General features: G+C 29.1%; 5 protein-coding genes across 8 annotated transcripts in view; 4 read left to right on the forward strand and 1 right to left on the reverse strand.

Annotated features, from left to right (window-relative positions):
* Window positions 1–3,731, forward strand: part of LOC130799774 (probable inactive ATP-dependent zinc metalloprotease FTSHI 2, chloroplastic) — a 7,563-nt gene extending 3,832 nt beyond the window's left edge. For both annotated transcript variants that reach the window (XM_057663007.1, XM_057663016.1), the window contains 8 exons: window positions 176–316; window positions 528–686; window positions 787–872; window positions 1,351–1,429; window positions 2,351–2,473; window positions 2,633–2,689; window positions 2,767–3,013; window positions 3,179–3,731. In XM_057663007.1, coding sequence (XP_057518990.1) covers window positions 176–316; window positions 528–686; window positions 787–872; window positions 1,351–1,429; window positions 2,351–2,473; window positions 2,633–2,689; window positions 2,767–2,979 — 858 coding nt within the window. In that variant the 3' untranslated portion in view covers window positions 2,980–3,013; window positions 3,179–3,731. The remainder of the gene's footprint in view (window positions 1–175; window positions 317–527; window positions 687–786; window positions 873–1,350; window positions 1,430–2,350; window positions 2,474–2,632; window positions 2,690–2,766; window positions 3,014–3,178) is intronic.
* A 1,042-nt stretch (window positions 3,732–4,773) lies between these two features.
* On the forward strand, window positions 4,774–6,127 carry LOC130799788 (early nodulin-like protein 7). Its single transcript, XM_057663026.1, has 2 exons — window positions 4,774–4,969; window positions 5,751–6,127. Exons 1-2 carry the CDS (start codon window positions 4,774–4,776, stop codon window positions 6,083–6,085), a joined length of 531 nt encoding a protein of 176 aa, XP_057519009.1. The 3' UTR covers window positions 6,086–6,127.
* A 31,879-nt stretch (window positions 6,128–38,006) lies between these two features.
* Window positions 38,007–39,288, reverse strand: LOC130799797 (dehydration-responsive element-binding protein 3-like). Its single transcript, XM_057663037.1, has one exon. It carries the CDS (start codon window positions 38,996–38,998, stop codon window positions 38,336–38,338), a length of 663 nt encoding a protein of 220 aa, XP_057519020.1. The 5' UTR covers window positions 38,999–39,288; the 3' UTR covers window positions 38,007–38,335.
* A 22,884-nt stretch (window positions 39,289–62,172) lies between these two features.
* LOC130799805 (uncharacterized) lies at window positions 62,173–66,817 on the forward strand. The gene is made up of 9 exons (XM_057663049.1): window positions 62,173–62,413; window positions 62,863–62,939; window positions 64,341–64,569; window positions 64,668–64,822; window positions 65,358–65,403; window positions 65,481–65,572; window positions 65,672–65,768; window positions 66,187–66,243; window positions 66,351–66,817. The coding sequence occupies exons 1-9, from the start codon at window positions 62,273–62,275 to the stop codon at window positions 66,420–66,422; spliced, it is 966 nt and encodes a 321-aa protein (XP_057519032.1). The 5' UTR covers window positions 62,173–62,272; the 3' UTR covers window positions 66,423–66,817.
* A 717-nt stretch (window positions 66,818–67,534) lies between these two features.
* LOC130799814 (uncharacterized) lies at window positions 67,535–71,476 on the forward strand. Of its 3 annotated transcripts, none has more exons than XM_057663061.1 (5): window positions 67,554–67,712; window positions 69,090–69,149; window positions 70,427–70,515; window positions 70,605–70,702; window positions 70,916–71,476. In XM_057663061.1, the coding sequence occupies exons 2-5, from the start codon at window positions 69,140–69,142 to the stop codon at window positions 71,013–71,015; spliced, it is 297 nt and encodes a 98-aa protein (XP_057519044.1). In that variant the 5' UTR covers window positions 67,554–67,712; window positions 69,090–69,139; the 3' UTR covers window positions 71,016–71,476. The 3 variants fall into 3 exon arrangements, with proteins under 3 accessions (XP_057519060.1, XP_057519044.1, XP_057519052.1); XM_057663069.1 differs by having other exon boundaries at window positions 67,566–67,712; window positions 69,094–69,149; XM_057663077.1 differs by lacking the exons at window positions 70,605–70,702; window positions 70,916–71,476 and having other exon boundaries at window positions 67,535–67,712; window positions 69,094–69,149; window positions 70,427–70,516.
* Window positions 71,477–72,089: the final 613 nt, after the last annotated feature.

The raw sequence follows: 72,089 nt of genomic DNA on the forward strand, positions 1-72,089 counted from the left end.
TTCATCCGTAATAACACTAATTGACTACACAACCTATCCTCATTTGTGTCACTGCTTATATTAGAACCAATTTGGGACGGAGGGACTATGTGGTAGTATTTCTACAAGTCGCCCTCTTGGGCGAACCTTTTTTTGAATATGTATTTACTAGTCTTATGTGTCTTTCTTGGCTTAGGTCCATGCTCGCAAGAAACCCATGGCTGATGATGTGGACTATATGGCTGTTGCTAGTATGACTGATGGAATGGTGGGGGCGGAGCTTGCAAATATTATTGAGGTTGCTGCTCTGAGTATGTTGCGTGATGGAAGAAGTGAGGTAACGTAGCTTTTAATCATTACACTTTGTATAATTTGTCAATTTTTTACTTACTGGAATTTACGTGGGCATATATTACTAATAATCATCAGTTTACCCTTCAGATTATTGGAAAGAAACAGAATGACATGCATTCCCATTCCATTAGGTTAACAATGATAAGCCAACTGGCTTTGAAACAACTCTTAATGATATTTACTGCCGTTTGCAGATTACAACTGATGATTTATTACAAGCTGCACAATTGGAAGAAAGAGGAATGCTTGACAGGAAGGATAGAAGTGCAGAAATGTGGAAGCGAATAGCTCTTAATGAAGCAGCACAAGCTATAGCAGCTGTGAACTTTCCTGATCTTAGAAATATAGAATTTGTATGATCCTGGCTTTCCATCATTTTTACATATCATGCTCGTTGATGAAGTGTTCCTCTATAAGAGTATTGTATTGTTTTCTCACTTGCTATGTGTGCAGCTGAATATTGCTCCTAGGGCTGGTAGGGAACTTGGTTATGTTCGTTCAAAATTGGATCATGTCAAATTTAAGGAAGGACTGTTAAGGTACATTGCTTCTTGACAGCCAATCTAGATCTAGCTGATGTCAGTATAATACTGTATGAGGATGCATGTTTAGTAAGCTTCTATACCACTTCAAACAATTTTTGAGAAAGAAACAACTAAAGGGAGTTTTAAGTAATGGTAATACGTGTCTAATACTAGTAAATCGCACTGCTAATAACTAGGAGAAGTACAAAATCCAGAGATGAGGTAACCAGTCTTGAGTTTACTCCCTTAATTTAGAAGACTGCCGCTTTTATACATACTTTGTCAGTTTACTCCCTAAAGTAACACTAAGTGCCTCAAGAAAAAAAAAAATCTAAATTAGGGACTTCATAATTTATGTGCTAATTTCAAGAGTAGCTAGCAGATGTTAAAACACGTCCAGCATAGTCTATTCATGGTTTCTTAAGATGCGTTAAGCTAGTTACGGCCTGCATGCAAACAAACACCTCATCTTTGTGTCATTTTCTGTGTGCAGTCGGCAGTCTCTTTTGGATCATATTACAGTTCAGCTTGCATCTCGAGCAGCTGATGAGTTATGGTATGGTGAAGACCAGGTGAGAAAATCTGCATGATCTGTGTTACATCTTGGAAATATAAAATCTTGTAGCCGTTATCTTGTTTTTCTTGTGAGAATTTAATCTGTAGACAATTATTTATGCTACCAATCTATGTGTCTTTTTGTTATATGGTCATTCCTAAATTTTATTTGGTTCTCTAGATAATTTTGTTTGCCATATGTTCCTTCTTATTTTACTTGCTTAAGTTTAGTGCTTGTCTTCTATTTAGATTGTGGACTGCCTTGAGTTGCGAGTTACAACAAGGCTCATCTAAGCTTATCTCTATAATTATGGGACGCCCCTTTTATGTTGGGTACTACTTTTTGATGCAGTACTATGTTGGGAGTTGTGAGGCAATCATTTTCGTAATGAAACAAACTGATGGAGAGCTTGTTACTAGAAAGCGACAAACTCTTATTAAACTAGTTTTGAAATGTAGCTCCGTAAATTTAGTTGTAATGCCAAGCTGCACTTCACTGATTTAAATTTTGAAATTACCTGCGAGACATTTCTAGTGTAACATAGTTCGCCAGTTAATTCGCTTTTTGAATTAGCTATTCGCTCAAAATGACCCTAAAATAACCCAAAACCGACCATAATTCTCTTATATTGATTTGCAATTCGCAAGGAGATTAGTGAATCTTGTGATAGTGGACGTTTCTGAAATTTTGAGAGGCTTTGAAGTCACTAAGTTGTTAAATATTTGAATGATCCTTTTCTCGTGATTTCCAATCTATTTCTGGACATTCATTTTTGTACCTCTGATGAATGTTAAATGGGTAGTGCATCCCTGATAGACGATGGTGCTTATTTAGTGTACTCTTCTAACTAAATAGTCGACTGTGGCTAGATGTTGTATCGCGTTTATGTGTGTGGTCTGTATAAAAGACTAACATGACTTCAATTGCATTCTTGCAGCTAAGCACGATATGGGCTGAAACAGCTGATAATGCTCGTTCAGCAGCTCGGACTTTTGTTCTTGGTGGCCTGTCTGAGAAACATCACGGCTTGAACAACTTCTGGGTTTCTGAAAAAATTGATGTATGTATTCCCAACAATTGCTTCTAAGTTTTAAATTTTCCGCTCTGTTTGTGCTTAAAGACTTGAGGCCAGGTCTAAATTTCTGGTTTGAACTTGCATATACCGATTCATAAAAATGCTAACTTTCTTGTACTTCTACACTGCAACCTATTTTTTCAGGACATTGATCTGGAGGCTTTAAGGATTGTCAACATGTGTTATGAACGCGTAAAAAAGGTATAGTACTTCAATATAGTTTTGGAAGTGTATTTATACGCTGCTTCAATTGCTTTATTTTGTTTTTTCCTTGCCAGATCTTACAAAGAAACCGAAAGCTTGTAGATGTTGTGGTTGATGAACTAGTTCAGAAGAAAAGCCTGGCTAAGAAAGAATTCTTCGAACTTGTCGAGATGCACGGAAGTCTTGAACCCACTGCACCGAGTATTCTTGACATCAGAGCCGAGAAACGTAAGCACTTGCAAGAAATGATTGCTGATCAGGAAGCTAGTCTTGCAAGCAAAGCTTAAATGAGAAATCTAGAGGATGTTATTCTCCATTGAGGTAATCGATCTTTTTCTTCATATCTTGTCATCTCGTATTTCTTTTTTTCCTTTTACTATATGCTATCTCTTGCAAGATCTCGCACTGAAAATGGGTTTTATGTAGTAAGCTTTCCAGACTCGAGGGAGGACATGAAATGACTTTGTTTACGTTTGTCCTGTGCAGAAATTCTATGGTGACTGAAAATTGCTTCATTCTTTATAATAAAATCCCGTTTACACCATCCGCTGATCTTCTGGGTTAAGATTGGGGGGGGTGAAGAGTAGCCATTATAAATTATAATGGAGCAGACGTCGTTATTGAATTCCTACTGCAGCTCTGCCCGGGTAAACCCATGGGCTGTGTTCAGATTTTAAACGTATGTAATCTGTCGACGGGTTCAGTACCAGGAAGTTTTTTCAGTAGGTGAATCATTATGTCTACGAAATAGAGATTGTATTTTAATCCCTACATTGTCGTTGTCCTTACTAATTGCAAGGTTTCCGTCATTTTTGCCTAGACGGAGTTTAAAATATGATGAAAAAGCAAGAGAAATCCAATCAAAATTTAGTTTCCATGACAATATCAGTTGATTCAACCCATTGGGATTTATATTTTTCTGATTTTGTACTAAATTATAATGTAACTTTTATTAGTCTGGTATTACAACATAATTGTGAATCAATCGGTGTAATGATTCTGTAATCGACAAGAGTTTTGTTGTAGAATCGTGGACGTCCGGAGGAGTCTTGCTTATCATCTCGGTTGAATGTTGTTCTGAGTTGGGTTCGATTCAGTTTTTTGATTTCAGTCGTTTTAAGATCGATTGAAGCTGAACACATTGGCTAACTGAGAGAAAACTAATATTTTCAGGTTCATTAATAGTAGAATTATTGTATGAAAATAGATCAAATTTTATTATTCTGGGTAAATTTTCTTAAAATTAAATTAAACTGAGATTGGAGTTTTATTTTAGTTAAATCAAGTACTATTTTGTTTAGGTAAGAGCTTGGGTCCAGCTAACCAGGGTAAATCGAAAAAAAAGTGATATTTACTCTAACTGAAATTAAACTCAATTTTGAAGAGATAGTATTTAAGAATCTTGTTTCATTGATGTGACTTTGTCCCTAATATATATTGTATAAATCTGCTTATGTCAAATTGAAGATATAACAATAAAAATTTGAATAACGTATAAAAAAGAAAATGTTCGTGAATTTAAAAAGGACACACACATGGATGAAGAAGTATTGGAAATTTTAAATAATAATAAAAAAAAATGGTATAGGCAAAGAAATTTGCTTATGCAAAATATTGTAATTTGCAGTTGCATTGATTTTTTTTTTTTTTTGTTTTTGAAATAATAGTTGCATTAACTTTTAAAGTAATTGTGATGATTTGCAGTTACATACTTACATCAGCCAATTAATTATTATTATATGTTTTAAAAAAGAAATACGTATTTACTTTTCTAATAAAAAAGAGGGAAAAAAAAAATTTAATTTCAAATCTTCTCCACGTTAATTTCCAAAATGTGAACAAGAAAATCATGGTTACATATTAATACTAATAATAATAACTTCCCCCACGTCCCCAAAAATCCTCAATTTTTCAACTTAATTCAACCGTTTTAAACTCCCGTATACATTCCCCTTTTCTTCTTCCATTTCATTATAAATTCAACAAGCTTTCCTTATCAAATTTATTTACTCCATTATTAAGCAAATTAATTCAAAGCAAAAATATTTAAATTTATAAAATAGAAAAATAATTGCAAGAAAATGAGAATTAATATGGGATTTAGTTCTCTAATGATGTTTTTAATTATTGTAATATTGATGCAATTAGGAGAAGTGAAAGGTTTTAAGACATTTGTAGTAGGTGGTAGAATTAATTGGACAGTTCCTCAGGGAAATCATACTACTTTCTATGATGAATGGGCTGCTTCTAAGAGGTTCCATGTTGGTGATTCCCTTCGTATGTCTTTTCTCTTTTATTTTTTTAATTCTTTTTGCAATTTTTTAGAATTTAATTAATTTCTTATAGATTAAATTATTATTTTATTTGGAGAAATACAAGTGAGTTTCTTTATTGGTTAAAAGTTTTTCATTCCACCCTTATGAAATATTTAAACTAAATATTTTATTTTCACCACCAAAAAAAATACTTTATTCATTAATATAATAAATGGAAGCAAGTTTTTGTTATATTTTTTAAAAAGTTCAATACTCCAATGCATGATTTGGATGGTTAATGATGTTTATATTTTTTTAAGAATTATAACGTCTATTTTTAAGAATTATAAATAAATATTCAAATTAGAAAAATAATTCTGATGAATTTAGTATTTTTATAAATTCATTTTTGACAAAACTTCTATTTTTTAACTTAGGTCCAAGGACATTTTGTATTTTGTAAATATAAAGTACTAACACCCATATCTTTCCTACTAGTATTTTTATTTGGAGATAAAAAAACCAGAAGAAGTATTTAAAATAAATTAAATTTATGTTACAATTCGTTTAAGTTCCGCGTCAATTATGGATATTTCCTTCAGTAAATATATATTCTATACGATCGGCATTATAAGTAAATTTTTGAAATATTTAATAGTTTACTTATATTTAACATATTCTTATTGATTGACTTAATGAATTTAGTTTTGTAAATATTTTGCTAATAAAATCGATATCATCATCTATTATTTATATATTTTTAGAAGTTTCTATGATAACCGCCTTATAATTGTTGGGTGCAGATTTTATATACCAAAATGATTCAGTTCTACAAGTAGACAAATATGGATACTATCATTGTGATATAACCAAATCCACTGCTACCTTCACTGATGGTGACACTCATTTGAAGCTTGAACATCCTGATTTAACGTACTTTATTAGTGGTTACGTTGACCATTGCATCAATGGTCAACGGTTGGCTGTGGATGTCATGTCTCCACATTCGCCTCTGGTCGGAGTTCCACCGGAGTCTCCAGGCCCATCTAAGGCGCATAACTCGGGCTTTCGTCTTGCTCCTTTGGCTCAAGTCTCTGCACTTATTGGGCTACTTGTTACTTCTATCTTGTTTGCTTAATTAGTAGTATCATAGATAGGTTAATGGTTATTACTTAGTATGTTTGGGCTAATTGTTAAGAGCTTTGCATTCTTGTTTTGTTGATAGGTTTGGAACAATGTTTTTGTTGTATTTGGTGGCTCATTAAACAACTTATGTATCTTGGGCTTTAGTTTTTATTGTCATTACTTATCTTAAAAGTATTTAACTTTGCATGAAGGTTAGCTAACCTTAAATTGCTCCAAATTATTGTAAATAGAATTCTGACTTTGTATTTTTTCTTAAAAAAAAACTCCTAAAGCCATGCGGGCTATCACATGTGTCATTTAGGGTCCATATGTAAGGCTGCCTCTGGCCAAATGCTTATAAGAGATTTCACATGTGCTGACTTGGCCAAAATAACGTTCAAGATATTGACGTGCTAAAACTATGTACAAGACTATTTTCTATCATATCAAAAGATTATGCTATATAAAGTAGTTTAAAGTATATGCTTATTGTTTAAGATATTCATATTTTATTATCATGATGTTTTACGGGATAGTCAGTAAATCACTATAAACTAAAATGACCGAAATAATGGGATACAATAATTCAAAAAGAAACTTATTTAGTCAACAAGTTTAAATAATGAAAATGATATATATATATATATATATATATATATATATATATATATATATATATATATATATATATATATATATATATATATATATATATATATATATATATATATATATATATATATATAGCTATTAGTGTTGTACATATAAAAAAAAAATCTTGTATTTAATTTATATAATTTAATATTATTTTTGTTTTGGAAATATAAACATTGAATTATATTTAATTATTTTAACATTTATTTTTTCTTAGGAAGTTAAAGTTATTATATAAAACATTACTCGTTTTTTAATTTTTAGATTAAATTCTCTTAAAAAATTAAAATTATTAATAAAAAAGAAAATTTATTAATTTTTATTTACATCCCTTAGGGATGTATCATTGCCCTTAAATAATTGAACTTCAACACTAGAATGAGAGTGGGTGTGTTGTTTGGTTTTACAATTTGGACTCATGTAAACCAAAATAAGAAGAATTTTTTTTAATCTCAAATATAAGTATATAACACAAAAGAAATATCACTTCCGTTTAAGTGATTTTGTCTTATTTGATTTTTTGATACTATTATTTACGATCTATTCTTAATTTATATTTTATTCTCAATCTATAAGTTAAAACATAATCAAGTAGAATCTTGTTTAATTCGTCTCAAAGCAAAAATTAAAATTTTTATAATTTTTAGTTATACACCACTAAAGATACAAAGATTTAATTTTATATATCTAAATAAACGTATCCAAATAAAATGGGACAAAATATTGAAAGGGAGGTGGGGGAGTATTCCGCATTGTGCTAATGTCGGCAGGGGATTAAATTCCTTCCCAAATTTCAACCTATTTAATTCTCGAGAATTACTTTCCTCTCATACGGAAATGGAGTATAATCTTTTCGTCCTTACTTCCTAAATTGTCCTTACTTCGATTAAATAATTTCATGTGCCAAGAACCTCTAAAAACCCAGCTTCTCTTGCACTGTTCTTCCGTCGCTGCAATTTTACTGGTAAATTTGGTAATCTTCCATTCCATTATAAATTCTATATGATAATAAGCGCGATTTATACATATATATATTGATTTTTTTTCTTATCTAGTTTTATAATTTCCTAATTTGTAATCTTAATTTTGCCAAATTAGTAATTTTCCTGAAAAAACATGCAATTGATTTATTTAAATGTGTAGAAACCGAAGAAGGGCTGTCTCAGTGTTGCCCTTGATTCATTGATCTCTATAATTTATGTTACAAAATATGTGAAGATTACATCAAAGATTGTGATCGATCAATTACCTTAAATCAAGGAGAATCAATCAAGAAATATACTAAAATTAGCTAATCAAAATATTTCCCAAATATTGCCCTAAAATATCGTAACAAAATGGCAGTCTTCAGCTTTTCTATGTTGTTACGTTTTACATTCTTCATTACTTAATTGCTTGTTCTTTTTCTTTTTAGGCGTTTAATCAACCCAGAAATTTGATATTTTGCTGTGATTATTCAGAGTTTTCTGTCATTTCAACCCAAAATCGATCTGATGTTTAATGTGTCCGACTGAACATAGCCCAAAATTAAGGACTCTAATATCAATTTATACTCTTCTATCACACTTATTTTGTATTATTTTGATGCCGCAAACAAGTGGGGCAGAAGAGTATTAGTTTAAATTATTTTGTCTTTCATTTAATTACTTAATTTTAGGCAGCCTGAAATATAAAAAAGTCAAATAAAATAAAATAAAATAAATTGGGCCTCAAAGCTTACTGTGAAGTTTTGCTGGGCATTTGCTGCTCTATGGAATGCTTGAAACAAAGGAATGCTAAGGGTTTGTTTCCCGGACTTATTTATATATCCTAATAAGTTACCACCGCTCGTCTTGTATAAGACCGCTCATCATAAGAGAAGACCATATAATTAACCTATTTTTTTAATTGATCATTTTAAGATCGTAATCAAAGGTTATAAATAATCACTTTAATATTATAAAAAAATTATTATTTTAAAATTACAAGTCACTTTAACGTTACAAATAATCACTTTAAGACAAAAAATATGTATTCGACAAGCCAATAAGATGGTCTCACCGTGATACCGTCTCATTTAAGAATTAGTAAATAAGTTATAATAAGATAATATGATTGAGGTTTGGCTTGTTGATTGTCGGTATAGCCAAAAAAAAACCTTGTTTGTTAAATATTTTTAATCCAAAATAAAAAATCTATATGTATATTTTTTTTCATTCACTTTTGGCTTGTTAGACATTTTTTTAATAAATATTCAATTACTAATAATTAATTTTATCAAACATCTTCATTAAGCTTTGGCTTGTACAACTAGTCAAATACTCCTAATCAGCAAAAATAACTACTCACAAATATAACAAGCCAACTAAATCGGTTAACAATTAACAATAAATTGCCAAACAACTCTTAATAAATTTCACAGTCTGAAACAAGTTTAATTCTGTTGATCGAGACTGATTAAGTCTTAATCAAATTATAATAGACAATATTAATAATAGTGTATTAATTTATGTGCGCTTTTTATTTATGTCCTTTTTTCTTATGCTGATATATTAATTTTTATACGATACTTGTGAGAATTGAAATGTCGAGACTCTTGTTTAGTATGTATCCCAATGTTGAGTATAATGTAATGATTCATTTCACTCTTGTTTCCCTCTAGTTATGCTTTTGATTCATGATAATTAAGGACGTTTTTCTGTACAATGATGAACTTTTTGGTGGTTTTGCTATCATATTCCAAAGTCAAAGGTTTATTTAGCAATTTGATAGGTCTTAGCTAGGGGTGTTCAAGGGCTTGGCTCCCAATTATGAGCCTTTATCAGACCCGTTTTCATAAGGGATTTGTAAGGGTCGGGTTGAAAATGGAACGGGTGGAAAACGGACTCTACTACAATTAAAATGAAGCGGGCTATAAATAGGCTTGAAATCTACTACAATTATTATAAATGACAATGTCAATGGAAATTATTAACGTTTCTACAATTTAATTATTATAAATTGATCAATGGGGATAATAATAATTTCTATTTATGAAAACGGACTGCATTGGGTCGGGCAAGTCCAGCCAAAATAAAACCCATATTAAATTTTTAAATCTCTTATCTGGCCCGGTCAATATTTACTTAGGCTCAGCCCAGTCCGATGCTTATCTGTCCCATTAAATACCCTTAGTCTTAGCTAACACCAAGTTAGTATTAAGAAATCCAAGTATTAATGTAGATATTAATGTAATATTTCTTGAATTAATTAACTAATCGTGTTAATATCCTATATACTTTTTTATATAAATCATGTGTTATATAAATCATGTGAGAACTTTCCAACATACTCTGGGATACTGATCTTAGAAAATGTATGTTGTTCCTTGAGGAGTGAAATTATGATTTATTTTAATGGAACCAAATATTTGTTTCACTAACAAAATAATTACATTAAATTAAGTACAAAATCTATAGTTTCATAAATAAAATCTTAGACGTATAGCTTGTATAAAGATTTACCAACAAACCTAAAGCATCACTCTACTACTTTCTCCGCTCATTTATACTTGATTTTATGATATTTAATCAGCACTTATAAATTAGTAAGGAGCCTCAATATATAAATTAAGCAACTTTGCGCTGAGTGGTTTTGATACTGATCGTTTGAAAAAACTATTGTTTAGAGCGATATGTTTATCGGTATTGATCCTTTCAAGCACATTTCAATATAGAGACAAGAGTATCTACTTTGTTAATTTTTTTTGGCGTAAAAAGTGAATAAGTAAATTAATAAATGAGAATGCAACAAACTCATCCTTTTTCTTTGGTTCTTCTCTAAAGGAAGTTGTGTCTTTGTCTTTATTTTGGCCCTTGTCTTTTGTTGAAGGCGGGACAATACAAGGGCAAGCAAAGCCAAAGGAATTTCTAACGGTTACGCAAAATTTGGTGCAAAATGGTCCAATATGTATTCTAATAAGTCGTTTAGTAACCTTAGCTTGTTGAACATCAATGCATGAAATATGTGGAGATCAATAAGCTAGCCTTACTAGGAATCTAGGATTCCATATCTTTCATTTCATTTCATAAAAATATATTAATACTAAGTATTTTTTTTTAAAGATAATTGGCTTCAATAAAAATTTTTGTTGTTCATAACTATGTTAATGTTGTACTAAATTGATACAAATAGCCTAAAAAATTTCATACTAAAATCAAATTTGAAATAAAACATTTCAGTACTAGATAAGTAAACGTTGAAAATAAGATGAATTTGTTTTATTATATGGCATGTATGACAAAAGTAGTTGTGCGAATAGTTGTTAGCTACAGTGATGGTAGTTGCTAGCTATATGAGTGTTATTAATGGTTAATTGTCAAAATTTTTATTTGGAGTACAACAATTTCCAATTTGCCTGTTAAAATATGAAAATCAGAGCTATGTACGGAATAATCTAGTTGTTTGAATATTAAATTATGTTTGCAAATTGCAAGTCATACTAACTTTTACAAAATTCTATACGAACCGCTAAAAGTTACTATGATTAGTGATTTCAAATTTCTAAATTTAAAATCAGCCCGCAAAAGCAATGCTATAGGGAACACACAAATAAAAAGTCAACTTTTGCTTGACACAAACTAAAAATTGCTTTCAAGCACACTTCATTCTAGAGAGGAGAATCTATTGATTTACTCACGTTTTTTATAGCCCTCAAAAGCTAGGTGAAAGATAACTAATTAGGCATGGTTAGGGTGAATGGAACAAACTCTTATCCCATGAAGTTGCACCTTTGTCTCCAGCTCTCCACCCTTGTTTTTTAGTTGAAGGTAGACAACATTCATAAGGACGCCAGGCCCATAAAATTTGGGAAGGTTGTGCTAATTTGGTATATCAAATGGTCCAAATTGTAATAAATGTTCTATTTGTTTAGTAACCTTGTTCCACATCAATGCATCAAATTTGTGGAGATGAAATACTCATTTCATATGTGACAAACTACACTTGCTTGGATTTTCATATCATTCATGTTTTTTCCTAATATTGACATTTTTTGGACTTGCCTCATTTATTGTTTCTTGGCTTCAAAGCACTATAAAAGCACATGTCCTCCTAAAGCATTTTCCATTTTGAAAATTTCATTTAGTTAGATACAAGCTTAATAATCACAACGTTCATCTATGGACGAAAAACATAATGTATTCTCTAAAGAGCTAATACATTCTCATGCAACACACTAGACATAATGGCTTAATGGGGTGCTAGCTGATAGTTAATTATAGTGACAGATTTAACCAGTTTCTAACTATAGACTTCAAGTTGTATATTATTGGTTCCTAATTAATATCCTTCATATTTTCATTCATTCATGAAAATAATATCTAGTAAAATATTTTTTCCTCCTAATTAACTAAATATGAGTAAATAAAAATAACAAAAATTTAATATGTTTTTTTATTTATCCGCTTTTAAAACTATTCATTTATATTTATATTAGCATATATATAGTATATTACTTCATAAGCCATAGCGCCCCTATTTTCCACTCATTAGTCTCATGACATATTTCTCTTACACATCTCTCTCCTAAATCCTAATAATTTCCCACATATAATAACCATATCATCTTTATTTTTCAACATTTTTCTTTTATAAATTTAGTGAAATTCAATTTACATTAATTATTTTTTAATGCCTATCAAAATCTAAAAAAATATAAAATAAGAAAAAATTTCAAATTTCCATCATAGAATAGCTTCATAATAGTAATATACTCTAATATTGTAAGTATACACAAATAGAATAAGTACATTATTGTCAATATGATTGCTACACTAACTCACAAAAAATCGTACAAAAGAAATATATCATGGACAAAGAAAAAAGACATAAAATGTAACATCATTCACAATGATCATGTCTACCATTACACTATTAGCAAATTGGTGGCATTGTATTAGTGGGTGTTACTTTGATTTAATTCTTGAATGATACTTTCAATTAAACACTCCAATACATGAACTAAATTTTTGCAAGTTGTAAGAGTAGTAGTTGGTTTATTAGACAAGCATGTTTGTTAGCCTTGTCTTTTGCTAAACATTCATTGGTTAGTTAATGCTAAAGAATTTGTTAATTAATTAATAAGGTGTTGTATAATTATCATTGTGATTTTGCAAATCATTATGTTAGCAATAATCTAGTCATGATTTGATACCAATATATTAAGTAGACTTCAGTTCCATTAATTAATTACTCTTCAGCCCCATAGATAATGCTACATTTCATACAGTGTATACAATTATTTTTTATATGTAAAATATTAAACTGCGTGAAAAATTATATAAATGATATAACAGAAAATGGTGGTATTTTTACTCAATTGCGAGTCTAGTCAATTACGAGTTTTGATCCATTTTGGTGGAACCATTGCCTATCGGATTAAAGACGGATTCGAGTTATGACAGGTCGGGTGCAAACCGACTTCAGTTAACCACATTGTTAGGTTAATCTCGGGTGTGGGTTGTATTCGAGTCCGACAATGATCGATTATGGGTCTAAATAATCTGGTACAAGTTGGGTTACAACTCACCATTCCTTAGGTCAACCAACTAATTGGATAAAAGTCGATTGCAGACGGTATTAGGTCAAGTCTATTTTTTACGGCCCTAAGCTATAAGTGACATCAATTATTACCTACCCAATAGAGATTTTCCAAAAATGACTAATTTAAAAATAGTAATTAATTAATGTATGTACAACATGGAAAAGTGACTTCTAATTAATGGAATTATTGTAACGACAGTATGATATTAAGAAAACGTACCGAAAATGAGGTCGTCAAGGAAAGTCATTTTTTTATAAGAAAAAGGCAGTATACATAATACATGCACGTTTGTTAATTTGTATCATTGTAAATTTGTATGTGTTAACGGATAATCTTTGTCTTTTATGGCTGTAATAATGTCGTCTTTTATTGTGGCTGCTTGATTTTTTTTGTCCTATAATTAGGTCAAAAATAACCAAATTATATATTCACTTAGACATTTTAATTTTTTAATCATTTCATTTGCCATAATTATCTAACATCGTGTTTGAAATAAATAACTTATTTTAAATTATAAATTTCAGTTATAAAATTATAAAGAAAGAATTTGATGTGAATGACAAAATTTGATGTCATTTTTAAATTCTCAACTTTACATGCTAAATAAGGATGAAACTGACTCAAATTCAAAATTAAATTTCATTAATTTGCTAAAAATAAAATTTGAGTCAATTCTAGACTTTCAAATGAAATAGTCGTTCTCAAATAGTCAAATATAGCATAAAGATGAATATAAAATTTGTTCGTATAATAATTATTAGACAATGAGAGAATATGATGTGTTAAAAGTATAAATTTAATGAGACAAATTTAAATAACTAATTAAGCCTAATTTAAAGCTTTATCAAGGTACGTAATCAATAAATGATCATTAACTTGGAGCACTATAAAGGTATACTCTAACGGCTATGTTGCATTTTCTATCTAAGAACATATTAATGTGTTTAAACATGTTATATAATTGAGATAAAGCGTATATATTATAATATACTTGATTTGAATCTTAGATTATGAAGTTATTAAGATTGAAAGAATGTATATTCATTACATATGGATTGATATAGACAGATACATATACTGATATACATATACGTTATATATTTTGATTGTGATTGAAAGACTAATTTGGTTTAATTTTTTGTTGCATATTTATAGTAATTATAAAGCCAATAAAGTTTTAGCCCATCTTGTATGAGACCGTCTCATGGTGAAACGACCTCAAAACAAGAAGCTCAGAAGTTAAAAATTTTTATTATTAGGCTATTTAACCTAAATATGAGGCATGTCTTACGGTGAGACTGTCTCATACAAGAATTTGTGATAAAGTTTTATTTCGGTGCAGTTAAAATCGCATTTTAATAGTTTTAATTAGCGTATAAATAATATTTAACATCTTTTTATCTTCAATTAGTCTTTTAAGAGACCATCTCTTTGAAAAACGTCTCTCAGGCCCGACTCATTAAACCTTAATGTCCACTTACTGCATCCTTAATGCCTACTTACATTATCCTTAATGTCTACTTACAATATATTTAATGCCCACCGAGAAAGTACTTATAATGCCTAATGTCTACCGAGAAATTTAGCCTGCTAGCCATATCATTAATGTCTACTTACTATATGTTTAATGCGTAATTATAATATACTTAATGCCTCCTGAGTAAGTACTTAAATACTTGCAAATTGCAATATTTTAAATATCTACTTACAATATTCTTAATGCCTACCGAAAAACTTTATATTTTTTTTTAGGTCAGCCAATTAGAGATAGTCCCTCAAAGAGACCGTCATAAGAATTTGTGTTTTATCTTTAGTATTTCAAAGTTAACAAAAATTGTTTTAGTATTGTCATCGTACCCAATATATCCCGCTAATAGATAATTGCAATTTCAATTTTGTGTAACAATTTGATCTTTCCCATTCGTTGATATTGGGTGTGGTAGAATGGTTTTTATAGAAGTAATTTGAGCGGTCTCTTTCCTTAGTAGGAGCAGAACTTGGGAAACACGAGGTACAAGAATTGAGTTACTAGATTGCAGAGGAGAAAGGATGATAGTTGATACTGATTGAGCATGACTCTTTACATTTGTATTGACATGTTTTAGAAATTTTAGTCACAATAGTATGAAACTGATCATTTTGGATCTAAACTTGGACCCTGAATCCACGAAATCCAATATGGATCTTGACATGTAAATTTTACTTACCGCTAGACGTGTGGTTGCGGTTTGAACACAAGGAACTTAGTTTGATGAATTTTGCATTATTTTAGATGTCACACGATGAAAAAAAAATAAAATATGTGATAGATTTTTATCTACTAAACTACTGAAAATTATAATCTAATGTAAACTATATAATTAAAAGGTTTAGAATAATGCGAATCATCTAATTCTCATATGAACAATTATTACTACTTAGTATTTATATATTATAGATCAAAAACGTGAATGAAAGTGATTTATGTTCATTTCAAGTTGTCGTTTCTTGTTATATTAATTAACTAATCAAATTAAGTTCCTATTAATTTTTACCTAAGACTCTTGCTATTTTGATAAAAATAATAAAAAAAATTTAACTTCAATTTAACTTAAATTTAAGTTACTTTTAGTCTCAAACTCTTGCTATATTAATGAGGTAAACAAAAAACATTTAATTCAAGACTAATATGCCCAATTTTAATCAGTAGTTCATATTTTATAGATACTTTCACAACAATTTTAGTCTCTATTCAAATTGAGACCAATCCCACTAATCTACTCACTTATTATAGCAATAGACATAAAAATAACAACTAAAAGCCTAAATATGGTTCTTGACATGAACTATTATAAAAAGGATGAGCAAAAATAGATAACATTAACTAAATCTATTTACATGTACAGATGCAGAACAAAATATAAATGAATACAAACTTAATTGAAATTAATCTAATAGCATGAAATTAAGTACTCATAAGGAATGATTGGAAATGAAAACTAATCGTAAAAAAATTTATAGAAATCTGAAAAGTTACTAACTCAAAACTGCAGCATTTAGAGGTTTAAAGGCAAGTCGTTGTTATTCTGCTGACCGTTGAACTTAAACGACTATTATTTTCTATTCAGGTACCAAAATTGGCTTATAATAATATATTGTTGGAAAACTCTTAAAGTCTAGTTTCCAACGGTTGATAAGTTGCTCATGGTCTCCAATGGTCGAGAAGATAATGAGCTAGGCCATCATGCTTGAACGAGCATCAAGCCTGTTGTGCGATATAATGGTTCTACCTCATTGCTATCTAAACGATCAATAATTTAATATGTATGCTCGGACGAGCATTCCTATTATGTAGCTGTAATTTTTAGTTCTTTTTCTCTTGATCCTTAGGCATGTATAAAGGTATATGTACCCTCTTGTATGCTATTGAACACTTTAAAACAACAAACAAACTTCTTCTATAGCTTGGTGTTCTCTCTAATAGAATTTAAGAAATAAGTTTAAACAATTCAAACAAGAAGTTAAAGAAGTAACCCACATAAAAAATCAAAAAAAATTTCACTACTAACATTAATTGAAAATAATAAAAATTACTTCTTGAAATTTATTAACTGGCGTTCTTTTTTCTTTGTCCGATCTTTACAAAATGTGATCTAGTGATCAACTTGGAAGAAAAACCCTACTCCTATGTCAGTTAAAAAGGGCATGAAAATGAAAAGAAGCATATATATATTTATACGTGAATATCTTGTTCTTAATTTTCCAAATTTATAACTATTACTAAAATAAAACACAGATGACATCATCACTTTTTAAAATTTATTACGTATCATAATCTCAACAAAAGTTTTCCCACCAAAACTTAATGATGATGTTATTGTTATTATGACTAATATTTATATCTGAACACGTTTGCCAAAACCGTTACGATGCTAAGAACGATACAAACAACAATGAACAAAACAACGTTTGACAATGTAAACTAATCAAAAGAACACAAGGATTTAAGGAAGTTCACCCAATGATGGCTACGTCCTCCGTGGTGTGTAGTTTCTGTTTATATTATATCAAAAGAGTATAAACAACACTTCTAAATGAAGAATTACAATTGAGTAAGAGATAAAACAAAAAAAAGGCTATGTGTTTGGCTTAGGGGTTGTGTTTAATGTGTTTGATGTGTGAGTATTAGAGCTCTATATATAGTACCAGGTACATGAATATCAATAGCTCACTTGAATACATAGTTAATATTGAGTAATGAATAATATGAAATAACTCCAAGAACTTGAAAGGTCGAAAATCAGCATCCCATGCATATCAGAGGATCCACTCGTCCGAAACAGGGAGCTCGCTCGGTCGAGCAGCTTGGTCGAGCGAACATCAGCTACATTCTGGAGCATTCTGTCTGACCGCTCGACCTACCAATATGGCTTGCTTGGTCGAACGATCTCTCTGATTCCTCTGTCAGAATTCTGATCGAGCTATCATAAATCAAGTCCCATCTTCTTCTTCATTAATCTTCATTAACACCCATAATTCTCCATGAATACTCTCCACATAATTACATCCATTTGCATTCCACAAACCAAGAGTCACACACATGAATACACACTTTAATTTGTGCACTCAAGTCACACATACCATTCAACACAATATCTTTGACTTTACTACTTTGTAATTATGACTGAAATATTATGCATATTGATTAATTTTTTACTTTTTAGGTTATACTATTTAATGTATTAGAAAATCATGTATTTTTTTTAATTATTTATAAAATCTTTTTAATTTTATTTATTAAATAATTATAAAATCTTAGTTTATACAATATGTAAGAAATTTCAATAGAATCGTACATTGGGCGGGCACTTTCTACTAAATGACAAAAAAACAAAACACAAAACATGAAAAAGATTGCAATCCTGTTTGAGTATTTGGAATACTACTATCTGAATTTTCCTGTTCTAATTCAGTGAAGTGTTCCTTTTTTTAATCATGTCCGTACATGATTCTTTCAAAAGTTCATATAAATAAAAACACTCTCCCACCAAAATATGCCCCATCGGCATTTGGTGAGTAATCAAGAAAAAAAGACAAGGTACAGATAAATATATAAATGAGGTGAAAATATAAGTTAAATAAATTAATAAAAATTAGTAGTACATTCTACTCATAAAAGATATTTCTAAAAGATTATTCGTAAAATATTTCATCACTCTTATATTCAATACATCCTACTCATAGAAAATTATAATAAAGCTAGAAAAGGTAGGAATAAGATGGCAAATTGTACCAAATTAAAGAAGATTGCAGTCAAAAAAACTCTACACTCGAGAATAATCTATAAAGAAAATCAATATTAAGACAAGACAAATAGTAAGATAAGGTGTGACTTTTCATGAAATATTAATATAATTTATTTAAATCGTATAAAAATATGCATTTAAAAAATGGGTCGTTTTCTTGCAGGAAGTCATATTAAGGTACGAATCAAAATAATTTAGGGTGGGGCAAAACTTTAAATTAACAAAAAAAAAAAAAAAAAAATCTTTTAAGAGGGTTGTTTGACAAGAAAGCACTATATGTTGTCCAAAATGGACACTTGTTCAATGCTAGAATGGCCGATATATATAACTTCACAAATTTAATTTAGGGTTCTTGTCATTTTCATTTGAACATAACATATTACCAAACTATATTGATTGTATGTCAATATGTCATGCAATGGACTTTTATACAATCAATACGTATATTTTCTTCCATGCAAAAAAAAAATAATAATAATGTGTTTAGGAGGATATTTTATGTTCTATATTTGCATTAATTGTCCCCTCAATCAAAACCATAATTTGGATTATGTGTTTAATAATTTTAGTTAGGTGTGCGTTTTCTCTTCAATCATTACTTAATACTACACAACTATATATTGTTTGCTTAGCTTATTTTTATTTCCACTTAATGAAGAGGAATGTGTGGTGTTAGATTTGCTATTGAAGTTTTGTTCATTAGGAGTTGTTGGTGTATATGTAAAATATTTATAACAAGTAATTATGGAATAAAATCATCTCGGAAGATTAAATTAGTGTTAATTTGGGAGGAATTATTAAGATTAACTGGTGATTTGACAACATTCATCAGGGAGAATTGAAGGAGCATTAAACGAACAACAGTTATATTAGTGCATGGGAAGATCACGTGCGGTTGGAAGACACTTATCAACTATAGAAAGACATTATAAGCTAGTGGGACATGTGTTAATAGGAGAAGCAAAGAATGCCATGAAAAATAAAGGAAAAATCACCAAAGTAAAGAGGAACATGACACGTCCAAGACAACTACAGTGGTATGCAAAAGAATTTTGGGGATTGATTAAATAACATAAGAATGTTTTACATGCACAATCATAGGCTATAAATACTCAACAAGGAACACATAAATGAGGTAATTAATTTCTACTATTAAGAAAGAAACACAAAGAACTCAAAGTAATTTATTGCTGAGGAGTTACTACAACCGATTTTCAAGGACCCACATCGATTTTCAGAAGAATATTAATAGCATAATCAAAAATCTAAAAGTAATTACAATTGTTCTGATCAATTTTCAAAAGAACACTTGTCAGATATTAAATCCAAAGACCTCACGTCTAAATAAGTCCTAAGTAGTAATCCACCTTGTAGCCATAGTGCTCTTGGAAGGACCTATTAGGCAACTGTAACACCCCTGAATTTCCAACCCCCTTATACAAAACCAAAACCGTAAAGGGTGGGAGGAAATTCGGGTGTTACATTCAAATGAAATAAATAAAATAATAATAAACTTTTAAAATATCAGTGGAGATTTCTGCAACATCTGCCCTAAAACTGTACGCTTTTGTAGAAAAATAAAAGTTATTTAGAATCTAATAAAGTAAAGGCATCAACGGCCTATCAAAACTATATCAGGGCGGAATGATTCATCGCCAACTTCTCATGTCAAGCATAGATCGTGGTTCCAATGTTAACACTTGAGTTTCAAATGACAAAACTTTTAAATTAAAACATACAAAGTTATGAACTACGCAGCAGAAAGACAAATATACAAAGGAGTACACAAGGCCTCGTAACAAAACGTACACAACCAAAGTTTACAAAAGATAAGCAAGAGCTACAAAATCGAAAGATAACAATATGACACGGGTTATGCTTTGCCCTCATCACTTTCCCCCAATGTTAAAGAAGCTCCAATATCTGCCACGTCTGTCTATGATCCTCCTGCTGCTCGACATCAGACCAAATGCCAATGCGTCATTGCAAGACAATCATAGAAAGTCATCAAACAATCAAACATAAACACAAACACGTACACGTCAATAACTAGCGTCAAATATAATAAGGCCAACTACTAGGTGACATTATGTTATACAACAACATAAGACGATTTCATAAGACACAAGCAAAAATAGTAACCGTTTATCGTCCCCTGTACTTCTTAATCTCGTTACATCCTTTCCAACCCGAACCATGTGTTCTTGGGAAGGATGCAGATCATCACACTCCTCTTCTCAAAACATAAATTCTTGTAAAACACGCGTAGTATCAACTCAACCAGGGCATTAACAGACTACCTAACACATGGCCCAATAAAGCTTGTTTATCTTAAAGTAAGTGTGATCATAGTCTATCTTTGGGACTGGTAACTCCCTTAAGTAACTTAACATAGGTCTCACTAGCATAGACTACTCTATCATTGAATAAATTTTCTATTGATGAGTAAACGTTCTATCAATGTGTAAGTTTTCTATGAATGAATAACTTTCTATCAATGAGTAAAATTCTATTAGTGGATCTTTTCTCCACTTCATGGCATAATGACACGGCCATGGGCATTATTGGCCACCCCGCGCCCATGGCAAAGTATGAGCTCATACCCCCTCCAGTTGACCCTTTCAGGTCCAACATTCGAGAAAAACTAACATACTGGGGTACTCATCCAGTGAAGAGGCCACCATATTGGGATTTGCAAGGCCCGCATGGTAACACCTCGGTCAAGGGGCGGTATCGGCCACCTCGCGCCCAATGACAAAAGTATGCTCATACCCCCTATACAGTGATCCCATCGGATCTCACCTAGGGGACTATTAAATCAACCGGACATAATCCAGTTGAGTCACGCCAGCTAATCATAATCTAATACTTTTTCAAATGGGAATAACTCCCGCTTTTGATTATTAATGAGCGCCCTGAGATAGTAGAATGCCAAATCCCACTGAGCCACTCAACAAAATATGAAATTCATCTATAAATGAGTCATTCTAACTCCAAGTATGGCATAATCCAATTCTTAAACAAATAAGGGGGTAGTCCCCGCCTTCTATTAACACTCTCATTCTCTAAACTATTCTAAGCGCAAGGATTTCATAGTCAATAGCTCTTCTTATAAAGTGTATTCACTAGTACCTCATAGTTTCGATACAATGCATATTATCACAATAAACAATAAACAATAAACAATGATCTCTTGAAGGAAAATTGTATATAAGGGTTAATTACTGTGTGTACGTACCTGTAAGCATCATTGCACGACCAAAAGTTATAAAATTCACCCAACTAAGGTTCTACTTTCCTCTTTTGAACTGGAAACCTATACAAGTTAGGAAAGAACTAATAAGTTCCCTTAACTACTTTGTCATACCAACTAAATACCAAAGTAACCACTATCACCTATTAAACATGAGTTTTTCGATTACTCTGGCACGCACACAACTCATTCAATACAAGTCAAAAATCATTAACTCAACATAACATAATTCTTTTCCCCAATTTAAAGTAAAAGCATATATGAATCGTTCCTTTTCACCAACTAATTTTGAGTATATCGGTTCGCGTTACCCAAACATAACTAATCACAACTAAGCCTTACAATTTTAATATAACACTTACACAACGATAAACACAACGATAAGGCAAATCTTTGAGTTATCGAATCGCGATATCATTTATTACATTCTCCAAAGCTAGAAAGAACTATAATGAAAACAACACGACAAGTAACTTTAGCAACCATCGACGACAAGTTGACATTATGCTCTTGGCTTTACTAAAATTGTGCATGTATAACTTCAATGACGACCTACTAAGAGTACTTGTAATTCACAACAATCAAGTCACAACAATTAGAAACTATTACTCCCAATCAACAACCAAAACCATAACTATAGTCAACTACAATCAAAAACATTACTAATTATCACAACCATAATCAACCAAGTCTTAAAACAACTTATAAGGTTATTCAATTAATCACCACACCACCAAAGTTTAGCATAAACACACATTATTAGTAAATTCATCTCTAAATCCAAACCCTAGTGTGAATCATTTGTTAGATTGTTTTTGAGCTGTAGAGTATATCTAACATATATTGAAAGATATAATCCTCTATATAACATTAAATATTTGGTTCATTTCTTAATAGGCTATCACTTTATATGATATCAAAAGCCATATTTAAGCGGAATATTTAATTTTCAATTATGAGGATTGTTAGTTTGTGTTCCATCATGCATGGACTCTTTTAACCCAAAAGATCATCGGCCGGTCTCTAAGAGAAACCCGGTCTCCTGAGAGATCGTTTCTCTTAGAGTCATTACTCAGGCTCAACCCACTAAACCTTAATGTCCACTTACTGTATCCTTAATGCTTACTTATTTTATTCTTAATGCCTACTCATAATATACTTAATATCCACCGAATAAGTACTTAAAATGCCTACTTACAATGCTCTTAATCCCTACCGAGAAACTTAGCCTAATAACCTACTTACAATATCCTTAATGCCTACTTACAATATCTTTAATGTCTACTTACTATATATTTAATGTCCATCGAGTAAGTACAAGTATTAGCAATATTCTAAATGCCTACTTATAATATTTTAATGCCCACCGAGAAGTTTACTCTACATTTTCCTTTTTAAGTTAGTCTAATTATGGATGGTCTCTCAAAGACTGTCTCTCACAAGAATTTGTGTTTAAGTATTTGATGAGATGATGCTTAACTATAATATTGAAGTTCAAATTTAAAACCGCTATTGAAAATGATTTTATAAATTTTTAAAACGACTCAAATGTATTTTGTTTTGTTATCAAAGAAAAAAAGGCAAAAACTTATGTATATTAGCTGTGATTGTACTGCACAATTGTACATAGATTTGCATATTAGGGAGATAATATTTGGTAGAGATTGAATAGCAATGAATAGGAGAATGAGGTGTGGGATGTACAATATGCCCTGCATCTTAGGAGACATACTTCCTACCGACTTGCATCTCTAGTCATTTTCGGTAAGGCTGGCAACACACACTTTCATTTAGGGTCTTATTAAACATCGTCATTATTTTCATTTTATCGCCACTTTCTAATGAAATTACGAATTTGCCCCATGACTTTAAAAAATTACGAATTTGCCACTGAACTTAAAATTTGCTTAACAAATGTAAATCGCACTTAATAACACTATTATCACTCTAATCCCGAACATTTTTATTGCGACCCTATATATATTGAATTTTCAGACGCGCCCTTGTATGATATACAAATTCAAACACGGTATTATCTCTCTTAAAACTCTCTAAAAACGTTCTTCGATTTTAAACAAGCTGTTAGTTCGAATCGATTAACTATGGCTAACGAAAGCAACTATGAATCGGATCTGGTACGTACTTTTATCGATTTGAATTGGTGTAATTTTTTTTAGAAAAAAGGAAGTCACAAAAATTGGGCGAGTGAACCGTGGTTCAGTCGCACAAAACGTGCGAGTACGCCACGATTAAGTCGCACTCGCGGTTTTGTGCGACTTTTTTTTTACATTATTATTTAAATTATTATACGTCTTAGTATATTATTATTGTTAATATTATTATTATTATTATTATTATTATTATTATTATTATTATTATTATTTGTATTTTTTTTATTATTGTTATTGTTATTATTATTATTATTATTATTATTATAATAATAATAATTATTATTATTATTATTATTATTATTATTATTATTATTATTATTATTATTATTTTTAGTATTATTATTATTATTTTTTGTTATTATTATTATTATTATTATTATTATTATTATTATTATTATTATTATTATTATTATTATTATTAATGTAAATAATTTATATTATTAACATTACTATTATTTTGTTATTATTTATTTAAATAATTTATAAGTATATGTTATTATTATTATTTTCTTATTATTTAATATTAATTTGTTTTATTATTATTACAATTGTTTTATTATATTTTTTTTATTGTTATTATTTTAATATTAATTATTAAAGTAAATTATTAAAGTAATTTATAATTTTTATTTATTATTGAATGATTTTATTATTAATGTTTGTATGTATAATTTTTTAATGACCTAATGTATGGTTTGTTTCATATTTCAAATTTGCAGGACATTGAAAAATTTAGGAGACAAAGTAGATTACTCCGGTAGCTTTGTTACGGATACGGAATTTGATTCCTTAGATAAATTACATAATTGGGCCGATGCAATAGCAATAACAATTGGTTTTCAATTTACACGTGCTTCTTATAAACAAAAAGAAGGACGTTCTAGAGTTAGTGTGTATTTAAGATGTCACTGCTATGGTAATATTAGGGGTGATTTACATAATCTAGATAATATTGCCCGACCTAGTTCTAAAAGTAGAAGTTGTGGGTGTAAATTTTTGATTGTAGCAAGTAGTCGTAAACCAGGAGAAAGACCTTAAAGACCTTGGACGGTTAGGGTGTCTCCTGGTGAAAAAGGAAGACATAACCACCCGTTCTTAGTGTACAGAGATGGTCATGTAAGGGCAAATAGGATCAATGTAGATATTCGGGAGCACATACGAAAGCTTAGTGTAACCGGCCTTTATCATGACTTCTATTAGAGAAAATTTTCCTGGTTTTTTTACAAGTATGAATCAGATTTATAATGCTAGGCAATCAATAAGGAGGGAAGAGATGGAGGGTAGGACTCCCCTTCAACACTGTCTTTATATGGCCACAGAACTTAATGACGTGGTCTGGACAGACTTGGATAATGAAAGGGGATTGAGCAGATTATTAGTTGCAAATCCTACCTCTATCTAAATGATACGTACAAGGCCGTATGTTGTGTTGATAGATACAACGTACAAAACAAACAAACAAAAGTGGCCACTGTGTGAAGTATTAAGAATGACACCAACCAATCACAACTTCTTGGTTGCGTGCTGTTTGATGCGAGATGAGGCGGCTGTGTTATATTTGTGGGTGTTGCAAGGATTGAGAGATATTTTTGGTGCAGCTCAGACACCTAGCGTCATTGTAACTGATCAAGACGAGGGTTTGTCTGCAGCTATTCGTGACGTCTTCCCAGCTATTCATAAAAAAACGAAAAAAAATAAAAAATAAAAAATTAAAATTAGGCAGTTCTTATTGAGTTATATAAAGTTCTTATTTATTGGATTTCAAAAGTTTAAAGTTTGTATCTAGGAAGTTGAAATTGACATCAACCAAATCAAAATTGAGTTATATTTGTATATTCTAGACCTGTAACATCATTTTAAATGTTTTGGTTGATTTGTTTTATTAGATTTATGGTTGTACAAAGGTGAAGCTGAGATTTATAGGTGATCAACACTATATAGAGTTTAGGTGAGCATTATCATAATGTGGTTTGAAAATTTTAGTGAAATTATTTTTAATATATATGTGGGTTTGTTCGGTGTAAGGTAGTTGTGTGAGTTGAAATTGTCTGTTTAAATAGTTTTAGATGTGGAAAGCTGTATCAATACCATAGTAGTATTTAGACATTTGGCTATCTTATTTGATGCATAAATTAAAATGTATATAAGTTGTGGTTTTGATAGAAGCTGGAATATAATTTGTTGATAAAATTGTATTGAAAAATTTAAAACGCTACATATTTTAAAATTTAATTAGAATGTTATATGATGTAACATTCTGAAAATAGTTACATGTACTACTAAATGCTATTTAAACTGCTACTTTATCTAACAATGATGTTTTAATAAGGTAGCATTTTTAGTCTTATTAAACAATCATTAACTAATTAAACTGTTACGCTTGACACGACTCTTACTTATATAGTGATCAAACAAAGAATTAACAATTATATTTGACAATATAAATTATTGCATGAGACTTTCTCACTATGAGACTACTGACTAGGGATAAGAGTAGTTTGAGGCGCCTTATTAGTGTTTCAGACTACTGATTCTCTTTCGCTTTCTTGTTGGTGTTCTTGTTCTCTGGCTTTTACTCGTTGTTTATTATTATTATTATTATTATTATTATTATTATTATTATTATTATTATTATTATTTTAATTTAAATTTTTACTCTATTTTATATAATTTGTATGTATTTTATGTATCTTTATTTTATTGTTTTTATTTTATGTTTAAGGGTCATGCTTGTGGGATTCGATGCAGGCTTGCAGAGTTGCATTTTACAGGAACAACCATCTTCTCAAAAGATCTTCTTGCATAGCTTGGCAAGATAACAAAGACAGGTTTCCACCAGCATTTAATCAGGAGATTAAGGTTATAATTAATTGTCCTACAAAATTATACAGGAAACAGTTTGGCAAATGTTTGTTGGGTGTTAAGTGTCAGGCGTTTGGGTGTTGGATATTGGCTTTTTTTACTTATTTTATCAGCTAAAATCATTGACTTTTTTACTGCCTTTTAAAGATAACTCACTACAATATAATTTGTAAATGAGTTTGGTATATAATCGAAATACGCTGTTTATGTGATAGTATAAGAGTGAATATACTAAATATAATGATAATAGTTTGCAAATTAATTTGGTATCTCTGCGCGAGATACCAATTACTTCTTCTTCATAAGGATAGGGTATGTTGTAATAATTTAATTAAACCAAAAACTTCAACAATTGTAGAAGGGAAACCGATCAATATATTATGTGGAGTCAAAAAAAAGTAATTTATATATCTCCTTTTCAATTTATTAGACACTTATTCCTTTTAAATTAGAACACCAACACTCCTTGAAATATTTTATGATGGTTGTTTAAAATTGTATCTTAGGTACTATAACTAACAATAACACATTATAACTTCAATACTTCACATATCAAATGATAAAAACTAAGATCAATTTTTATTAGTAAAAATTTTCATGAATAATGCATATTTTTACTAATTTCCATATAATAATACCAATATTTGATTAGTCGTCAATAATACGAATTTAAGAAGGTGTTTTTATCGAGTATTCAAAATGACCTACAACGTGTAAAACAGGTCAATTAGGCAAAAAAAAAAAAGTAATTCAAATAAGAAAAAAGTATCGAAAATAATTAATTTTTAACTGATTTCTCTAAAATAATCTCAACATTTAATCAAATATGAATAATCCCAACTATATATAGTTTTAACTTATGAAAAAAATGATAAAAAATAAAAAGAGAAATCAAATAAGTTTATTTTTGATTTTGATTTAATAAATATTTTTAAATATTTATTTTTATTTTCCTTTTCTTTAGCAATTAACCAACAAAAATTAGGCAACAATGTCTAATTAAGTATCCGTGAAATGGAGATTATTGATAGTTAATCAAAATTTATAATTATCGTAAGAAAATATAATCATCAATAAAAGGTTGAATTATTCATAGTCTTTTATGTAAAAAGAAAATGCCCCTTTTCCCATTGACGCCGCCACCATGCTCACCAACTTCCTTTATTTACGGCTAACAATGTCAGTTTCTTAGCCTAAGATTTAATTTTTTAATAGTTGTAATTTTCATATTTTTTCACTAGCTTAATCTTAATTTTTGAATGTTTATGATCTTATTTTTTCTTTATTAGATGTATTATTCAATAAATATTATATCCACTATTGAAAATTTTCAAATGCGTGTTTTGTCATAGTGAAAAAGAAAATAAAATTATATTATTCTCAATAGTTTTTCTATTTTATTAGTAGTATTTAATAAGGTGGCGCTTATAAAATTTGGGTCAAAACAAATACGAGTAGTATTTTATTAGTAGTATTTAACAAGCATCAAAGATTTGAGTCGTATCAAGTCGTGCGAGGTTAGACGGAATATACGTAACTTAGCATTATAAATGCTTAATTAATTAATTACTGATTTATAAATTACCATAAAAAAATAAAAAAAATAATAATAAAATAAATAAATTTAAAAAAACAAAAGTGTCAACCTATTAAATTTTACCGCATAAAGGTGATTAAGTAACTTCATAAATAATCGTTATATAATAAAACCTTCTCAATTTACTATACATATTTTTGAGGTAAATTAATATATATATATATATATATATATATATATATATATATATATATATATATATATATATATATATATATATATAAATATATTGCCACGTTTAGCTTTGTACGTAGAGTTGGTAATACTGCTGCCCATATGGTTGCAAGAAGAGAGACGACTATTAACAAGTATATATATATATATATTGCCACGTTTAGCTTTGTACGTAGAGTTGGTAATACCGCTGCCCATATGGTTGCAAGAAGAGAGACGACTATTAACAATGAGAAACTTTGTATGCCCCCTATTCCTGAGTGTCTTCGAACACTAGAGGAGCTTGATTTGAGCTAATCTATTTTAACAGGTAATCTTTAAAAAAAAAAAAGTTGTAAAATTTATATTAAAATTGAAATAAAGTGGATAAATGAAATTACAAAGAGATTTTATATTAATATTATTTTCAAGAGTAGATTTCTTAAGAGTAACTCAAGGTTAATAACATTTATTTTCCACCTTGACAAATCACACATATGTGGAAGGATTAGACAGGGTGACTTTGTTTAGATTATAATTTATCTTTTTGTGTTTTATTTATTTTATTAATATATCTTTTATCTTTTGTAATTATTTACAATTTATCGTGATTGATTAGAACTTTTTAATTTCTTAATTATCTCCGATCCGTACTACTCCTCTCATGTTGGCTGTTGCTCTCATGCTACTTCACATAGCTTTCAAAACTCAGAATGGTAAAAATATCCATACTCTATAGTATGATGTGAAACTGAAAAATTGATAAATTTATGAAAATGGGTCAAAGATGATTAGATTTTGATTGCAGTCGAGATTGAGTGATTGGCCCAGTTTTTTCGGTATTTTCAGGTCAAATTAATTTTGATTTTAAGTCGAAATTTTTAAATTATAACCAATTAATTTCTAATTAACTTTCCAGTCAATTTTAGATTAATTATTGACAGCTATATAGGCATGGAATCTTTATCATTATGTTCGAATAGACTTACCTATTAAGTATATACACTCAAGCTTTGCCACTTAAATTCTCTCAGCCAAAACATGTTTTTTGTATATATAATTGGTTGAGTGTCATCGGCTTCGGATGTAGACAATTTAATTGAATCTTATGTTTATGATTACTAATTTACTACACAAGTCTTATAAATGATGTTATTATTATTATTATTATTATTATTATTATTATTATTTATTATAAAATATTTCATTTCGTAGAAAAAGACTTTACAAGAAATTGGTGGGAAGTCGAGGAACAAATTGAGCACCCACACCCTTTTAAATACAAAAAGCTAGTCTCTGATAAATGTATGCAGTATGCCCTAGACTTGGTGTTACTAGAGTTACTCAAGGAAAATAATACGATCTTGGATAACATGTGCGAGTCTTTGCCTAGAGTTACTAGAGTTATTATTATTATTATTATTATTATTATTATTAATGTCACATTATTATTATTATTTATTAATTATTATTATTATTATTATTATTATTATTATTATTAATATTAATGCCATACTCTCATCTACTTTTTCTTGTGAACATTTGCTTGACTTTTGATACACTTTACTATTTTAGTACTATGATTATAATAAATTATAGAGTAATACTTTACATATTCAACGTCATTATTCCTAGCTACTTTGATGCAAATATTTAAGAAACAGAAATTACGAATAGCCCATAGATAAATACTCTTGCAAGGAATGAATACGACTTTTTTAATTTTTAGGAAAATTTGAGATTAATTAGTGTGATATACTTCTATGTACATGTACAGTTGCAGTATATGTTTTCTTATAAATTTAAAGTAATAATCCCTCATATTCAATTTTTAGGTGTCTTATTTACTTTTGACACTATTTATCTATCACTTTTAAATTTTTTATTTTATTATTAATCTATAAGTTAAAACATAGTCATCTGGTATCTTATTTGATTCGTTTTAATTCAAAATTTATTAATATCGATTTTTCAACTTTTTGATTATACATAATTAAATATATTAAGGATTCAAATAAGTGTAATGAATAGATAATATAAAGTAATATACTATTCAAGGTGATTACTCCACTTTCTTAATATTCATGCCCAATCCAAATAGGACAATTAAAAAGAATCGAAGTAAGTATAAAATAGAACATAAAAGAATAGTGCAAACAACATATAATTATTATTATGTAGTCACCTATATTTCAATATTTTGTAAAATTTTATTATTAAGAAGAGATTATTATATTAAATTCAATTTACTTTTACTAGTTAGGATGTTTATTCACAAATAATTATGAAACTTTAGATACAATAACGAATAACTAATCCTTCTAATATACATAAAATATATATAAGTAGTTAGGATGTTTATTCACAAATAATTATGAAACTTTAGATACAATAACGAATAACTAATCCTTCTAATATACATAAAATATATATAAGTAGGCACTAACAATTAAAATTAGTATTACTTCAGAGGAAAAAAATTATTTGGCAAATGAGTTTAGCTAAAAATTGAATTTTTAAACCAAAATGAAAAAAATATCTTTTTTAACTTGTTTAATTTAATTTCAGCTTATGATTAATTTTTTCTCTAATTAACAAACAACAATAATTATCTAATTTGATAAAAACATATCTCCAAATAATTGACTTATACCTTTATATATTCAACTAGCTTAAAAGCTACTCTCTCTGTTTCTTAAAAAAGTTTCTACTTTCTATTTTTTGGTGTTTTATTTGTTGTTTCTATAAAAAATCTTCCATTTATATCATAAATTTTGGACAAAAATAATCTTACACATCCTCATTTTAATCTTTTAATAATGCTTATGATCCCCACATATCTTCCACAAACTTCATTTTAACATTTTAATATTTCGTATGGTCCCCACATGTTTTCCACTAACTTTACAAAAACATTTATTTATTAGTTGTAGTCCCTATATTTTTTTCATTAATTTTCTTTTAATATTTTTTAATATTTATGGTACTTACCTTTTTTCTATTAAATTTATTATTCAATAAAATAATACCTATAATATCTAAAAGATTTTTTTTTTATTTTCATAAATATTTTTTATGAAAACTTCACTAACAAACTAGACAAATAATAAAAAAAAAAAACTGCGCAAACAAGTGAAAGGAAAAAAAGCAAACCAAGTTTTTCAAACAGATCGTAACTTAATTGGGCTGATAGAAAGAGTAACAAAATAAAATAAAATAAAATTAAAAAAGGAATAAAGGTAGTAGTGTAAGTCCGGTTCAGAATTACCTATTAGGCTATTACCTGGCATATCTGTAATCTGTCAGGTTTACTAGAACAGCAAAACAATGGTTTATTAATGACCACAAACTGAAGCTGTCATCAGGAAAAAGTTTTTATCCACACCAAGCTCAGAAGACTGCGCCAAAACTACACCAATTTAAAGCCTTTACCAACTTACTCACAGCCACAGGGATAATAAGTGTAACTACTTCAACTTCTTACTTGCTCCCTTAGTAAAGAAATACACCTTCCAATTCGGCCTAATTATCTCATTTGATTTTCTATATTTGTCTAGGTAATATTTTAAATTATTTTTAATTAAAAATTATAAAAAGTTGATATTAATAATCCTTGTTTTTAGACGAATCAAACAAGATCCCAAATGACTATGTTTTAACTTATAGATTAAGAATAAAATACAAATTAAGAATGATAAGTGAATAGTGTCAAATATCAAATGGGACATTTAGGTTGAATAGGAGGTAGTAATACTTTTGTTCTGTTTATTTTACATTAATTTTTATTTTAGTTCATCTTATTAATTTTATATTATTTTTATTTTGAACAATAATTTACTATATTTTTTTAATTTTATTTATATATTTTAGTTTTTTTTGAATTTCATCCATATGATTCATTCTTTTTATTTATAAACTTACTAATATTTATTTTTTCTTAAAAATCACAATTTTTCTCTTCGTTCCATGAACAGAATAGAGAGATTATGCTTTATTTTGCTTTGTGATTGGTGATATTGATTTTGATCATTATTCTAGTTTAATCTCATCTACAAACTTATAAGTATCTTCTATTATTTATTTTATTTATTCATCATATCATTTATTTGTTTTTTGTCTTATTTTCCAATGTAATTCCTCTTTTAATTAAATCTCACATATTTCGCAACTTGTTATAAAATGTGAGGGACAAAGAAATTTTTTATCCCCATATTTAATATATATTTTTTATCTTATTTATGTACTACCAAATTGGCTCCATAGCAAAACAATAACAAGAAACTTAAAAAAAAGTATATTTTATAAGGAAGGGGGAGCAACACTTAGATTAAATCAAAATGTAAATCAAATATAAGGATAAAAATAAAAAAAGTTTACAACAAAGTATATTTAAGACAAATTAAATGATATAGACTTGCTAGTTGCTAGAGAGAATGAGTACCATTTACCGCCCTATAAAAGACAAAAACGCTAACACTAACAAGTATTAACAGTATTCCCATGCACTGTTCGTAAATGAGTGATAAGTCCTAATCACATCCTCTTAAATGCTTTGCTGTCTCCCAAAAGCTAACTCAACCCTATGTTTTTATACCCTAATCATTTAGCTTATTTTTCCATTTTGTGATTTTCTAATTACTTTTACTTTTGACTATTATTATCACTAACCAACGGCTACTTATTGTTATTATTATTTACTATTTATTAATGGAAAAACTTTGATTATCTGTCTGGTAAATTTACTCATTTAAATTAATATTGAGAATATAATAATTAAATGTATTTATTTTTCACCAACTATATATCAAAATATATTTAATTATTTATCAAATTAATCATTAATTGTTACTTTATGCGGTTAAACTATCCAATGAGTACATGTAGTTAAGCTCATTTTAATACTAATCCATTTGAACGACTAATTTAGTTTAGCAAAACTAAGAAATATTAAGAAAACTTAATTAATTATAATAAAAGGATTGACCTACTCACCTAAGTAAAGAATGCACATATTTGTTAGTAGTTAATAGTATACTAAGTTATCCCTTGTATACAAATAAATTTGAAGGATATATATGATATGTTTTCATGAATATGCCAATCTAACTACCTTAATACCTTACACGACTTTTCTTTTTGGCTTTAAGCTTGATGGAAGAATTGAATCAATTTAGGGGTTGTTTGGTATAGAAATATAAAATGTAATGAAAAGGAAATTGATATAGAGGGATAAGGGTAAGGGTAAGGGTTCTAGTTATTTGTTGTTTGGTATAACAATGTAAGAAAACACTTGTTTGTATTTCCCTTACTTGTTGTTTGGTTTAATTTTTGATTGCTCTAATGGAAATGTGATGATACAATGAAATTGATAGCGATATTTAAAAAATAAAATTATACGCTCTCTAATAGTGGAAGCTATGAAATTGCAATATATAAAATTTAAATTATAATTAGTTGACCTTAATTACAATTTTTTAAAAGCCTATCTTTTTTGACCCATTGTTTTAAAAGGAGTTTACTTTCTTCTTTCATTGTTATATTATTTGAAGTTTTTTTTTCTCATTATTCATCTTATTTGTTTTTTTTTTGTGTAAACTATTCTTTTAATTATTGCAATTACTTTTAAATACAAAATGTATGAATTAATAATGAATGTTATATTGAGAAAAATTAAGAGAAAAAACAATAAGTAATTTTGAGTAAAATAGGAAAGAGAAAAGAGAAGAAAATAAGAAAAATGGCATGTAGACATGGAGTAATAGCAAATCAGTATAATTTGTTGACATGATTTTTGTAACAGGATATTTATAGGAGGTAACAAATAGAAGGAAACCATTACCCTTGAGAAAATAGGGTTATCTTGGATGTCCAACCAAATGCTTAGTAACGGACTAACGGTAATGTATTATTCGTTCCGTTTCTTGCATATAAATTTTACAAACCAAATGCCCCTTAATATTATTGATTTGTTTAGTTTCCATTTGACACATATATTCAGAGATATAACTAATAATAATTAAAATATGAAAATATTATTTAACATTTAACAAGTTTTTTCTTTTATAGGCAAGATGACATTATTAGTTAAGTTCTACTTTAAATTCACTTCTAATAATTGAATTGATTGAAATACATAGCAATAAATTGAACATAATATCATGAGAGTAAAAGTAATGACAAAAACGGTACCAACCAAACTGAAAATAAACAATGATAGTGTACTTACATTTGTTCCTTACAAGATTTAGCTAAAATTGTTTTTACGGTCCGTTTGATAATCGATATTTAATGGTGGGAATATGAATGATTTGTAGTGTAAATTTTTATGATATGTATCATGTTATTCCCAATGGTAATGAAAATTTGATTATAAAAAAAATATTCATAATTTTCCATTACCACCTAATATGACATTTTTAAATGATAATGCATTGAAATGAAACTTGTAAAGAAAAAAATGAGATTGTTAAAGGAGAATAAACACGATCATTAAACTTGTCAAGAAATTCTTTATCAAAATTTCACTAAATTTTCATTACTATTTCCACTAATTAGTATAAATTATCAAAACAAGTAGAGTTTTCTTAATGATTTTAAAGGCCGTTTGGTTGGGTGTAATAATCAAATGGAAAGGAAATGGACATACCCAATTCCCTTTGTTGTTGTTTGTTTGCCACTTTCTATCATTCTCTTTCCCCTTCTTTAGTTTTGAGTTTACCCAAAATTATTATCCCCTCATTCCCCACCCTCCCCTAGACTTTTCCATTCCATTCCCCACTTCATTACCCATCACTTAAAATTTGAACTTTGATTTATGGGTATTGTTATAATTCGCCACTCTTTTCATTTTATCGTCACCCCCTAATTAAATTACGAATTTGCCCCTGGACTTTAAAAAATTACGAATTTGCCATTGGACTTAATAACACTAATATCAACAGAATTAATAAAAAAATTATTAATAAAAAATTAAAAATTAATTAACAACTAAATTTTAATTAATATATTATTATTATATAAAAAATAATTAAACATTCAAATAAATTATTTAAGTTCAAAACTAATTATTATAATAACATTATCATAATATAATATTATATTAAAATAAAATAATTTATTACAACATTTATTTACATAACAATAACTTAAAAAATTAATTAATTAAACAAAAAAATTTAATAATTCGAAATTTTTTAAAAAAAAAAAATACCAGTCGCACTTTTTGTGCGACTGGTAATTTTTTTTTTAAATTGTTATTAATTTTATTTATATTATTATTGTTGTTGTTGTTGTTGTTGTTATTATTATTATTATTATTATTTGTAATCAATGGAGCTAGAAAGATATTATTTAGAGTTATGTTTTTTTTTTCTGCATACTACAGGAAAAGATGATACAGGTTAATGATATTTTTTTTAAAAATAAGTTTTTCAAGTTTATCATATAATAACTAGTTATTTTTGGAAAAAATATAAAAGAATTTAAAAACTTATAATTTGATTCCTTAACTTGAACCAAACAGTTATAAAGGGAATCAATGAGCATTTCATTCCGTTTTCTGAACACAGCCATACGACTAGGCTAAATTAAGGGAATCCATTCCTTTCTCTTTCATTCTCTTTCCTCATTCCATTCCGATTCTCTTGTGCGAACCAAACGGCCCCTTAGAGTAGATTGGGGGAATAAAAATATTTATAAAATCAAACTTATAATTTTACTGGAAAAATATACTTATCAACGAAGTAATTCTCATATTTGCGGTTATTTCAAACTTACTTTTTTTTTCCCTACAATTGTTTAGGCTCGTTATTTGCCAATTTTCGCTATAAAGTATTAATGGTAAAAAAGTCAAGCTCCACATTCAATTATACAGTTATAGTAGTACTATATGTATATGGACACCACTAAACTTCTCTATTCTCATAAATTTAATGCAATTGATGGATAACCATAAAGCTTTAAAAAGTATATGAATTTTGCTTGAGAAGACATGTATCACATATTTAATTGATGATTTCATCTACTATGTAACTAATTCTAATAATTATTTTAAATTATTTATTTTACTCTATTGAGTTATAATTATAAAAGTATCTACCTATGTTAAGTTTGATTGGAAATAATTGAATAAATAGACAAAAAATAAATGGATAAAAACGTAAATAAATCTAAATAAAATTGACCTTTTGTTGCAAAAAAAATTGGTATTAAATGAGTAATAGGAAAATAATATATATATAGTGGCAGAGCTATGTTAGAGCTCACAGAGTCACGTGCCACTAGACGTTTTTTAAAAAAATTCAAAATAGACTTTTCTATTGGTAAGAGTAAAAGTGTAAAATTAATACTGAAGTCTTTTGATGATCAATACTCCCTCATTTTAGTAATTTTATCTTCTTTATTTACTTTTTTTTATTTTTTTAATTAGATCAATTGATTTATTTTGTTCAATTTCTTTTTATGGTATATCGTATTTAAAATTTTAGCAAGTAAGGGTAAAATTGTTGTTAATTTTACAAATGAAACTCTGCTGAAATTTCGTCCATTAGTTAGTGCCCACTGAAACTCCGAATCCTGAATTCGCAACTAAATATATATAGTGACTTAATTGTAAATAAGCATTTAAAATTATCAATAAAAATACAACAAACTTATGAAATGAATTGTAAATAAAATAAATAGAAAAATTATTGGAAAGGAGTGTTAGAGTAGTACTTGGTACAACTTTGGAACTTAGCTTTTAAATCACTTGCCAAATTATTCAAACTTGTTAACTTATACAATTAAATAGTAATTAATTATTTCAAGCTTAACTTATACGCACACAAGTCTTAATTAATGGAGTACTAAATTAAAATTAACCTTTCAACTCAACTGCAATTTGATTGCACTTGAACTTTAATGAACACATAATCACTTTATTAATCATGACTCAACTAAAAATTAATTATAAGAGTACTAAAATATTAATTAAAAAAACTATACACCCAACAATAATGTCCAACAATACCAAAAACTTAATTCCAACAATATAAAATCAACTAAATAAATCAAAACAAATTAATAAAAATAAAATCCATGCTTGGTTAACAAAAATTATCCTTGAAAATTCATTTATTCAAAAAACAATACAAAAGAAAAAGAACAATTATTCTAATTTGACATTCAATTACAAAACCAAATAAATAGATCACTCTCAAGTTCTTTTTTTCCTTTAAAAATCTTTATTTCTTCTCATTGTTGGATTATCAATATTTGGCAATACATATATAAGATATCTTGATATTTCGACTATCAACTATAAATTATTGACTGAAATAATTCTTTGACATGATATCAAAAGCTTATTATACGTTGCGTATTATAATCTTATTGATCCTCCTCTCAAATTCACACGTGTGCCAAGCAATTTGTAATACCTTATATACTCTATACACACATTTTGGGGTGAATAGAGGGATTCAGAGTAATAATTAAAACTCTGCCTACATTTTACATTCACACACATTTTATACAAAAAAATCACACAAAAATTATAAAATTCTAATACTAGTAGTAGAACTATATTTATATTTTATACAAAGTAAAGAAAATTTAGAAAATTTAATTTTTTTAAAAAAAACTCACTAAAAGGTTTTGGTATAAACAGAACAATTTCAACTCTCTAAAAACAGGAAAAAATTTTCTGAAAAAAAAGTTGTTTTTTTTTTAAAAAAAATATGTTCATTAATCCAAATAAATATAACCTAACCCACAATCAGCCAATGAAATGTCAGTCGTTGATTCATACAAGTATCCATTTAAACCCATCTCCTCCGTCCAATCCGGTGAGCTAAGCCACTTCTCAACCGAGTCAACCATAACTAACTCAGGCTTAGATTCAGCCGAGTCACCACCTTCATCCTCTAAACTCGGTAACTCAACGATTTGACTCAGTTCTTCTTCAGGTCCATTGACCTCAGAAGAAGAAGAAGAAACTTCAGCTGAGTGAGAGTCCATAGCCATAGAAGCAGCTAAAGCAGCAGCAGCTTGAACATCACGAGGCGAACTCGAAGCGGGTCGAGGTAGAGACTCAGTGAGTTCAGGAAAATTAAGAATCGCTGAGTTACCTTTAATACAAAGAGCAGCAACATCATGTGCTCGTGCCGCCATTTCAGGAGTGTTAAAAGTTCCAAGCCATATACGAGATTTTTTTCTGGGTTCACGAATTTCAGATACCCATTTACCCCAAGCTCTCATTCTTACTCCTCTGTAAACTGGGTGTTTGCTATTTTCTCTTTTTCTTTTATTATTATTGACTCGGAGGGAAGAGTGAGTTAACCCAGATGAAGATGTTGAAGTGGTGTCGTTTTGACAAGTTTCAGACTCATGGGTATGGCGTACCGCCATTGTTGAATGAAGATGAAATTATAAGTTGTGTTTATTTGTACAGTAGAGAGAGAATGGAGTTTAGAGAGAGATAGAGAGGAGGAAGAGACAATGTATGGTTTTATTGGTTACTGGTTATTATAGTTGGTAGAGAAGAATGTAATGGAGAAATATATAAAGCAAAAGGAAACAGGGGAAGATAGGTAAGTAAAAAATTGATAATAATAGGAGTAATAAGAAAAGGGCGTTAATAAGTGACTCTATATTTCTACGAGACGAGAGAAACGAGTTAAAATGGGGTTAACTGCTAAGTAGGTAGAGAGATTTATTTATAATGATCCCTTTATCTCTTTCATTGAAATCCAATTATTAATAATTATGTATATTTGATTGGTATTTTTGACTTTCTATTATATGACTTAAATATATAAGAATTTTCTAAATTAGATGACGTAAAATCATAAAATTAGATTGAGTAATTTTTAAAGTTTGATGAGGTTTCCAGGTAAATTGAGGGTTGTAAAACTGACTCTTTGGTTTACGTTGGTTGTTAGTTTGTTAAAACAGTTGTTAATATTGATTTTATTTATTTATTTATTTATTTATTTTTTATGTTGAAGTGTTGAATTATTTACTGTTGTTTATATGAAGGTTGTCCCACATTAGAGAAAACAAAGTGCATACCACTTTTTAAACTTGAGAAGTAAATTATTTACTAGTAATTAGTTATGAACTTATGATAATGAACATCCTCTCGGTTTGTAAGTGAGCTATTTTTTCTCTTTCTTAATTGAGTTGCGTAAGCTTGTTTATTAACAATCTAAGCTAGCTGTTAGATGTTTAATTAAAAATTCTATAGTAATTAGTTGTTTATTAGAGATATACTACTTGTTTTTGATTGTTTAATCAACCAAAAATAATGAAATTTAAGTCGTATTTGGCTAATAGAGTGCGGTGCGTAATGGGCCTCGTTCTAAGACAGGCCATAAATAGTTTCACATGTTGTGCTAGCACCGAGAATTTTTCTTTTAAGCTTTGTGATAAGAGTTCGATTTTATCCTTCCAGGAGAGATTAATTTTGTCTTTGCATACAATGAGGTTAAAAAGAGACAAAAGTACCTAGTAGAGACGTTAGTCGTAAACTCGTAAGTGTAAAAACGCGCTCCGTCTAATGGGCTCAATATATTCTCTGGCTAGCAGCTCTCAATGCTAGATCACATCACTGTAGAAGGGCACTTTCTCATTGGCTGACGCCTTCCCCATTAAACCCATTAGCTTTGGGGATAGATTGGAACTTTGGTAGGGACTTGTGAACTACTCTAATGTCTTTATTTTACACAAAAATTATAAATAGTTATTTACATTAAAATATGTAGATGAGAATTAAAATAAGACTGTATAAACTATGGTCAAAAATAATAATGAGATAAAATCAATTACAATATGATACAAACTAAAATGAAACGTGAGACTAATTCTTTTAAACATTAAATATTAAGAGATATAGGAGAGTAAATTTGCCATTTTACACGGTTTACTATGAACAAGTAAGTACTAATACTCCTATATTCAATCCGATTTTCCTTATTTTTCATTATAGTTTATCCTAATAAATTGACTCAATTTAAATTTTTAGATATGATCCGACTCATTTTACTCTCCAAATCTATTCTCGTATTTATAAATATCTCAATATTTTAACCAATCAAATTCAATTTCTAAGTTCCATATTAAAAACAAATTGAGCAAAATGACTACCATTGACAAGGATGTGTTTGCATGGTTGTTCCACGAAGTCAATCAATTTTGATTGACATTTCAAATCGTTAAAGCCAAGGGGTTCCGGCAAAATACTAAAGTATCAATGGTCTCAAAAGGCTCAAAGTGTATATGGATATTATTTGGAAAATTAAAATTTAAAAATCCTTTCTTTACCTATTCAATGATAAAATCTCTTTTTATTAATACATTAAAATCTCATATTTATATCATTTATTCATAAAATATTTAACAAACCACTAATAATTAGTAGTTGATAGTTGATTGCATTTTGAATTTATTAATTGGTTTGACTAGTTGATTTTGAACCCGTTGTTATGAGCAATTTGTTAAAAAACCGTTAATTCATAAAATAAACTATCTCAACCAACTAATTTACCCAATATTAACATTAAATAGTTTGATCACTCAACTCTCTATTTAATCTTAATATCTAAATAAATAAAAATTAGTCAATCCATGAGTTCACGGGCTACGGGCTACGGCCACGTACGTCTCAATAAGACTGTACAATTTGTTACTACCATCTTTACCATTTCTATGTTTTACTGTTTTCTTGTCCTTTTTTCATTCTTTTCAAATCCTATATCTTCTGTCTTCATAACTCTTCTCTTTGTTCTCTTCCTTAATTTCTTCTTGATTTTACCCATATTCCAATCCTCCTATTGCAAATTTTGGACTTAACATCTTGGTACATCATCATCATACTCAGTATATTCCGCTCATAGAAAACTATGGTCAGGGTCTGAGGAGGGAAGAACGACGGCAGCTCATATCCACAGAGAAGAGTGCAGTCAAAGAGTCCCTCGATTCAAAAAAAGTCTTCAATTTATAAGTTAATAGAATACTTAATATTTTGATACGAACTATTGAATTTGTCAAGATTTGGCACCCAATTAATGTTTTTTTGGGCGGGTTTTCTACTATTCTTTTCATCATATAATAATACTCCCTCCAATTCATATTAATTGTCTCATTTTAATTATAAATATTTGAATTTTTTTTTTGAAAGAATACTAATTTTAATATTAATAAAAATTACATTGAAACGAATCAAATAAGATCTCACTTTATTATATTTTGACATTTAGATTAAGAATAAAATACAAACTTAGAGTGGTCGATTAATAGTGTTAAAAAACTAAATGGGAAAATCGATGTGCATTGTAGGGAGTAGAGCTTTATTAGGTAAATAACCGTGATTTACATCAATTGTGAATCACTGGTATATGGCAGTGTGGCCCTATGTTATAGGTCTATCATTTTTATAATTTTTTTCTTTTTTTTTTTACTTTGATTATTTTATTATTTAAATTTTTGTCTTTTTATAATTATTTACAAATAATCGTTATTAACTGATGTTTTCTAGTAAGGAGTATGATTTAACTAAAATTGATCAACTAGTTTAATCCATAATATCTTATATAGATTTTTAGTTTAATCCATGATATCTTATATAGATCTTTGAACTTGTAGGTAATAAGTTGAATTTTAGCCAAAAATACTTTATCGATTCAAACTTTAAATATTGTGTTTATTAGAGCGAGCTTTGAACTTGATTTTTATTCAAAAGACTTTTATCTTCTGATCTGAATATCAGGTCACTTGCAAACGTGACTGCCATATGTGCCGCCAAGTGTTTCCGCATGTACATCGACATTGAAAAAAGGGTGCCATGCGTACACCACGTCCGAAAAGGGGCCACCTACACACCCATGTTAGCAAGTGACTGGTGTTCATGTTATCAACAGATGAAAGTCTGTTAGAAGAAAATCAAGTTTATAGCTCCTTTCAACAAACACAATACTTAAAATTCAACCAAATAAATTATATTTTGCTAAAATTCGACTAATTATATGCAATTTTGTCTATTAATTTTTGTAATTTTTGTAATAGCAAAATTAATTCAAACACAGGTAAATGTGGACCTTTCAAAGATCTTTTAGATCAAATTTAATACTCCAAATAATTCGTATAATGGGGACATTTACTTTTAAAAACTAATTACTTATTACTCTTAATTTGTATTTTATTCTTAATCTATAAATTACAATATAATTAAGTGAGATCTTGTTTGATTTGTCTCAATGCAGCATATGCCCTCTTAATAGGACACTCCCAGTATCCCGCACAAGGCAGGGTACAGGTGGGGGTTTTTTATTTTTTCTGAAAGATGCGGACGAATCATCCCGTTCCCCCAAGGAGGGAGTAAAGAGAGATGCACGCAGTCAAGAAACCCCCTAATTGATACTTGCACCCAGTAAGGGTCGAACCCCAAACTGCTCCACATACTGATGCTCTATCTATTCATTCGTTTCAATGCAAAGATTATTAAGATCTACTTTTTTATGATATTTCGTTATGTATAAAAAAATATTAAATATTGAATAGGCGTATTGGATAGTGTGAAAAAGTAAATATTCATTTTTATATACATTGGAGGGAGTATCCAACAATTATTTTTTTATATTTTAACCTACCATAATTGGTGTCCTCCATCTTGGACTGGCTATTGACAATCGTTAGACCAGTATCATAACAATCACGTGTAATCTGGATTGCGTTAGTGCATAATTAACAGATGTCAATTTTTCCATATAAAATATTCATTATTTGGTTTTAAAATCGGATAATTTATTTTAAAAATCGGATATCTTATTATGCCAAAATTGAAATTTTTGTTAAACCGAATACTATGATATTTGGATTTCCCTCTTTTTATTTCTTAAAATTTTATTTAGAAAAAAGTTAAATTAGGGTTTTGAACTTCCAACCATATAGCCTGATTTGTTTTTAAACTATAATAAATTTTTTGATTGATGAAGAAAAAAAAAAGAAATGGGTTTGAATGTTTGTATGTACAAAAGTGTAAGATAAAAAAAATGAAAAATTGTTTTTGAAAGCCGGATATCTGGTATCCTATCCAAAATAAACTGGATATCCGATCTTTTGGATCGAAATCAAATTATTATTTTTACTATCCGATGAATTGGATGTTCGAATCCGAATCGATTCGGCATCTGATTTTAAATACCCCTATCTAATTAATATCACTATACCACTTATATTTCTTCCTTTTTAATTAGCAGTAAAGAAAATGTGTATTATACGTTTTAAAGAAAACAATAGATATTTATTAAAAAGTTAATATAAAGATTAAATTGTATAGATAAAATTAAAAGATATTTATTATATAAAAGCACTTTTATATGAGATTAAAAGATTTCCAATACTTCTATGAAATTAACACAATATAAGGGTGAAAAATCCATACTAACAAAATTACAAATTGAGTGACACAGAGCAACTATTTTAACCGGCCTGACGTAGGCGTAGACTAAGAACCTAAGGGAGTATATTTAATTGATGTCGAATCTTGCTTTATGATTAATTTGGCTTAGCTTAATCATTGAGCAACAATTAAAAAATATAGATATTTGGTACTAAATAAAGGATCAGTTAAATTGTGTAAATGAAATTCAAAGAAAATTAAAATGTACAGATAAGTTATGAGATTAAAAAAATATGATAAGTCGTTTTTTAAAAATAAAAATAATGTAAAATGAGTGGGATAAACCAAATAATAAATGATGCTAAATGATTGAAAAAAAAAAAAGAAAGTATAGGCTAAAGCAATGCTCCCTTTGTTTCTTTTGGAATTGCAACTATAATGGCATACAATAAGTAGTAATCTCAAATTAACATATAAGCACGTATATATAGTTATAGTGTTGAATAGAGTTATTATCTAAGTGATTTTTAAGCTAAATTTAACACAAAAATATAATTTGACTTGACTTAAAAAACAACACAAAGACATATTTCATTGGATGTAGTTCAATTGATCTAATCAATACTCTAATTAACCAATCCTTACTTTATGGTTGCTTAATCATTTGATTAATATCAAGGTATTTTAATTTAATAAATTAATTTTATAAATTTGTTTGATCAACTGATTTTTTGATTATAGTAAGAGCAACTTGTGGTAAATCAAGCGTTTTATAACAAATCGTTTTAGCCAAGTATTTTACCAAATACTAAAGTTAGATGCTTTGATCAACCAATCATTTATTCATACCCAAATAAGCTAAAATCGTCCAATAAACTTTTTGCTAAATACATATATTATAGTACTGTTGAAAATAGGTATTAGAGATATCAATTTTTTTATATATGGTTCATTTCATGTATAACTTTTCGATAGAGCTAATTAATCTATAATAATAAAATATGAATAGTAAAAAAACCAATTAACATTTGAATATGGGTATATATATTGATAAGAAATGCAACATAAAATACTACAATTTGAATCCAATTCAATAACTTGAATATCCAACTTTAATATTTATATGAGCATATATAGGCATTAGGCAAACATAAAAAGATAGCAAACTGTAAGGAAAAGAAAGCAAAACCACACTATTTGAATCAAAAGGTTAACACTATATCTTGACTTTCAATAAAGCTTTGATCATGAAACAATACGCACAATCAAAAGTATAGTAAATCATGTGCAAATCAACACACTAACTTATAAAATAGAAAAGAAAAAAAATATGGTGGGAGTCCTTTTCCCTGCTTAATGGAAACTTAAATTATCCCTTTTCCTTTCTATTTCCTAAAAAATATTTTGCCACAAGCTCACATGATTTGTGCTAGGAGATGAGTTGTTGTAAGCAACACAAAGCAAGACAATTTATAAGGGCCCTCGAAAATTTCCTTTCAATAAAGCTTTAATTTGATGATGAATAAAAGACGAAAATAGCAGAGTTGCGAATATTAAGGTGAATGTACGGCAACATAAAGATGGATAGAATCAAGAACTAAGAGTTTAGAGAGAAGCTAGGTGTTACATCATTATATGCTTAGATGCGTGAAAATAGGCTAAGATGGTTTGGACATGTGAAAAGAAAGCCAGTTGCCTCTCCCGTCAGAAGGATAGAAAGTATAATAGTGGAAGGTAAGAGAAGTCGAGGAAGACCTAAGAAAACGTGAGTTGAGCAAATCAAGAATGACTTGAGTGAGTTGCACCTCTCCGAGGACCTAACTAGGGATACGACTGGGTGGAGACGACAAATTCATATTCCAGATTATTAATAGTTTTATTAGTTGACTTTCTTGCCCTTTTGTCTAATAGCTGCTTACCTGTTCATGTCGTCTTTTTACCCATCGTATTCATTATTTATTTCAAAATTGGTTTCCTACATATGGTTTTTTTTGCAGGTAGTTTTACTCTTGAGGCAATCATGTCACTCCAACTCATCTTTATGCAAGGCTCTTTTCTTTTTGGTGATAAAATTGACCGCATTCCTCTACTCTTCTCATTGAAACGAGGACGAGTATGGATTGTATAGACGGGGCATCAAGACCATAGAAGTAGTCAAATTATTGTTTACCGTCTCAAATTATTTTTTACCTAGATGGCTACATATATAGTATGAACTAGATAGTTTTCTTGGGATTTACGATTTTCCATACATTTATGAAATTTACTTTACAAAGTTGTATGTTTTGATTATATTTTTATTTAGCAGTTAATTGTAAAAAGTTAGTTTATGTGGAATATTAAATATGATCAATTTTTTTAAATTTTTAATATATGCAAATGATTAGTACCTATACAATACACAAAACGGACTAACCAATTTTACCCACATAATTAAACGTTATATTATAGTAAAATCACATTAAATTTGCCTTCCTAAATAATAATAACAATTATTGTCATTTCAATGTAAATAATGATAATAGCAACAATATTCTAATAAATTAGAAGGATTATACAACTCCTATCACTATTTAATGCATACTCTCGTTTACTTCATAAGAAGCAAAAAATATCAAAAATTATCGCCCTGTCGGTACTTGTAAATTGTAATCAGATCTTTTGGGATGTTTCATATATTTTTTTTAAAGATATAATGTAGATCAAAGTGCACCTTATTTTTAGTTAATTTTCAAATAATGATATGTCTCTCTACAATTATAATTCATAAATTATTGCGCTGGGTGAGAAGCCGGACCTATATTAATTGGCTGGTGAACATATATTTTCAACAATATAACTATATTAAAGCCTTAACCTCAAAAAATTAAGGTAAATATATATTTCAAAAATCATAAAACCATTTTATGATTTTCCCCTAACAATTTTTTTTATTGATAACAATTTAATTTACAAATTCATTGTAAGATTAAAAAAACAATATATATAATTAATTAGACTAATTATAGCAAGTTTGATCGTTGACAAAAATAGTGATCACAAATTTCAAATATGATGGTCTTATGGTGAAATCATTTTTATTAGGTTGGATTAATGTACATTTACTGTGTTAAAGTGATCCAAACTTTATGCAATCACTTACAATTTTAATTAAAGTGGTGATTTTTAATTATAGTCTTAAAATAATCACTTAAGAGTTAAGACCATTTACAATCTTAAACTAATTATATGGATCTGTGTCATAATGAGTGAATATAATACAAAATGAGCTTATCTTGGTTTTTTTTTTTTTTTTTGTGTTACTGTTTTATTAAATGTGTTTGTTTTACAAATTCATGAAATGATGCTCCTTTTATCAAGCATAATTTTTTAAGCTTAGTATTTAATGGAATCCAGTTTTAGATTTCAAACTCGATATTTAAAAAAGTTTATTTTAATTATTTTCACAAATCATACTTCCATTAAGGTTGTCTTTATTGGAAATTTCTTAAGGACCAAATTTATTTTTTTTCTTTTATAGTGGAAAACAGGAATATTCTTTTTTGTTTTAACTTATTTTAACGCGTTCTCCTTTTTCATTTCGGTCACCATATGTCCAAAGGCTAAGAAATTCTTGACAGCCCAAAGATGAGACAAACTACAACGGGCCCTTTTTACATTTAACATGACAATAGACATATGTATGACCTACAAAAAAAAAGTATAGAATAGCCATAGATAACACATGGAAACTTCCACACATACTTCCTCCTTCTCATAAAATTTACGATACTTTCCTTCACAGACTATTTAATACACTAATTTAATTTTTAATATCATTTAAATATATATATTTAACAGTTTTAAAAATATTTCTTAAATAAATTTATTTGAGACTGATCTAACAAATATTTGATTAGACTTTTACTTACACAAATATTGCTCATATAAAAGTGAAATTATATTCTAACTTTTTTTGGGTTAAGGTAGATTGAGGAATGAAGGAGAGGGCTGCGAGAATCATATTCAAATTTATTTTGGAAAAAGTAAATCATACTCCAATAAGACAAAATCAATTAAAACAGATAATATTATAACTACTCTTAAAAATTAGTGAATTTTCAATTTAGGCCATAGTCAAATCCGAACCTTAGGCTTCTTATTGCAATTTTCCGATACGTGTAGGTACAATTGTTTCATAAAAAGTGACTTAGGTTTTGTGGTGTAATTTGAATTTAAATTCTTAAATAATATATAATAATCTCAATTATGGACGGTTTGTCTAACAATAATTTCAGCAATGGGCCATATATTTAGATAATAAAGTATTAAATACTCTTATGAAAATAAAACATTTATGAATTTTCTTGATTTACATCTCAACACACGATCAAAAGCCACCTCAAAGCGTATGTCTTAAAAGTAAATATATTGATACTTATTTTTATCGTATTTTCAAAATTTAATTATAAGCCATTTTGGTGCTTATTTTATATCATACTCCCTCCCATTCACCTTATGCGTCCCATTTTCTTTTATGGTCAAGTCACCTTAATTGTCTCATTTTTATTTTTGGTATGGGTTTTTGACTTTTATGCCCTTAGTTAATCTATTTTCAATTATACCTTCCGTTATCCATATTAATTTTCCTCCCTTACATTAAAAATCTATATTACCACTTTTTTTCCTACCCTTATTGTCCCACTTTTGACTCTCCTTAAAATCCGTAAAAAGTCAAATGAGACTCTTAAGGTGTATAGGAATGAGTGTTTTTTTGGATTTTATACACTTAATAATGAAGTCCAATTTCCCAAAATGTTATTTTCCATTGTACATGCGGCGATAATATATGTTTGTTTTCATAAAGAAACAGTGTTTAGAGTCTAAATAATTTTAAAGTATACGTTGAAGTTGCGACTGACTATATAAAATTTGCACCATAAATTAAAAAGTACTCTTGGTGGTACTGTCCTTTTCCCCCCCAAAGAATTGTGTATTTAGAATTAATATTAAAATTTAATGAATGTTTTTAAAGTATTTTTTTATGTACATATCCGGAAAGTTGGTGAATTTTTCTTCATTTCCACATGTTTGAAAATTCTCTCTCATCATAAGTGCAAACAACAAAATAATCATATATTCGGTATATACGTTAATAGTACCATAATAATTAATAATGTCTATCTCTTAAAAAAAAAACAAGTTGAATAAAAAATCTTGTATAACCTTTTTTTTAATTAACTTGCTAAAATATAACTCCATATAATTAAAATCATAAAGAAAAAAATTTAAATTTATATTAGTAGATATATTGTGAGTAAATTATCCGTAGTTAGCAAGTCAATTTTCACAGAAAATTATGCATTCCACTTTTACCTTTTTTCTTTCTTACTATTTTTCTTTCTTGATTACAAATGTGCAACTCATTTACAAAATGTAGTTGTTGGAAAATGACTATATAATCTCAATTCAAAATATATATATATATATATATATATATATATATATATATATATATATATATATATATATATATATATATATATATATATAATCTACATGAATTCTTATATTTAAGAATTATAAAGAATTTAATTAATATATATATTTAGTGGGCTAATCCTTCTATTACCAGGTGGTTTAAAGATGAAATTTCATCAAATTTGTGTACATTTAAATCTTCTCATATATGGGTTTTATTTTATACAAGCGGATAACAAATTTATTTAGAACTACTCTTGTGAGAGACTATCTTTCGGTGAGATGATATCAAAATAAGAAGTACAAATGCTACTACTAATTTTTGTTGTTGGACTATTTAATCCAGATATAAAACGCATCTTACAATAAAACTGTCTCATACAAGAATTTGTGATTTATCAATATTAAAGTAGTAGTTCATGAAACACGAAAAGCAAATAATAAAAAGGATTATGTCGGTAGTTGTAGATTCGCAACGAAGACTAAATAAAATGAATAAAGTCATAAACTTATTACATAACCTGCACCCAAAAGATAAAAAGGAAATCAAGCACCTCATTAAAGATAAAAGAAAGATAAGATTTTGTTCTTCAAAATTTATAGTGAAAAAAGATTTGTGTGTTTTATTATAAAATATTGAATTTGATTATTGCCTAATGATGCCTTAGCCAATAATATGCCCCATGCATGAATCTTAAGGTCGTTATGCATCTTCCTAGGAACTCCTACTAAATGCTCTTTTTGAATCATTTTCAATACAATAATTAACATTTAACAACTATTGAAATAATCTACTGGTTTGTGTAGTTCTTTTTAATAAGTTTATCAATTTATTTATTTTTTGTTTAAACAACTTTTAATATGAACTATAAATAAGAAATACTTTTTATGTCTCATTGAGAATGTGTGTAACATTAAAGTTCTCAGTGCAAAAACTATTTAGAAGACATGTTATATTTTCAACGGATAGATAAGTGCACACAGGTACATATCATTCAAGTTTTTAGTGCAAAAACTATTCAGCTGGTCTCCTAAGAAACTTTTCTGAGAGACTTCGCTCAGGCTTAGTCCATTAAAGCTTAACATATATTCTTACTCTACGTTTTTCTTTATGAGCTGACCCAATTAGAGATGGTCTTTTAAAAAGATCGTTTCTCACAAGAATTTGTGAAAACTATTTAGAAGATATGTTACATTTTCAACAGGGCATATGAGTACAGGCGCATAACATCAAGTTTTCAGTCCAAAAACTATTTAAAAGATATGTTACATTTTCAATGGGACAGATGAATACAAGCGTATAACATTAAAGTTTGTAATGTAAATCTATTTAGAAGATATGTTACATTTTCAACAGGACATATGAGTACAGGCGCATAACATCAAGTTTTCAGTCCAAAAACTATTTAAAAGATATGTTACATTTTCAATGGGACAGATGAATACAGGCGTATAACATTAAAGTTTGTAATGTAAATCTATTTAGAAGATATGTTACATTTTCAACAGGACATATGAGTATAGGCGCATAACATCAAGTTTTCAGTCCAAAAACTATTTAAAAGATATGTTACATTTTCAACGAAATTTAAAAATATAGGCGCATAATAGTAAAGTTTTAAGTAAAAACTATTTTAATGATATGTTACAATTTTAATGAAACATATTACTATAAGATGTGAGGTGAGAAGCAAGAGTAACAAAATTGAGCTTAGCTGTCATGAGTAGGTAAGTACAGAGTTATGAGCATGCAAACGAGTTTCGTAGGTATACTATTGACAATAAACAAAGAAAATATAGTTATAAATAAATACAAAAATGTACGAATAGCAATTTATGGATGATGGACCGTATCTATAAAAGGGACCCTAAGGATTTACGTAGAACCAGAAATAATATTGGTACATATCACTACAACATACATGCATGTGCTGGCAGATTTTATGTTTGGTTCATCAACCTTTTTATACTTCTATTTTGGGGTCCTTTGTCACCCAACTTATTTATTATTTAATTAAATTCATGGTCCTCATGCTTTATTAAAAAACTTCCTTTAAGAGTAATACTCATTCTCTGCGAACAAGTATATAAATATTTTTCATTACCAGAGTTATTCGGGCTAGTAGTGTAATTGTAATATAGACTTTAGTCATATCTGATACTTAATATTTCACTTCAAATATAGGGAGGTTGAGATTTGAACATGTTACCTCTTACCATGCTGAGTTTTAATACTTACTTTTAATACAAATTTAGTGGGATAAATTATAGTATCTACTATCTAGTACTTCCTCCGTTCCAATTTACTCGAAATACTGGAAATATTTGTACTATTTACTTATTTTTCTTAATTTGTGATTAGTCTGTAATTTATAAGTTAAAACATAGTCAAGTCAAATCTTGTTTGATTCGTCTCGGTGTAATAATTTTTAATATCGAATTTTTATAACTTTTTATTATACATAATTATAGATATTAAGAATTAATTTAGTATATTAAACCGTAAAAAGCATTTTAAAAGGTAAAAATTACGTTGTACACCTTTCATTTTATCCTCGGATTTAGCACTAATGCTCCTAGCCAAAAAGCGTATGATACAAAAATACAAATCTTTCCTCAACAAGACGATTCCAATTGACTATCTATGGGAGTAGGTTCTTATAGTGGTAGTTGATAGTACTTTATCCGGTTTAAAATAATTGCTATATTTCATCCGGTTTAAAATGGTAGCTATATTTAATTACTGTAGCTAGGTGTGCATATGGTTTGGGTTGGTTTGGTCTCATACTAAAATTAGTCCGAATTAAAAATTTTGATTTGGAAAATTTTCAGACCAGACTGGACCGTTTAAATTACCGGACTAAATCATTCTATAACGGTCTGGTCTGGTCCACGATTTTTATAATTTTTTCAATATTAATATATGTTTTTTGAAAATATTTCGCGCCTATAAACACCAAATAAAATAATTTGTAATTAGTTGATTGCATCAATATTATTCAAGTATATATTACTATATAAAAAAAACTACATCTCGAAATATATTGGTAGCAACCTTATTTTTTTTAAAAAAATTATGGTTTTTTGTCATAATACGGTTTTCAGTTTAGTCTTGTCTGAAAAAAATTGAAACCAGACCGTTAACTGTAATTTTTTTTTGAAAAAAATCATACCAGACCATTTAGATTGTAGACCAGACCAAATACTAAGAAAACAATTTGGTCCGATTTGATTTACGATTTAGACCAAATTTTATTCGGCCCTCTTCCACCAAATCCCATGAAAATAAATTTTGGACCAAAATGCTACTAAATAAACATGATTATAGGGTTATAAAAAAATGAAGACCAAATTAACATCCATTAATAAAAAAACTAATAAGAAAATATAGCAGTGGAGTCCACTTTAAAATTTTAGGCGCAAAATTACAAAACTAAAATTGATACTGTTGAAAAAGGTGCGAAATACATCAATTGTTATCATAGCAATGTGAATGTATTTGGCGAATTGTAGGTAGAATTTTGCCGATAAATAGATAGTTTGAATTATTGAAAATATGATAGTGTGAATCATTTGTTATATTGTTTTTGAGCTGCAGAGTATATATAACATATATTGAAAGTTATAATCATCTATATAACATTAAATATTTGGTTCATTTTTTAATAGGCTATCACTTTATATAGTATCAAAAGTCATATTTAAGCGGAATATTTAATTGTCAATTATGAGAATTGTTAGTTTGTGTTCCATCATGGATGGACTCTTTTAATCCAAAAGATCATCGGCCGGTCTCCTAAGAGACTGTTTCTCTTAGAGACGTTACTCAGGCTCAACCCATTAAACCTTAATGTCCACTTACTGTATTCTTAATGCTTACTTATATTATTCTTAATGCCTACTCATAATATACTTAATGCCCACCGAATAAGTACTTAAAATGCCTACTTACAATGCTCTTAATCCCTACCGAGAAACTTAGCCTAATTACTTACTTACAATATCCTTAATGCCTACTTACAATATCTTTAATGTCTACTTACAATATATTTGATTTCCATCGAGCAAGTACAAGTATTAGCAATATTTTAAATGCCTATTTACAATATTTTAATGCCCACCGAGAAATTTACTCTACATTTTTTTTAAGACAGTTTAATTATGGATGGTCTCTCAAAGACTGTCTCTCACAAGAATTTGTGTTTAAGCATTTGATGAGATGATCCTTAACTATAATATTGAAGTTCAAATTTAAAACCGCTTTGAAAATGATTTTATAAATTTTTAAAACCACTTAGATCTATTTTGTTTTATTATCAAAGAAAAAAAAGGCAAAAACTTATGTATATTAGCTGTGATTGTACTGCACAATTGTACATAGATTTGCATATTAGGGAGATAATATTTGGTAGAGATTGAATAGCAATGAATAGGAGAATGAGGTGTGGGATGTACAATATGCCCTGCATCTTAGGAGACATACTTCCTACCGACTTGCAGCTCTAGTCATTTTCGGTAAGTCTGGCAACACACACTTTCATCTAAAAATCTTTACTACTTGGGCCTATTACTACTGTGCTGTTCTACTAAAAGAAAAAAAACATAAATTTTAAAATTATACTCCCTCCTATTCAGTTTATGTGTCCCATTTCCTTTTATGGTCAAGTCACTTTAATTGTCACATTTTTTTTTGGTATGGGTTTTTGACTTTTAAGCCCTTAGTAATTTTATCATATTTTCAATTATACCTTCCATTACCCATACTAATTTTCCTTCCTTACATTAAAAGCCCCATAATACCAATCTTTTTCCTACCCTTAGGGTCCTACTTTTGACTCTCCTTAAAATCCGTGAAAAGTCAAATGGGACTCCTAAGGTGAATAGGAGGGAGTATGATTTTACGGTGAAACTATTTCTATTGAACTGATTGATAAATATACATTTATTGTCTTAAAGTAATCATTTTAATATCTTAAAGTGATTACTTATAATTTCAAATTAATCACTCTTTATAATTTTAGAAGAAAAAATTGGAATTGTCATGCTCTTATTTGCATAACAAACTTGTGGGTGAATCACAACAACGGTGGGAGACAAGATATAAAGTTCTTATTTATTGGACTTCAAAAGTTTAAAGTTTGTATCTAGGAAGTTGAAATTGACATCAACCAAATCAAAATTGAGTTATATTTGTATATTCTAGACCTGTAACATCATTTTAAATGTTTTGGTTGATTTGTTTTATTAGATTTATGGTTGTACAAAGGTGAAGCTGAGATTTATAGGTGATCAACACTGTATAGAGTTTAGGTTATCATTATCATAATGTGGTTTGAAAATTTTAGTGAAATTATTTTTAATATATATGTAGGTTTGTTCGGTGTAAGGTAGTTATGTGAGTTGAAATTTTCTGTTTAAATAGTTTTAGATGTGGGAAGCTGTATCAATACCATAGTAGTATTTAGATATTTGGCTATCTTATTTGATGCGTAAATTAAAATGTATATAAGTTGTGGTTTTGATAGAAGCTGGAATATAATTTGTTGATAAAATTGTATTGAAAAATTTAAATCGCTACATATTTTAAAATTTAATTATAATGTTATATGATGTAACGTTCTGAAAATAGTTACATGTACCACTAAATGCTATATAAACTGCTACTTTATCTAACAATGATGTTTTAATAAGGTAGCATTTTTAGTCTTATTAAACAACCATTAACCATTTAAACTGTTACGCTTGACACGACTCTTACTTATATAGTATCAAACAAAGAATTAACAATTATATTTGACAATATAAATTATTGCATGAGACTTTCTCACTACGAGACTACTGACTAGGTGTAACACCCCAGCCCCTCGGTCCGTTGGTGACTACTCATGGAGACTGTAGACTGGCCCCACAAACCAACACAAGTCTTAACTGTGGAGTTTTTAGCAAATGGACTCCCTAGAAAAGAAGATGCACCTTGTTGATATGAGTAGTCTATTAATCATTTTTCAAGCTAAATCTGGGGTATTACACTAGGGATAGGAGTAGTTTGAGGCGCCTTATTAGTGTTTCAGACTACTGATTCCCTTTCGCTTTCTTGTTGGTGTTCTTGTTCTTTGGCTTTTACTCGTTGTTTATTATTATTATTATTATTATTATTATTATTATTATTATTTATTTTATTATTTTATTATTTTATTATTTTTATTTTTTTTTAAAAGAAAGTTTAAATTTTTACTCTATTTTATATAATTTGTATGCATTTTATGTATCTTTATTTTATTGTTTTTATTTTATGTTTAAGGGTCATGCTTGTGGGATTAAGATGCAGGCTTGCAGAGTTGGCTTCAGCTTTACTCAGTTTTATTTGTTCCAGGAACTTTTCTTGATCTTTCTCGAGTTAAAGGACTCTTTAGACGCGCTCTTCTTTATGGGTATGAGTTGTCGTCTTCCTTCCCTCTCCAAACCCTGCTCATATGGGTGAGATACACTATGATGACGACGACAACTTTATCATTGTGAGACGTGTCCCAATCACGGAATATATAGCCTAACTAACAAAAATTTATAAAAACAATCAAAAATATGGGCTAATTGGTTTTAGGTCATTACAAACGATCTCTTACAAGGATCATGTGGATAGAGAAGAAACATAGGAAAGGATAGCCAAAAAAATATAATGGTTACTCTTATGTGAGTCAGATTTATACAAGTAGTTTAATTTTAAAAATAAGTGTTTTGATATTTAAAGCATTAATTTTAACATTTCAAATAATGTATCAAACATTAAATATTTTATGTAAATTAAATACGAAAATAAATATTCTAATAAATCTAGCTAAACTATATAACCTAATTTAAAACTGTCTGAGACGTCTTAAATCACAAGCTAGTCTCTTGAGATACCGTTTCTTTGAGAAAGGTATCTCAAATCCAACTCATTAAAGATTAATATCTACTTACCGTATTTTTAATGACTACTTACATTATCCTTAATGATTACTTTCCGTATCCAAAATGCCTACTTATATTATTTCTAATATCTACTTGCAATATTTTACAAAATCTATAATAGGCTTGCCCAATTAATAATGGTCTCTTAAAGGAACCGTCTCTTATAAGAATTTGTTATACAAAAAATGCATAAACACTGAACAATTATATCCAGGTACGTCGCATTTGGAAGTTGATGTTTTAATATCGAGCCCGCATAAATGGATTCTACAAACTTGTTGTAATTTGAATTTGAGGTCCAATCTACACGATGTTGAATAAAGGCCCAAAACATGGCAACAATTCGTTGAATCTTGTGTTATCAAATATACAAATTTTTAAATAAAACGGTCTTATAATCAGATTATCTCTATTAGATTGGTTAAAAAAACTTAGAATTATAAAATGATCAATAATTATCTCAAAGAGATTATTTGCAAATTTATATCAGTCAATCATAACCTCAAACTGACTACATATGATATAACTTTAATGTAATTACTTACAGTTTTAAAGTGATCATATTTATAGTCTAAAATTGATTTCTTATAATCTTAAAATAATATCATTTATAATTTTAAAGTGATCACTTATAATCTTATGGTAACCAATTCTAAGCTTAAGGTAGTCACTTACAATTTTAAAATGATAATTTTTAAAGTATTATTAATGATCACTTATACTTTTAAAATGATCAATTAGAAATTTACTTATCAGCCGGTTTCTTGAGAGACCGTCCCTTTGAGAGACGTCTTATAGCCCCAGCCCATTAATCCTTAATGTCCACTTACTGTATCCTTAATGCCTATTTAAAATATACTTCATGCCCACCGAAAAAGTACTTAAAATGCCTACTTACAAACTTAGCATACTAGCTTACTTACCATATCCTTAATGTCTACTTACAATATCTTTAATGCCTACTTACAAAATACTTAATGCCCACCAAGTAAGTACTTAAGTACTTACAATATTCTAAATGCCTACTTACAGTATTCTTAATGCCTACTGAAAAACTTACTCCATATTTTCCTTTTTAGGCTAACGCAAAGAGACCATCTCTCACAAAAATTTATATTTACTTATTATATGAGCTCATTTCATAATAAAATAGTCTTTTACAACACTGGTGCAACTAGTATCCTCGGCCTGATTTAACCCACTAAGGTCCAATGTTTCCTTCGGTTTTTTGGCCCAATGTATTTCCTCAACTTGCTTTGGGTCAATTTGATATGTATCTAATTTTGTTGCTAAATTTATTTTATTATTTTAATTACTCTAGTTGAACAAGCTAGTGAACACTACGAAATTACTACCTCTATAATAACAATAATAATAATAATAATTATTATTATTATTGAAATTATTATTACTTGTATTTATTAGAATTAAATTAGAACTTATTTTTGAAATGTAAACATTATCAATGATTAAAATGCGTATACATGGAGAGATTATTCCCCTCGTTTGCATCATGTTTGTTTCTAGTAAAACCTGATACTCCATGACTATTTCTCCTTCTATTGATGTCGGCTGTATAAATATGTGTATTACTTTTGATTGTCACCTAAAGTTCTGAATTTATGTATATTTTCAAATTTCAGATCAGAAAATATTTAATCAAGTCACAAAAAAACTGACAACTTACAAGTTAATTGGTTAAACAAATCACATCCATCGTATGGAATACTATAATCCCAACCAAGTATGCTCAATTGGTCACCTATTTGATTGGTCCAAATAGATGTTGAAGTAACTAAACAACTTGTTGAACATGATACAAATGAAATGGAGTAGGACTTACGAAAGCATTAGCTAGGTGTAATAACTTAATACTAGTGAATTTGGTAACCTAATGAGTTATATATATTGCTCTTTGATTCCTAGAATCATAAATCTATTCAATTGGTGCTCAACTGAATCACAAATTAGTGAACACAAATACAAAGCAAGGTTCCAAAATAATGCAAGTCAAATATTATGACTCAATTTTCTCTTTTTGCCTCCGAACTTTTAGCATAGTTAGGTGGTCCATTTTCATATATTTGCAATTGGGATATTGGGTCAACACTCGTTGACATTGTTTTTTAAATTAAAAAAAAACGTACTTTTATAAAAAATTAATAATTCCCCTTAATAGTTGCTTTATTTATGATATTTACTTTGAGAAGGATAAAATAGGAAATTCTGTCAAAATTATACTAATTGATATGGGTGATTTTGGGTATGTTTATGTGTTTCCAGCCTATAGAATTAAATTTTTAGTTATTACTTTTATTTTAGTTAAATTATTCATATTTGGCTAGAAAATTGTAAAAAAATGTAAAATAAACATAATCTTAAAAGCTAGTGCATATTTTTACTAAACACTCTATTATAGATCTACCTAAAGCCTTAACATAACCAAAGTCATTAATAGATCAGAGTTGCAAAGTTTCTTGAAATTATTATTTTATTTAACATAGTATGTATTGAATTGATAATTTTATGTCATTGCAATTTGTTTTTGTTGTAAATGCAAAATGTTGTAAATGCAAAATGCCTTCTCAATTATTATATTCAATAATCCCTCCGAAACAATCAAAAAATTCACTCATTAATATAATTCACCTAATTGACTTGTTTGACGAAACATGAAGTATATATAAATAACTTATCTCCTAAGAAATCGTCTCTTTGGGAGACGTTTCTCAGGCCCAATCCATTAAACCTTAATGTCCACTTACTGTATCCATAATGCCTACTTATATTATCTTAATGCCTACTTACAATATATTTAATGTCTATCGAAAAATTACTTAAAATGCCTACTTATAATATTCTTAATGCCTACCGAGAAACTTAGCCTACTAGCTTACTTACCATATTCTTAATGTCTATTTACAATATTTTTAATGCCTACTTACAATATACTTAATGCCCACCGAGTAAGTTTTTAAGTACTTACAATATATTCTAAATGCCTACTTATAATACTCTTAATGCCTACCAAGAAACTTACCCTATATTTTTTGTTTTGGGCTAACCCAATTAGAGATAATCTCTTAAAAAGATGGTCTTGGACAAAAATTTGTGATATATAAATTATAATGAGCTCATGAACCCGTTTTATGACATAGATATTGCTAAATTTCCGCAATATATATTTCATGCCCTTATATATGCATGCACTTAATATTTGATGCGCTTCTAGAATGTAATCACCCTTTAATTTAGGGAACTGTTTATTTTGTATTTTATATTAAATGCATAAGATAAAGTATCGCTAAATGAGATTTTTTATTTAATTTGTTAAAATATAAATTTTATTAATATAAATTTTAATATATTTTAACTAAATATAATATTTAATATTAAAGTAGTATACACAGTTAATTGAAATATTTTATTAAATTAAATAGAGTAATTGAAAAGTAGTTTTGTTATTTTGCCTCCTAACACGGGGCTCACTAGTCATCATCTTTGTATGCTACATTTATAATAGTAAATTATTAATATATTAATTAATTAATTAAATTAATAAACATAGTGATCAATTTTAGATGATTGACTATCCTAAGTTTACCTTGTCTAACCCTAACAAAATAGATAATTTTAACATTTAAATTTTGTACCGATTGGCTATTTGAACAATTCAACTTTAATGTGACTAATTTCTTTCATTTAAATCATCAATATTAATAGTAATATTTCAAATTGAAGACATAGGCGGACTTGATATTAAATTATTATTTAAACAAAATCTCTAGATGTTGTTTGATAAAGGTTAAATAAATTTTAAATAGTATATTAAAATGTATTTTAAAATTTGAATTAAATAATTATCAATTACATTACCAAATATAGTAATATTTAGATTTATCACCATATTACACATGAAAATATATTATATTATTTTTATCTTTTGTTTTTTTCTTAATTTAAGTTTTTAATGTCTTATTATTTTTATTAACGAACACCCTTGGAGCATTCCTTTGCTTTTTGTCTTATTTATTCGGTGAATTATTAAAATTGGATTGAAAAAGTTGTTCACTTAACATTATGATATTACATGCTCAAGTTTATAAACATAATTACAAAATTTTAGAAGTTTAAGCTGACATTACGCACAACAAAATTTTTTATCATATTTATTCAAGCTAAAATTAATACACTCATTGTTTTCTATTAATGTTCTAGCAAAGAATATTCTTATTATAATTTTTTATAAAATGTATTTATAGATATTAAGCCTTGAACATCGCTCTAGAATAGTGTAAAAATAAATAAAAAAATCAATTGAAAACCAAAAAAAGTATTTGTCGTATTTAAAAAGTTTAATTTGTTGGGTCAATTTTTAAACCAAACACATAACACAAATTCTTACTTGTGACCGTCTTTACAAAAGATGTCTCAAGTTTGGGCTAGCCCAATTTTTAAATTTAAAAAAAATAACTAAACTTTCTAAACAATGTTTTTAAACTTCCATTTTCAGTTTTTTTTTTCTCTTTTTTGACAAAACTATTCATCTTCCTCTCTCAAACTCCATTTGTGGTTTTCAATCTCCATCTTCCTCTTTCAAACTCCATTGTTGTTTATTCTTTGTTTATCATTTTCAACATTTGCAAAACCATCAAAGTTATGTATTTATACTTCATCATTTTCGTTTTTAAAGCTTTCATTTTCATTTTTTTTCGGGTTGATTGTGTTATATATTAGTTGGATTTACAATTTTCTGATTTTTTTTTTAATTAAGCTTCATCAATGCTGTCAATAGTAATGTTGAAGAAGACAACAATGTCTACTATTTGGGGGAAATTAATAAAAGCAATTGTGGTTATAGCATAATATATCGGGAGTTATAACATATTATATTTGTAATTATGACATGATATATTTGGAGTTATAACATAATATAGTTGGGGTTATAACAAAATATATAATTGTGATTAACGTAATAGATTTGGGTTTATAAGAGTATATATTTGTGATATAATACTACAAAATTGATATTATAATAATATAAGCAAATATATTATGTTGTAAAATCTCAAATATATTAAGTTTGAATTCCAAATATATTGAGTTATATAACTATAAATATATTCTGTTATAAATCCAAATATATTATGTTATAACCCCAAATCATAAAAATTAGCCATAATTGTCATTTTCAACATCACTGTTTTCCACTATTGATGAATCTTAATTTTTTTACAAAAAAATGAAAAAATTTAATTTATTACTAAATGATGTTTTATTTTGCTTGAAAATAGGCAGTTAATCAGAAAACTTTTCATCTTCCAAAAAGAAAGCAATTTTCTACAATTTTTTTTTTAAAATAGCAATTTTTTTCAAATTAAGATATATACTAGAGAAGGAACGTGGGCTAGACTCTTGAGGGCCGTATTTAAAAAAGACGGTCTCTCAAGAGAGAGTCTGGACACATAATATTTTTAACGCAACACTCGATAACAAACTAAACATGGGTTAATCTCGTTTTGATATAAACCATTTTTCAAAGTTTTTTAAAAACTGAATTGATTAACATTCACAACATTTTCTATTTTAGGATAAAATAGAAGAAATGGGTCATCATACACATTATCCAATGTTGTATAAATTGGTTAGTTGATAGTGTAGTTGATACACCTATATATTTAAGGGATACTACTACTACAAAGTCATACCAAACTTATATTAACAACAACTAACATTAACATTTACAAGACGTGCCTTCCTTCATTTTTTTTGTGCCTTACACAACCATTCTCTTAATATAATCCTATCCATTTTACACATTTACTCCTATTTATTAACAAATCTTTGATTCTAATTTTCTCTTTCTAATTCTAATGCATCAAATTTCAAGCATGTCTTTTGGAATTAATGAATCATATCGTCCTCTTCCTTCTTTATACTTTACTTTATCTTCCATTTGGTTCGTTTCTTCACTTTCTTGGGCTTTTCTCACATGGAGAAATCGTCACCTTCAGGTATTTTTCTTACAGTTGGTCTTGGACGAGATGACCCAATTTTGCGCGTGTAATAATTTGGATATTTTTTTATTTTTTAGGCATTTTTCAATTTTGATTTTAAAGTATGAATTTTGACTTTAAAGGTACTTAAAGACAAAATTGATAAATACCCATAAATTGAAATGTTATTACACGCACGTAAAATGGGCTGGGCCGGCCCACACTTCGTTTAAGTTGGAAAAAATTTGGAACGGTTTTGCAAATAAATGAGAAACTGAAAATCATACAAGTTTGATTTTTTTTGAGTTCCTGGGATGAGTAGTTGAAGATTATTAGATTAATCATATGTGTAACGTTTTTCTTTTACATATTATTGTTATTTTTTAATTAATTTTGATGATATTTTGGTATTTTTATTAGTTATGCTTATTATTTGTTTAATTTTTATGGGTATAATATGACAACAGACCAATAATTTGCAATGGGCTCTTGCTTCTGTTCCATTAATAAAAACATTGCAGCTTTTGCTCTCATTTATCTTTTGGTATGTTTTGATCCCTTTCTTCTAGTAGAAGTACTATATTTTTTTTAATTACTTTTTTTTTTATGTTTTTCTTAATCCTTGTTATTTAATTCATCATTCATGTTTCTGATTTGTTTTAATATTGATAATTCCATGAAATAGTTTGTAGTTAATGGTATAATATAAAGTATTTTAGGTCTGATGTTATAAATATCAACAAACTAAATTAATCAAAAGCTTAAGCTTATGAAAACGTTTATTTAGTGTTAGGTAACCTTAAGAAATGAATTTTAATCTAATATAATAGTGTTAATACACTGATTCTAAATAGTAAATATAACCATAACACTATTCACAAATCGAATCTTGTATCACAAATCAAAACATTAATATAACCATATGTCCATATAGAACGGTAAAAAAAAAAAAAAAAGAAAAACTTCCATCTTGATGCATACGCGAAATGAGAATTGTTAGTGTTTCGAAATGAGTTTTCGTTTACTTTTGGTATGGATCGTTTGAAATGCGGTATGGGGCATAGTTTTGCATTCCACGCTTCAGCGATAAAAACAACTTATTGTGATTGATTTGCAGCTAGAGTACAACAATATCAAAGTAAAATAAATAAGATTAGGGTCAGTTGTACAAATCAATAGATTATAAACTTAAAAATTTCATTGTAGATTACGATTAGTATTTGAACTTATGAGCAGTTGTACACTTGTACATTTGCAAAATCAAAATTATAATCTTATGATCTCAAGGCCTAAAAGGGCTCGGCCTTGAAAATTTTACACCTTTGCGGTGGGGCCTTTAGTTCGAGTCCTAGAAGCAGCCTCTTTGACACACTGGTTAATCTCCTTCCTTTGTGCTTGTAATGGATGGATGGAAAAGCAATGCTCGTCTTCTTTGACACAATATACGTACTTGTAGAAGTAACCTTAATTCGAATCGTAGAAGAAGCCTTTTGTTGAAATGCATGTAAGGTTTGGCTACATCACACCTTTTGTGGTAGGACCCTTCCTCTGACTCACTAAGGCCTAAAAGGGCTCGACCCCCGAAAATTTTTAAGTCATTTTATAAAACTAAAATATTGTTTAGTACGTACAACAAAATGATGTGTTCTCATAGTTAAGATTGTAGTTTTTAAATAATATGTTGAGAGTTCGAATCTTAGTCCCCTAGTTTGTTATTTGGATGATAACTTTGCCCTCTGAGATCCGCCACTACACGGACCCTCACTCTGTGGAGACGTTTTGTGCACTGGGCTGCTCCCTCCATCATATAGATACAATCAATTAACGTATCCCATAGTATTTAGATTAAGGCTTTGACACTGTTGTTGTATATAAATACAATGTGTATTTAGTAAATCGCGACTTACTCGCTATTTCTCGTTGATTTGTGCTATACTAATAACAGGTATTCCTGCTTTTATTCCCAAGTATGCTCCTTATGGATGTCCTTTGGTGTGTATGTAACTGGAGTCCTCTTTCAGACAGCTTCTTTCGTGTCTTTCCTTCTTATCGCTCATGGTTACTGCATCATGTGTGAGCATCTTTCGGTCTATGAACGACGAACTACAGCTGCACTCGGGTGTATATTTTACCTGACCCTCGTTGGTCATAGAGCTTCTGTGCCATATTTCACTGTAAGCACATTCTCTAAGCATTTAGGACACTGATTTTATTTGATTCCCTATAAGTTATAATGTCGTTGTAATTGGGTTTTTGACTTTATGTATGTCAGGCCCTTTTGCTGCTTAACTACTTCATTTCATTCTCCGTGATCTTCCACCACATATCTCAGAACTTGCTGTCTCTTAGAGAGCAGCTGAGTGTTGTCGTAGATGATGATGTTCGTGCAATGCATGACGCAGTTCGTTCGAAAGTTTCCATGTTCAAGTATGTGGCTTTTACGATTTCTTGCTTTCATGAAGCAATTGAACCTTCCATCCCGGGTTTGTTAGAGTATATAACATATCCTGGGGCCTCAACCAAAAGCTTAAGCTGATGGTTGAGGCCCCAAGATATGTTATATAATCTAAGACGCCACCTCACACGAGAACCCTTTGGGCTAGAAGTACAGATGCAAAACAGGCACTTCTCATACCTGGCGCTGAATATTCCTTTTAAAATGAGGGGTGGTCGAGATTCGAACTCGTGACTTTTGTCACACTGGCTTTTGATACCATGTCAAGGAACCAACTCGACCAAAAGCTTAAGCTGATGGTTGTGGCCTCATGATATGAGATATACTGTAACAGGATCTTGATGGAAAATTACTTCTATACGTATCTATACATTAATTTACATGACAGTTTTTCCAAGGCATCGTATAGTCATACACAGCTGCCATTTTCCCCTCTCCAATTGGTGGGTGTATGATGCTAGTTTACACTATTCCGAACTGATTGCTGCCTTGTTTTGCAATAAACAGGAAATTTCGGGTGGCGATGCAGCTGGTAGCATTAGCTGAAGCAGCGGTAAGCATTATTGACTTCGCGATTGTTGGAACATCGAAGTCTAAAACTCGAGTAATTTAATCAATGTACCATTTCAGATATACATTAATATGGATGACTCCCCTGAAACTTACTGGATCCGACTGTTGATTCGAGAATGGGCACAATTCTGCATTTTCTTATACATAGGGTATGAATGAACACACCTATTCTGAAAGAGCAGCTTCTTGTACTCTTCTTGGATCAGTAATTTTCAAAGCAGAAAAATGATCATTTGTTTGTTTTACAGATGGACATTCCGCTCTCAAGATTTGGCACCGCAGTTTTCTGTTATTCCAACAGAGAAGTTTCATGGAGGACTACTCGTTCCTCCGATCTTTAGTGTCGTAAGCTTTCTATTCCCATGTTTATTTGCTTAATTTGTACTAGTTTGAGATATAGGGCCTATTCGGCGCAATGTAACTATATTGGTGCTGTTAGGTGTTCACTGTCTAAGTAGTTGTATTTGTACGATTGTATCTATTAGATATTTTGTTTGGTAGCTGTTGGAATATAATTTGCTAAGAAACATGTTAAGACAATCTTGAATTGCTACTTTTGAATTTGCGACTCTTGAAGGTGTAACGTTTTGAAAATAGCCACCTGCACAACCAAACGCTACTTAAACTGCTACTTTACCAGATTGTGATACTTTTTTAGAGTAGTGTTTTAGCCTAATCAAACTAACAACTTAAATTGTGACTACAAACTCGTTCAAGAATTTTCAAACCTGACGTATAAAAATGTTGATTTCACATTTCACAGGTGATGGATGCTGCTACATACAAAGATTTTTGCAGTCAGCAATGGCACATTGGTGTGGTATGTACTTTCTACTACGACTTACGAATAGTGTTCATTACTGTATCTTCAGTGGATTCAATTATACTCGTAAGTTTGAATTAACGAAATATTTTGCGCATTTTCAGCCAACATCGTTCCCTAAAGGAAGAATCTCGAAAAGTTCTTCAATAATCATAGTCCACCAACCCAAGTCATAGAGTAAATGTCGTGCCATGTACATTTGCTCGTTCAAAGAGAACAATTCTGATTTTTCGTGGACTAACTATTGCAATTCAGATTCATGACATCGAGTTGCTGCACATTTTGCGGAAGAAATGTGAAATTGTGGTTCGGAACAACGTGTAGACCCGAAAAGGCCATACTACTTCTTACTTGATGTAGGAACTTGTATAGATTATACTGTGTAAGAATAGGAAAATCAGTAGTTACACCAGCTTAGTGAGGTGTGGACACTAGAGAAATGTTATTCTAAAGAGGTAAATAATGAGTATCATGTAGCCAGTTTTGTCCATGTATCTGAAGTTGTGGATAATCATACATAAGTAAAGACTACACCAGCTGCAATCAGGAGAAATTGTGAGCGGGTTTAATATGTTCGACTGTATATGGCCCTAAATATTTTGGGTTTTAATGTTAAATTTACGTAGTTAATGTTAAGTATTTAAAGATGCAAAGTTGTTAAAAAAAATATAATTTTTAAAATTGCACAAAAATTTAAAAAAATTTACTAATTTTGACTCTGTTTCTAACTGCAATATATTTTTAGAACGACGATGAGAAATCCAACTTATTCCCTTTAATTTGATAAATGATTTGTGATGTATGTTTGAATGATAATGTAGGAGGGAAAGTAAAGGAATCGGAAGGATAAGGAATAATGCGATACATTTAAATCTTTTCACTATTAAAGGATTTAATTATGAAAATTGAGGAAGTGGATTCGTTTGAATGCTTTTTTTCTCTAACTATTTCCTTTTAAAATGGGTATTCAAATAAAGAAATGAGTTTTCATTCAAATTTATCTATTTATTTTGTAATACCTTTTTAATCGAAGTGATTTTAAAACTTTATATTAGCTCGTTTTTACTATTTACTCCAACCGTTTCAATAAGTTTGCTATGTTTCAATTTGATTCGTCTTATTAATTTTTGCCTTATATTTTTTATATTATATTTAGTTATTTTTATATTATATTTGGTTAAAATTATTATGTACTTGCTAATTTTTATCTTCGTTATAAATGTCGTGTGACTTTTTATTAATAAATCAAGTAATATAAAAAAAAATAAAAGATAGACAAAAATAGAAAGCTAATTGCATCCATGTTTGGAAATCCCATATTTGAAACAGGAAAAACCCCATTTCTTTCTTTTTGCTCATTCACGCTTCTTCTGCATATCCTCCACATAAGAGTATTTCTCTCCGCTGATCGCCGGGAAATTGCCATTCTTGTCTCCAACCAACCACTCAACTCCACCATTAACGTGGTACTTTATTGCTTTTTCCTTGCAATTTCTATTGCTGTACTTTTAATCATTTACATAAATTACTACTACCTTGTTTGATATACAATAGTTTCTATTTCGGATTTTTTTTTAATTTTAATGTTTAATTTGATGCTTGGTTCAATGTTTAAGGGGTTAACATTCAAAGTGTGCTCATTGTATAAGGGTTTTATTTCTAATTTTAGAAGTAATACTCCTATTAATTTTTTATTAAACTCAATTAAATTTTTGTAATTGTGTTTGTGGCTTTACGAATGTGCTACTTTGATTGTGTTTTATACGGAGTATACTAATGTGATGGTATTGTAATACTATTGCTTGAATGTAGTATTAGATTATCATCTTTCATTCTAAATTTATCAATTCTTCACTTTAATTTGCTTTTGTAATTGGAGAAATATATATTTTATTTTATTTTATTTTATTTCAAGAGTGAAATGAACTTGGTTGCTCCCAAACAAGAACAACCCAAGAATGATGGTAGGATGCTTCTTGATGAATTTTGAAACAATTGAGAAATTAATCTAGTAAACAATGCAAATAAACAAGACACAAAGAATTTACGAGTTACACTCAATTTGGGCTATGCCCTCTTTGGTGGCGAATTGTTTTGATTGATTATAGATAAAGTACTTAGAGTTCAAAGTTCTAAATTCAAACTATAAAATTTTGAAGGATTACACTTGGAGAATATAATAGAGAGAGATAATTCTAGAGGCTGTGCTTTTTCATTAAGAGTTAGAATGTGATAAACTAGGTTGAATATGCACCCCTTTATATAGTAGAGGGACATAATACGAGGAAGGGCTGCTCGAACGAGTGCACCCCTGCTCGAACCAGCTTTGTGCCAGAAGCTATAGCCTTCAAAAGTTGATTGGTGCTTGTTTGAGCATATGGGTCGCTTGTTCTAGGACCCCTTTGACTACTATGCAATGCACAATCTTCCAAGCATTAACTAATCCCCATGCCTTGCACGAAAATTGAAAGCACCATACTTTGACACTAATACCACAACGTCTAACTTTCTTTAGCCAACACTGATACCAATTATGTGATCCAAATCCCAAAAGGACAAAGCAAAGATCAAAGTTGCACATCCTTGGTAAGAGTTAAGGCATACTCCAACATAGAGGTTCTATGATTATTCATAGTATGATATGGAGCCTTGAGGATTTTGTACTCGTATTTGTCATCTTGTATTCTTGCTTAATATTATGATTTGAGATTTTTATCATGTAAACAAAGGATAAGCATATTATTTTTTGGGGGCTCAATCTTCTGGTCATGTTCACATCTCTCAAATTGTATTTTTTATTGACCTTTCATATAAAACTTTCTAAATATGTCACTGTTCATTAGGCAGCCAGCAGGAACTTGGTTGGATTCAATCCAGGACAACAAGATAACAAATGAGTGCTGGTAAATGATCATCTAGCTTTCCTTGTTTTTCTAATTGATTAAAGTTCTTGTGTTACGTGTCTTAGTAACTTGTTTTGTTGCGGAAAATTCAATCAGATGAAACAAAAGATGAAATTCTCAATCAAAATTTCCCACTTACCTTAATCCTGTAATTGTGTGGCATTTTATTTGTTTCCCTGAGCTAGGTTTCAACAAAAAATAATGGGACATGGATATAATAATCATCGACCTGTGGGCTAAATTGACTTTGAATTTTGCTTCAGGTGTTTGATCTTTTATCTTACTTAAAATTTAAGGATGTATGGGTTTCTCAATTTCATTCTCTTAATATTCATTCAAAAGTAGCATGGAATCGAAAGCATGGAACTTTTTGAATCATACCTTCCGATTTAAATATGAACAAGGCTTAGGTGCAATTTGAGATGTAAATTGTAATTGAAGATTGCAAGTTTTCTTTTGATTTTCTAGGGTCACTATTAAAGAATGTTGACTTTGTATGAGAGTAAATGTCGTATGACTCTATTGAATGAGCTCCGCTGGAATGAAATGTGAGAAATAATTTGTTTTGAGTTCGTTGGTGTTGATATGTAACACAAATACTACAAAAAGCACACCCAAGGGGACAAGAGAGATGTATAGGACTTGGGTCTTGGAGTTGGTAAATGCATTATGCGTATGACCGGTTGGTGTATGATCCTTATTGGTGGACATAACAACTGGCTCACTGTAATGCTAATGATTATGTCTATCCTAGGGAGTTCTTATGTGTCAATGTCTTCGTCATTGCAATCCTCTTCTGAGGTTTTCCATGAACATGTGTTTTGTTTGTAACTTCTCATTGCCTACTGTTTTAGAGATCGCAATGAAACGTATCATAACTATACATACTAATTTTTCATTACCATAAATATTTCATCAAATTTTTCTTGCAAAATTTCATACAAAATCCTTACTCCAGCTGTTTGTTAGTGCTGCTTATCAAACATTACAATCATCGTTAAATTGGGTTCTTTTAATTTCTTTACTTCATGTTTATCGTGAAATTAGTAGGTAGTAGTTGCACATCAGGTCTGAGGTCAATAAGGGACAACATCTTTGTCATCTGCAAGGATAGGATTACATACACCTATCTCTCTAGGTCAGTGTTGGAAACCTTTTATAGATGCGTTAAGGTAATATTGACGTGGACAAAATACGACTATGATGGAAACATAGAGGAATATTTTGACCCCCCTTTCCGTGTCCACTGCTTAACCGATGCTTGTTATTCTTTTCAGGTGGTTCGTTTGGTGGGACTAGAGGGGCGAGACCTGTGCCACCAGAAAAAGGAGTCTTTCCTCTAGATCATATGCATGAATGCGACTTGGTACTTCCCATTATCGGTTTACTTCTAAATCCTTTATATGGTTTATCTTTTGCTGCTTGACTTGGTTAATGTTTGGGGTTTTCTTGCAGGAGAAAAAAGAGTATCTCAGCTGTCTAAAAGCCTCTGGCCATAATTCAGAAAAATGTAGAGAATTTTCAAAGAAATACTTGGAATGTCGAATGGAGAAGTGAGTTGTTTGTTTGTTTCCTTTTCAGCAAAATCGACAAGAAATATTTCTGACTTTAATCAATTTTTCTATAATAATCTCAACTATTGATTAATTAGAATAAACTCAACTTTTACTTCTCCTAACTTCGGCTCATTGTTGGGACTATTCCTTTGCAAATTTTACTGTGTTTGATATCAGAAATTTTCGATGGATGTGATTGGTGTGGTGCAGGAACTTAATGGCAAAGCAAGATATGTCCGAGCTTGGGTTTGGCAAGGACCACGAAACCGAAACTTCTGAAGGATACGAGAAGGACAAAATAGACCAGTGATTGTGATTCTTTGTTATTATACGAGCGAGACTTGTGTTGGCAGCCAAATTACGCGGGAATTAGTTGAAGTCGAGGGGTTTTGCTTTGGCTCTACAGATGCATTCTTTTGCTGTAGGCTGTATTACATAATCAAAGCAACTCAAGATGAACCCTAATTGCAACATAGGACGGAGGCTACACAACTTCTGCTCTGTTAGGCTTAAATATGACAATGTACAACATCTAATTCTAAAATAGAAACCGGTCTAGTACATGTCCCACTTGTGATATACTCATCTGTCTCCTTGCTTTTGCTACCTTGCAAAAATGAAAATGAGAGTTTTTTGTGTATTGTGTAGCAAAACAAATTAGCAAAAGGAGTAATTTTCCCATTTTGAACGCATCTTTCGACATTCCATAATATTATTTGTTCATGTGTAGTTCTATATGTTGAATTGGTATGATTTTATTTTACCATCGTATATTATCGGAATTTTATGTAGGAAAATCTTGGATATTGTTAATAAAGATTACATACAATTATAATATCATATAATCTTTTTGAAACTAAATATTACAAGTTAAAAAAAGAAGTTTTTCATATAACATAAAATACTATCATTCTACGATTTAAAATGATCGAGTGATTTGCAAAATAAATCTCATCATCTATTAACTCCAAATAAAATGTAACAACTCATAATTTTTTGCTTATTATTTTTTTTCCTTTTTATTTTGTTTTAATTGTTTTTTTTTAAATAGGTGAAAAAAACTAAAACTCAACAAGTACTTATTTTGACGAAATTTGTGGGACACATGCCTGTAAAGAATGATCATGACACAATTTCGGATAAAATGGTTATAATGGCTAAAAAGGGCTCAAAATGTTTTCTAATTTGGTTTCAAAAATAGACAATTAGAAACTTTATTTCCGCTATTAGTTCAACCAATAACATGCAGCCACATTGTAATAGTAACTTGTAATAACATGTTGCCTCTTGCAAACTACTCCTCAGCCCTTCAAATTTAATATATGTCCCTTTAAATTTGACATGTAAAGTAAATAGAAGTGAGAATATTTTAAATGCTATATAC

Source organism: Amaranthus tricolor, chromosome 1 (genome assembly GCF_026212465.1).
Source record: "Amaranthus tricolor cultivar Red isolate AtriRed21 chromosome 1, ASM2621246v1, whole genome shotgun sequence".
NCBI lineage: Eukaryota > Viridiplantae > Streptophyta > Magnoliopsida > Caryophyllales > Amaranthaceae > Amaranthus > Amaranthus tricolor.

Coding starts and splice junctions, on each gene's coding strand:
- LOC130799788 (XM_057663026.1), top strand. CDS start 4,774: ATGAGAATTAATATGGGATTTAGTTCTCTAATGATGTTTTTAATTATT. Junction 4,970..5,750: donor CCATGTTGGTGATTCCCTTC/GTATGTCTTTTC, acceptor TGTTGGGTGCAG/ATTTTATATACCAAAATGAT.
- LOC130799797 (XM_057663037.1), bottom strand. CDS start 38,998: ATGGCGGTACGCCATACCCATGAGTCTGAAACTTGTCAAAACGACACC.
- LOC130799805 (XM_057663049.1), top strand. CDS start 62,273: ATGCATCAAATTTCAAGCATGTCTTTTGGAATTAATGAATCATATCGT. Junction 62,414..62,862: donor GGAGAAATCGTCACCTTCAG/GTATTTTTCTTA, acceptor ATATGACAACAG/ACCAATAATTTGCAATGGGC. Junction 64,570..64,667: donor CTTCTGTGCCATATTTCACT/GTAAGCACATTC, acceptor TATGTATGTCAG/GCCCTTTTGCTGCTTAACTA.
- LOC130799814 (XM_057663061.1), top strand. Junction 70,516..70,604: donor ATATGCATGAATGCGACTTG/GTACTTCCCATT, acceptor GTTTTCTTGCAG/GAGAAAAAAGAGTATCTCAG. Junction 70,703..70,915: donor TTGGAATGTCGAATGGAGAA/GTGAGTTGTTTG, acceptor GGTGTGGTGCAG/GAACTTAATGGCAAAGCAAG.